Source organism: Narcine bancroftii, chromosome 10 (assembly GCF_036971445.1).
Source record: "Narcine bancroftii isolate sNarBan1 chromosome 10, sNarBan1.hap1, whole genome shotgun sequence".
NCBI classification, from domain to species: Eukaryota; Metazoa; Chordata; class Chondrichthyes; order Torpediniformes; family Narcinidae; genus Narcine; species Narcine bancroftii.
In genome coordinates, this window is record NC_091478.1 from 106,687,090 (window position 1) to 106,749,049 (window position 61,960).

At 41.4% G+C, this 61,960-nt stretch overlaps 1 protein-coding gene across 1 annotated transcript; it reads left to right on the forward strand.

The window, feature by feature from the left end:
• Positions 1 to 35,852: 35,852 nt before the first annotated feature.
• Positions 35,853 to 57,791, forward strand: kcng4a (potassium voltage-gated channel, subfamily G, member 4a; the record flags this gene model as incomplete). Its single annotated transcript, XM_069899455.1, has 3 exons — positions 35,853 to 36,590; positions 51,464 to 52,214; positions 57,637 to 57,791. Coding segments are annotated over exons 1-3 (1,644 nt in total), but the record flags the coding sequence as incomplete, so codon positions are not given.
• Positions 57,792 to 61,960: the final 4,169 nt, after the last annotated feature.

Here is a 61,960-nt window from a genome sequence, read left to right on the forward strand (position 1 = left end):
AGTAAAAAGATAATAATGGACAAGATTGGCCCCCTAGGGGATCAGAGTGGTCAACTATGTGTGGAGCCTCACGTAATGGGGGAGATCTTAAACAGTTTTTTTTGCATCAGTTTTTACTGGCACAGTGGATAAGGAAGGAAGAGAAACAAGCAGAAGAGTAATGGAACAGATGGAGATTAAGGAGGAAGAGCTGCTTGCTGCCTTACTGCAAATAAAGGTGGATAAATCGCTGGGCCGCATATAATAATTCCCTCAGAACTTGAGGGAGACTCGTGTAGAAATTTTCAGGGACCCTGACATATATTCAAAATGTCCTTAGCCATGGGTGAGGTGCCAGAGAATTGGAGGGTAGCTCATATTGTTCTGTTGTTTAAAAAGGCTCCAAAAATAAACCAGGTAATTATAGGTCGGTGAGCCTGATGTCAATAGTGGGTAAAATATTGGAAGGAGTTCTGAGAGACAGGATATATATAGGTATTTGGACAGTCATGGGCTGATTAAGGGCAGTCAGTATGGCTTTGTGTGTGGTAGGTCATGTTTCACAAATTTAGTGGAGTGCTTTGAACAGGTTACCGAGAAGGTAACCTTACTGACAAAAGACAAAGGAGGAAAAACCCAACACCCAACAACCAATTTTCCCCTGCAACCGCTGCAACCGTGTCTGCCTGTCCCGCATCGGATTTGTCAGCCACAAACGAGCCTGCAGCTGACGTGGGCATTTACCCCTCCATAAATCTTCGTCCGTGAAGCCAAGCCAAAGAAGAACGAAGATGAAGTAAAGGCTGTGGATGCTGTCCACATGGACTTTAGTAAAACCTTTGACAAGATCCCACGTGGGAGGTTAGTTCAGAAGCTTATGACATGAGGTAATCAAGGAGAGGTTGTAAACTGGATTTGAAATTGGTTGTGTGAAAGGCAGAGGGTGGTAGTGGATGGCTGCTTCTCGGATTAGAAGCCTGTGACCAGTGGCGTGCCTCAGGGATCTGTGCTGGGACCATTATTGTATGTTGTGTTTATCAATGATCTGCATGATAATGTTGTGAATTAGCTCAGAAAGTTTTCTGATGACACAAATATAGGAGGTGTTGTGGACAGCAAAGGAGGTAATAAAAGCTTACAGAGGGATCTGGACCACCTGGTAGAATAGGCCAGAATGTGGCAGATGGAGTTTAATGCAGACCAGTGTGAAGTGATGCATTTTGGGAGGGCAAAACAAGGTAGGAGATATACAGTATATGATAAGGCACTGAGGAGTGCGGAGGAACAGAGGGGTCTATGAGTGCAGATACATTTTTCCCTGAAGGAGGTGTCACAAGTGGACAGGGTTGTAAAGAAAACTTTTGGCATCTTAGCCTTTATAAATCAAAGTATTGAGTATGGGAGATATTACGTTGAAGTTGTTTAAGGGAATGGTGAGACCAAATTTGGAATATTGTGTAGAGTTCTGGTCGCCTTACTATGGGAAGGATATCAATAAGATTGAAAGAGTGCAGAGAAGATTTACTAGAATGTTGCTGGGTCTTCAAGAGTTGAGTTACAGGGAAAGATTAAACAGGTTAGGACTTTATTCCTTGGAGCAAAGAAGAACGAGGGGAGACGATCGAGGTTTACAAGATTATGAGAGGTATAGACAGAGTGGATGCGTATATGCTTTTTCTACTTAGATTGGGGGAAAAATACGAGAGGTCATAGTTCTAAGCTGAAGGGGGAGAGTTTAGGGGGTACATTATGGGGAAGTTCTTCACTCAGAGAGTGGTGGAAGAGTGGAATGAGCTGCCATCTGATTTGGTGAATGTGGGCTTGATTGTGTGTTTTAAGAGTAAATTGGATAGGTACATGAATGGGAGAGGACTGGAGGGTTATGGAATGGGAGCAGGTCAATGGGACTAGGGAGTTGATGGTTGGCACAGACTAGAAGGACCAAATGGTCTGTTTTCTATGTTTTCTATGCCGTAGTGTTCAATCTTCTTCAGCATGATGCTGAACCAAGCCATGAAAGACCCCAACAATGAAGACGCTGTTTACATCCGGTACCGCACGGATGGCAGTCTCTTCAATCTGAGGCGCCTGCAAGCTCACACCAAGACACAAGAGAAACTTGTCCGTGAATTACTCTTTGCAGACGATGCCGCTTTAGTTGCCCATTCAGAGCCAGCTCTTCAGCGCTTGACGTCCTGCTTTGCGGAAACTGCCAAAATGTTTGGCCTGGAAGTCAGCCTGAAGAAAACTGAGGTCCTCCATCAGCCAGCTCCCCACCATGACTACCAGCCCTCCCACACCTCCATCGGGCACACAAAACTCAAAACGGTCAACCAGTTTACCTATCTCGGCTGCACCATTTCATCAGATGCAAGGATCGACAATGAGATAGACAACAGACTCGCCAAGGCAAATAGCGCCTTTGGAAGACTACACAAAAGAGTCTGGAAAAACAACCAACTGAAAAACCTCACAAAGATAAGCGTATACAGAGCCGTTGTCATACCCACACTCCTGTTCGGCTCCGAATCATGGGTCCTCTACCGGCACCACCTACGGCTCCTAGAACGCTTCCACCAGCGTTGTCTCCGCTCCATCCTCAACATCCATTGGAGCGCTTACACCCCTAACGTCGAAGTACTCGAGATGGCAGAGGTCGACAGCATCGAGTCCACGCTGCTGAAGATCCAGCTGCGCTGGATGGGTCACGTCTCCAGAATGGAGGACCATCGCCTTCCCAAGATCGTATTATATGGCGAGCTCTCCACTGGCCACCGTGACAGAGGTGCACCAAAGAAAAGGTACAAGGACTGCCTAAAGAAATCTCTTGGTGCCTGCCACATTGACCACTGCCAGTGGGCTGATAACGCCTCAAACCGTGCATCTTGGCGCCTCACAGTTTGGCGGGCAGCAACCTCCTTTGAAGAAGACCGCAGAGCCCACCTCACTGACAAAAGGCAAAGGAGGAAAAACCCAACACCCAACCCCAACCCACCAATTTTCCCCTGCAACCGCTGCAACCGTGTCTGCCTGTCCCGCATCGGACTTGTCAGCCACAAACGAGCCTGCAGCTGACGTGGACTTTTTACCCCCTCTGTAAATCTTCGTCCGCGAAGCCAAGCCAAAGAAAATAAAGAGAAGAAAGTGTTCTATGGCTCTATGGAGATTAGGCGGTAAATTGGCCTCTGTAAATTGCTCCTATGTGGAGGTGAGTGGTAGAATCTTAGGAAGTTAATGGTAAAATGGGAATAATATAATGCAGCTAGTGTTAATGGATTATTGATGGATGGCATGGATTCCGTGAACTCAATGACCTGTTCCCTTTTCTGACATTTAAGGAGATTAAAAAACTATATAATCAAAATATTGTAGCCATGTATTAAAGGAGAACACAAAGGTAGAGAGATTTAAAGTTTAATGAGGGAATTCCAGACGTTAGAAACCAGGCAGTTCACTGTCAGTAGCAATGGAGTGTTTAACAGACATCAGAGCTGCTGGAAGATCACCAACTTGGTGAAAGACACCCTTTGACCTGCCACAAACATTGGTTTTTCAGCGCAGTGAGATGTCAGTAAAGAGATGGTGCCAACTGGAACACTCCAGGCTGCAAAATTACATGCTGAGGGGCCCACCGAGGCTTGGTGCAGCCAGCGCGAGGCTGCTGTGAAGAGTCCTTCCATTACCAGGCATTGAGGGACTGAGGCTGAGGGGAAGTCCCTCAAACAACAGAGGGGAGAGTAACCTCAAGGTGCCACAGTGGTGCCAAGTGTGTGAAAGAGAGAACAAATGTAACAATGTACAGTGTTGGAAATATATGGATACGACACTAAGGATGGGAATTGTGGGGGAAAAAAGTGGAGTTCTTGAAATCAGGCATGCAGAAGTTGGAATGAGAGGAGCATGGGGCTTTGAAGGGATTTTATAAGGATAATATTGGCAAGAAAATGCAGAATTTAAAATCTTAAGTTGCCTCGAGCCAGAAGCTAATTTAGTTTATCGAGTATAGTGGCAAGGAAAGGAGACGTAATTGGTGAAGGAAATTTAGACCAAGTGAGGATAGATGCAGTGAAACTTTGGATATTTGTATATTATTTTCATATTGATGGTTTTTTGAACGTATAACCATTTTTGGGATTATTGATTGATTTTAGTCTTCTATTCATTAATTACATTCAAACAAGGGGTATGAGGATCAAAAACAAGCTTTTAGAAAAGGAAACTGCACTTTAATATTGTCAAAAATCATTCCACAATATGGTCACCTGTCCTGGAATCATTTGGTACACTCCGTATGAGCGGAGATGATTCCCAGCAGATAACCTTCCTGTCAATTACTTTGTTCAAATATGACCAAACATTTTTCACTGCTGAACAAATGTAGCAGTTACTCCCCTCATACTATATTTAATGTGCCAAGACAAACATTTTCCATCATTTCCCAAATACTCCACTTTTAGCCACAAGACTTCCTCTAAATTGTATGCATTGTTTGACATCAGTAATATGTTGAAAACTTTTCTAAAAATGTGCTTTTTTTGTGACTAGTTCTTAATATGAATTATTTTAGTGTTTTTAGAAAACTCAATGATTCCTTGGATTTTTTTTACTCTGCATTCCAATGCTTTGAACCATTATTTTGACTTTCTTTGTAGTCTATTGAAAGTGTAACTTTCACTCTTGATATCTTTCACTTTTCACAATAAGCACCAAAAGAAATATTGGGGTGAAACATGAAAGTCTGCATATGCTGTGATTGTAGTAAAAGCACAGAACACAACGGTTCTTACAGTGTTCATAGGAGGTTCAGCACCTTCGCTCTATCTGTTTCAATAATGTGGATCTCCCAGTGGCAACCCATTTCAATACCCTGCCCCATTCCCAAGCCGGCATGTCTGTCCATGGCCTCATACACTGAGACAAACTGGAGGAACAGCATCTCATATTGCATCTGGACATCCTCAAACCAGATGGCATTAACATCAACTTCTCCAATTTCCATTAGCCATAACTCCCTCTCTCCCCCTTCCCCATCCCCATTTCTCCTTTCCCCTTTCTTTGTCTCTCTCTCTCTCTCTATTTCCCTTTCCCTCTATTTCCTTTCCATCAGCTCTGCATCCACAGTCACCCCTTCCCCAGAACAATTCTTACCTTTCCTCTTTTCCATGACCTTTTGTCAGTTGGCCTTTGCTCCCCACACCCCCCCCCCCCCCCACCCACCCTGCCCTTTCCTCCCTTCTCCCCCAGGGTTTATATTCAGGCACTTACCTGATTTTGTTCCTACCTTGAAGAAGGGCTCAAGCACGTAATGCCAGTTCTATATCCTTACCTCCTAAGGACGAGATGGGAGAATTAGTGATTGTAATCACATTGAATAGCAGGCAAATGGAAATACATCTTTTTGAAGGTTTATCTGACACTTTAGGGCCTTAACACTGCTTAACACACCTTTCAACTTTTCAGCCTGTGCATACATGTGGTCCTGCTGAGGAGTTGTGAATTGTCAAACATCACCACTTCTGACAGAAAGAAAGTCATTGATGAAGCAGCTCAATGTGGTTGGTTCTGGAATATTGTCTATACCTCCTTCAGAGCTAAGAGGAAATGAATTTATTGTCAAAGGCGATGTAAATTGTACATATGCACTGAAATATTCCTTCCTGCAGCTGAACATCATGAAAAACTACAATCATTTACATTAAATTAAAAATAAACAATAAATACAGAGGATAGGTAGTTAATAAATAATCACAGTTACCAGAGGGCAAGAGAAAAAATAGTGGTGTTACAGTAGTGCAGACAGTTCTTTTATGATGTCAGAACAGTTTATGATTTGGGGAGGTTCAAGAATCTGATGGCTGTTGGAAAGAAACTGTTCTTGAATCGAGAGGTGCTGGTTTTCTGGCTTCTGTATCTTCTCCCCAAACGTAGCAGTGAGAAGAAGTGGTGACTAGGGAGATGGACTTCCTTTATCACGTTTCCTGACATAGATGGATGCGAGGTCAAGGCTGTGATGGACCTGGCTACGTTTACCATCTTCTGCTGCCTTTTGCATTCCTGGGCACTTGAATTAGCAAACCAGGCTGTGATGCAACTGGTCAATATACTTTTCAAAATGCATTTGTTAATTTGATAGCATATTCACTGACATGCCAAATCTCAGTCTTCTTAAAAACTATAGGAGTTAGTGTGCCTTCTTCATGGTTGCTTCCATGTGCTGGCTCCAGGAATGGTCTTCTGAGGTACGAACTCACAGGAACTTGAAGGTACTAACCCTGTCCACCTCTGTCCCCTCAATGCAGCCAGGCATGTGGTACATCAGCCTCTCCTTTCTAAAATCAACAATCATCTTTGTTGTTCTGGCATCAACTGACCAGGTTCTCAACCTCCATCCTGAATTCTGATTCATTTCCAGTTCCTCACCCAACAATGGAATTTATAAATTGCTTTGGAGCCAAACTTGGCTATATAGTCAGGAATATAAGGGGAATAGTGGTGGGGATAAAGCATCTACCCTGGGGATGTTATGCATTCATGGTCATTGAGGAGGAAATGATGTTGCCGATCCTGACTTATTAGGGATGAGGATCCAGTTGCAGGAAACGAAAAGTCCTCGATCCTTAAGTTTGGTCTTGAGATCTACAATCAAACCATTATCTCCTATCATTCGCTCACCACTATTTATTTATTCATCAAAGAAGTTGATAAATATAAAACATGCATCCTGGAAAATGATATTGTCATTTATAACAAAGTATCCACCTCAAAATTACATTGTATTAGAGCTGAAATCAGTCTGTTTGCCCTCCCTCTACATCAGAGATTAGATGAATTGGCTAGCTTCCACTCTATTATTTACATATGAAAATTATATATTTTATATAATAAAATCATACGCAGATTTTATTTCACCTCTGCTGAATGGAACCATATGAAGCATGGAATAGCACTGAGAAATGAGCTTTCATTGTGCATGTTATTTGTCAAAAATATGAAATCATTCTGTTTACAACTTCAGGTACACTGAATGATCTCCTTGTAGTAAATCTTGCAACTCAACAGCATGTTGCATTCATCAACATAAAGAGTGCAAAATTAATCTCCATTCATAAGTGGCTGATGTTTCTTTTGGTAAAAGCACAGAAATGCTGTAGGAACTCAGCAGGTCTCATCTTGTCCTTAGGAGGTAAAGATGGGAGTTTACTATTGACTAGAAACATAAATACTGTTGCTGTGGGGGCTGAGCATTCTATGGCGACTGTAGCACTCCAAAGCCAGTTTTTCTCATTAATGAGACACAATTCGGATGTGTGAAGTAATACTCTCCACTTGTCTGCTTGCTAAATTCAAGTTCATCATCACCTGACTGTACATATACAACCAGACAAGCAACGTTTCACTAGACCACGATGCACACACATTCTTTCTTTCTTTGGCTTGGCTTCGCGGACGAAGATTTATGGAGGGGGTAAAAGTCCACGTCAGCTGCAGGCTCGTTTGTGGCTGACAAGTCCGATGCGGGACAGGCAGACACGGTTGCAACGGCTGCAGGGGAAAATTGGTTGGTTGGGGTTGGGTGTTGGGTTTTTCCTCCTTTGCCTTTTGTCAGTGAGGTGGGCTCTGCGGTCTTCTTGAAAGGAGGTTGCTGCCCGCCAAACTGTGAGGCGCCAAGATGCACGGTTTGAGGCGATATCAGCCCACTGGCGGTGGTCAATGTGGCAGGCACCAAGAGATTTCTTTAGGCAGTCCTTGTACCTTTTCTTTGGTGCACCTCTGTCACGGTGGCCAGTGGAGAGCTCGCCATATAACACGATCTTGGGAAGGCGATGGTCCTCCATTCTGGAGACGTGACCCATCCAGCGCAGCTGGATCTTCAGCAGCGTGGACTCGATGCTGTCGAGTCCACATTATACACAACACATAATAATCGCATATATGCAGAAAATATAATATAAAATTATTCTGTATAAATATTCCAGAATAATTTACTTGTTTCATTTATAAGAGACCCAAGGTTAGAGGATGCCATTCATCAATCTTACAGCTTGCAAGAAGAAGCTATTCCCAGCCTGGCAATCCTGATTTTGATGCTTCTGCACCTCCTTTTTTATGGCTGTGGATCAAAGGTGCTGTGTGCTGGATGGTAGGGATCCTTGATAATTCTTTGAGCCCTTCTTAAGGAATAGTCCTGATAAATGTCATCAGTAGAGGAAGGAGAGATCACAGTGACTTTCTCAGCCATTTTAATGATACTTTTTAAATTAAATTAAATTAAATTTAGACACACACCACTTTGGGCCACGAGTCTATGCCACCCAATTTATACCACTTTGAACTACACCCCAGTACACTTTTCAGACATGGCGGATAAATAGCAAGCATTATTTGTTCCTCAAAAGAGCACAGCAATGAGCATTTACAATGAGAAAGTCCAAGTCGATTTTGCTGTGTCCCACACTCAACATTCTGGGGCTTATAATTGACTAGAAACTCAGTCGAATCAGCCCTATTAAAACTATTTAGTGGGTGATACTGCTACCCCATAGCTCTAGATGCTCAGATTCAATGCTAGTGTCTGGTGCTGTCAGTGTGGAGTTTGCATGTTCTCCCTGTGATTACATGGGTTTCCTCAGTTTGTTTTGGTTTCCTCCCACATTCCAAAAATTGGCAATTGGCTACTGCAATTTCCCCTCCTGAGTAGATAATGGTAGAATAAGGGGGATTTGTCAGGAAAAAGAAAGAATAAAATGGGTTAAGTGAGCATTAGTATAAAAGTTTGATGGTTGGAATTCACTCGGTGGGATGAAGATTCCATTTCTTTGCTGTCTCATTCTGTGATCCTACGACTCTCCAAGAGCAATCAAAGCATTCTGAGGCAAATGGTTCACAACCAGATATTACATTGCCCTTTCCATCATATCCAAGGCCAAAATCAGAAATATAGCAGAATGCTCTTCATTCCCTCAATGAGTGCAGCTTGAAGAATGCACAAGTAGCTCAGCATCCACCAAGTTAAACAAAATCATCAATCATCCCAATTTCATTCCCTCCACCAACAGAGGACTATAGCTACAAAATCCTCTGTAGTTATTCAACTAGGCGACCAGGGCAGAACGTCTCAAATCTGCAATCTTTATGGCCATGAAACAAGTGCATGGAGCACTTAGGCCCTCCACCAAGTTGTACACTACCATGACTTGGAAATATCATTACTTTCCTTTCATGTGATAGAATCAAGTGGTTTCTAAAATATCATAAACTGTAAATGATTTCAAATAATTTTAAATGGAATGCTTCCTTTTTTCTAATTATTGCTTTTGGACGCTGGAGTGGGATGGTTAGTGTAGTGGTTAGCGCAACACTATTACGGTGCCACTGACCCGGGTTTGAATCTGGCGCTGACTGTAAGGAGTTTGCGTGTCTGCGTGGGTTTCCTCCGGGTGCCCTAGTTTCCTAACCCCTTCACAACATCTGGGGTTGTAGGTTATTAGGTGTATTTGCGGAGCATGAGCTCAAGCTCACTGTGCTGTATGACTACACTTAAAAAAAAACAATTTAAGGACCCAAATTTAACCTAGTGATGTCTATTTAAAATTTACAGAAGGATGTTTCATTTACTTTTTTCATTTTATTCTATTGAATGTTATGAGCATGAGATTGTTCCAAATGCCTTATGACTCAAGTCCATCAATAAACTATTGAAAAAGTGCATCCTCCACTGTAATGGTCCAACTGATGACAAGTGCCAAGTGAATGTTTCAGCTTGAACAAGCACCAAACAATTTAACAAAAATTCATTTTCTTAAGTCATTTCAGAAACTGGTTCTGTTTGGATGGCCAATCACTTTATTTGAATGTTTAAATTGTTCATTATTAAATGGGAGCTTTAATATATTTCTTTTTTTTTTTCTTTGCCTTATATTTCTGCTTTATTATAACTGTCATTTTCAACGTAAATTTTATGTCAGGTAATCTTTGACAATAAAAAGCAGATGCATTGACCTTTTTGAATAAAATACTTCTTTTTGCAAGGTTATTCATGTTTTATCATGCAAACATTTATGCATTACCTAATACCATCTCTGCAATATGATCTTTCATAGCAGCTTAAAGCAACAGTGCTCATAACACTTACATAATGGCAAAAAAACTTTTCATTTACAGATCAGGCAAATCCACAGGAACAATCCTAAAAAAAGCCAATTGCGACAAAGTTGTACGTAATTCATTTCTGACACTGAATATATTGGTGTAAGATCTTATATACAGTTTGAAATGCTAGCCTCATGAAAGCATAATGTTTCAGTATTATTCATCTTGTTTCAGGGTTGTTCAGATTAATAAAGATATTAAAAGATTTTAAATTTGAAGAATACAGAGGGTTGTTAGATAATTATGACACGGAAGGTGACTGTTCAGCCTGTTGTGTTTGGTGTCTGATCTCAGTAGTTTTAATTGTTTTAAATTTTCTCTAATTGTTCTTTTAAATATTATTAGTGCCGAACTGCTCAGAAGCTCAATGTCAGCAAGAAACTATTGATAAATTGTCTCCTCCTTGATAATGATCTAACTGGTGACAAGTGCAAAGAGCAGGTGTCAAATTTAACAAGTACCAAGCAATAAAACCAAAGTTCATTTCCTTGAAAGTAATTTCCATAAAATGCAGTGAGTGCATACAGTAAATGCCACTCTCTGATAGTAGTTTTGACCATCTAAGGAGGTTTCACTGATTTTGCACCTTATTCAGTTAGTAACAGCTTAAATGAAAGTTAAAAATGTCAACAGGAATAGGTTATTTTGCCCTTATGAATACCCCTAGCCTTCAATAAAATCCTGATTCAGTATCATTAACCACACTTCACTTTTATAACCAAATACCTATCCATAATTTAAAAAAAAACTATGGACAGTGATTGTCAGGGTAGCACGGTTAGAGCAATGGCTAGCACAATGCTATTACAGCTCCAGCAACCTGTGCTTGAATGTGGTACTGTCTGGAAGGAGTTTGTAAGTTCTCTCCGTGTCTGTGTAGGTTGTCCTTGGGTCCTCTGGTTTCCACCCACCAGGCGGACCTGTTACTAGGCTGTATGTCTAAATTTTTAAAAATTGATTGACTGCTCAACTCTCTAGGTTAAAAAAAATTCTTAAACCTCCGAAGAATGATGACTTATTTTGAGGTTGTTGTCCATTATTTTGGAAATGCCAACTACAGTAGGCACTATATCTACATCCATTTTGCCAAATCCATAAGAATTGTGTATGTTTCAATGAAGTCGCCCTTATTCTTCTACATTCAAGAGAGCAAATGCCTTGGCTGCTTAATTACCCTTGTGAAAATCTTACTGCACCTCATCTATTTCATTTATATTCTTACTTGGTCTGTTCTTACAGGTTCTTACAGGTCTGTATACGATATTCCAGATATAATCGCACCATAGCCCTATACAATAACAGAAATATGGTTCCTTTCTACTCAAATCTTCTCAACAGTATATTCTTTACTTCATTAATTCCTTGCCATACATTCAGGCTAACTTTTAGAGACTCGTGGCTCTTATATTCATGAAACAAGACTCTCATATTCATGTAACAAAATAGATGAATTTATTTATTTATTTGTAGAGATGAAATACTTGTCCTGCATATGCATTGGTTGTCTGTATGTGTGTTACATCTGGTTGTATGTCTGTGTGTTTTGCGCCGAGGACCGGAGAACGCTGTTTCATCGAGTTGAACTGGTGCAATAGATGACAATAAACTTGATTTGGATAATTTGGTTCTTCTTTCAGTCTCACATAATTTAAAAAATGCTCTTACTTTACATTTCTTCTACCTCCATGATTGAACCCACACATTTTCACAATCCTGTCTCGATGTAAGTGTTCAAACCAAAATGACAACAGTTCCCTTCCCCTCAATGATGTCTCTCTAATTACGGACTTCATCTAAAACCTCTCTGCATTCTTCTAATATCGGACACTGTCATCCAGCTAATCATTATCAGCAAACATAGATATATTACATCTGATCTCTTCCTCCAAATCAGAGGTAGAGATGGTAAACAGCTGTCACCTGGCACTTGTCCCGACGGTCTCTCACTCATCATAACCTCCCAATCCAAAAATGATCCATTTGTTCCAACTTCATGCCTTATCCCTCTTAATATCATATACTCCATGATCTATCACGAGCTTCCCTGTACTGCAAATTTTTTTAGTAGAACCTTAAGGTTATATGATCAACAAAATTACTGATGATTTGCATTCTATGCACTTTGTCCCCCTTATATTCCCCAAATCTCCAAAAATAACAGGTTTATCTATTTGGACTCTGCCTAATATGAGCATTATTTTTCACACATACTTTTGTAATTCCTTATTCATAGATTCTAGTATTTTGCCTTCTAACAATGTCAGGCTTATTGGCTTGTTCTCTGTATTCTCTCATGCTTCCATGTAAATGTAGGGGGTACATTTACCATCTTTCAACCAATGGGTATTATTTTAAAACCTATGGAATTTTGGAGATGAATCCATCTTCTTCAAAACCCAGGGAAGCAGATCTTAAGATCCTGCGACTTCCAGTTCCATGAATTCATACAATTCTTTTTAAAAAACAGATACAAATGCTTTTCAGCCCCTCATTCAATTCAGATTTAGAGTCCCCAACCTTTTCCAAGAAGTTTTCTTTGTTATTTTTGTGGAGAGAGAACCCAAATATTTGTTTAGGTTTCTCTACTATTTAGACAGGACCCAGGGGAGAAAACTGGGAGAAGACCACAACAGATAGGTGGCAGTTGCTTTAGAACCAACTACTTATTCTAGTGCAAAAGAAGGATGAGGACAGCAAAATAAAAGGACCTTGGATGATGGGAGAGGTCATCAACTTCATCAACTTCATCAACTTCATCAGGAAGTAAATGAAGTCATATCAAAGGTTCAGAAATCTACAATCAGTCAAGACACTGGAGGGATATGATGAAGATCTCAGGAAAGAAGTCAGGGGCAGGCATTAGGAAGGCCAAAAGGGGCCATGAGATGTCATTGGCTACCAGGATTAAAGAAAATCCCAAGGACTTTTCATTAAAAATAAGATGATGAGAGAGAGAGAGGGTAAGACCACTCAAAGTCAAAGGAGGAAATTAATGTTTGGAGCATGAGGAAATGGGCGAGTAGTTTGCATCAGTATTTATCAAGGTACTAAGGAGAATGACAAAGAAAGGGGAAACAGTGGAGAATGTCATGTGTGAGGGCAATTTGAGATCAACATTAAAGGTGGACAGAGGTAAAACACAGGATTCTGATGACACTGTGGTTATGTGAAAAAATACACAAATGCTGGAGAAACTCAGCAGGTCAAACAGTGCCTTTATGTAGCCAAGGTAAAGAAACATCACCAATGTTTTGGGCTTGAGCCCTTCATCAAGGTGTAGGGGAACATGAGAGAAGGTGGACAAGTCTATTGGGAATGGTGGAATAAATCCCTGGTTATTGAATAAGGCAACAGATTTCTGGAGAAGGGATCAGGCCCAAAACATCGACTGGCTTTCACGTCTTCTGCATGCTGCATAACCTGCTGAGTTTCTCCAACGTTTTGTGCACTATTACCAGGATGTTGCCTGGTTTAGAGGGTATAAGTTATAGGGAGAGACTGGACCAACTTGGGTTGTTTTCTCTGGTCCACAGGATGCGTGACCTGATAGAGTATAATCACGAGAGGCAATGACAGGGTGGATAATCAGAATCTTCTCTCCAGGGCAGCACAGTTAGCAAAGCAGTTTTTCTTTTTTTCTTTGGCTTGGCTTCCCGGACGAAGATTTATGGAGGGGGTAAAAGTCCACGTCAGCTGCAGGCTCGTTTGTGGCTGACAAGTCCGATGCGGGACAGGCAGACACGGTTGCAGCGGCTGCAGGGGAAAATTGGTTGATTGGGGTTGGGTGTTGGGTTTTTCCTCCTTTGCCTTTTGTCAGTGAGGTGGGCTCTGCGGTCTTCTTCAAAGGAGGTTGCTGCCCGCCAAACTGTGAGGCGCCAAGATGCACGGTTTGAGGCGTTATCAGCCCACTGGCGGTGGTCAATGTGGCAGGCACCAAGAGATTTCTTTAGGCAGTCCTTGTACCTTTTCTTTGGTGCACCTCTGTCACGGTGGCCAGTGGAGAGCTCGCCATATAACACGATCTTGGGAAGGCGATGGTCCTCCATTCTGGAGACGTGACCCACCCAGCGCAGCTGGATCTTCAGCAGCGTGGACTCAATGCTGTCGACCTCTGCCATCTCGAGTACTTCGACGTTAGGGATGTAAGCGCTCCAATGGATGTTGAGGATGGAGCGGAGACAACGCTGGTGGAAGCGTTCTAGGAGCCGTAGGTGATGCCGGTAGAGGACCCATGATTCGGAGCCGAACAGGAGTGTGGGTATGACAACGGCTCTGTATACGCTTATCTTTGTGAGGTTAATGCCACACTAATTACAATGCCAGTGACCCATCAAATCCATGGCTGTCTGTAAGGAGTTTGTGCATTCTATGCATGTCTGTGTGGGGTTTTCTCTGGTGCTTTGTCTTTCTCTCACCCTCCAAAACATATGGGTGGGTGTAGGTTAATTGGTGTATTTGGGTAGCATAGGCTCGTGGGCCGGAAGGGCCTGTTAACATGCTGTTTATCTCATTTAATTTTGAAAAGCATCACACACGAAAGATTGGGAATTTAAAATGAGGGGAAGGAAGTTTAAGGAAGATGTACAGGGCAAATATTTTACACAAAGAGTTGTAGGTGCCTGGAATGGGTGGCCAAGGGTTGTAGTGGAAGCAACTACAATAGTAGCATCATAGAGGCCTCTCGATAGACTCATGAATATGAAGGGATGAACAGGTACCTAACAGGAGCAAGCAACTGGTGTTTAGTTTGATTTGGACATTATAATTGATACAGGCACAGGTTCTGTGCTGTATTGTTCTGTGTTCTACACATGGGCCTGGTTCTGTGCTGTATTGTTCTATGTTCTACACATGGGCCTGGTTCTGTGCTGTATTGTTCCATGTTCTACACATGGGCCTGGTTCTGTGCTGTATTGTTCTGTGTTCTACACATGGGCCTGGTTCTGTGCTGTATTGTTCCGAGTTCTACACATGGGCCTGGTTCTGTGCTGTATTGTTCCAAGTTCTACACATGGGCCTGGTTCTGTGCTGTATTGTTCTGGCTTGAAGGGTTGCAGACTCTGGGGAAGCAAAGGACTGGTGCAGGGCATCACAAAACAGAGAGACCACCCCCCCCCCCCCACCCTCCACCAGAAGGAGAAGCAGAGGAGATGACCGGCAGGACAGTGAGGGGCTCTGCAGTAGAAGAAGATCGCACAGGCCGTGAGCCATTGGTGACTGCACTCAAAGGACTCACACCAGGCTGAGGACTGCTGGAGATTGGCTTCATTGTAATACCTTCATCAGAACAGCATAAGAAGTCATGTAGAGATGTCAGAGAGGCAATGAAAAAGAGAATTAAACTGAGAGGCAATTGTCTCCTTACTTCTCCATCCACGCTGTAATGCAGTCATCCAATGTGCAGTGGTTTCTCCATTGTGGAGGAATTTCTTTAGCCATGGAGCAGAGAAACTCTGGTATTTGCTACCATGGGCGGCTTTGGAGGCCAGATCATTGGGTGTATTTAAGGCAAATGTTGATAGCTATCTAAATAGTCAGGGCATTAAAGGTTATGGGGAAAAAGGCAGAGGGGAGTAGGGCTGAGTAGGAGAATGGATCAGCCCATGATCAAATGGCAGAGTGGACTTGATGGGCTGAGTGATGTACTTCTGCTCTGATATCTTATGGTCTCTTAAGCACTGAATGCAGTACGATAAGTTGGAAGGAGTACAGGGGTATCATTACTTTATCTGGACGGAGGACCTAGATGGTGTTGAGCCAGAAATGAAAGAGGAGGTGTTGCATCTATTGTGGTTGCATAGAAAACTGTTGCAACTGGTGGAGGAGGTGTTGGTGAAGAGCAGAATATGGAGCTGAAAAGGGAAGGTGTCTTCAGAGGCTTTTAAGAAAGGATGGTGGAATGTGTTGGAAGTACCTTCAGATTCTCTGATTTTTCATCTCCATCAATAATTCCAATCTGGTGTTCTGCATTCATGCACCAACCCCTACTAATTCCAATATTCCAGTCGCAAGTTTGACAATTGTCCTGCAGATGTCATGTTGGTTAAGAGGTAACCTCGGTTCTATCTCAGCCTTTGAAAAGATTCAGAGAAAATAAAATGTAGAGGTAACTGATTTCAGATCCTCTGATCACCTACTTAAAAGTAATGGAATTGGAGTGTTGCTGGACACTTTGGCCGTCAACAGCTGATGGCTCGCACGTTGCATGATTGTAATGCTAAGGAGTTTACCTTCATGGATGCCTCTCAGATTCAGACAAGACACTTGGAAATATTGAACAATACTCACCTTGCATTTGGCATGGAGTTTATTGTTACATTCTTTAGTGCAAATCAGTTTAAAAATTGGATCTCTCAGTCAAGGTGAAGAAAGAAGACAGATCTTCCCAGAAGTTAACTATCCTGACTGATATTTTCTCGTATAGATCTTTCAAGATGCATGAGTCAGCAACTCACAAATACAAGGGGTTAACATAAACATCCCCATCTTGTATGTTACACAGTGGAACCAACATGCCTTAACAGAGCCTCAATTTCATTTGTGATGGTGCAGTAGGAACCCATTTACCACCATTTAAATTCTCCTTTGGTCGACACTGAAGCAATAATACCATTGCCAAAACTTAAGATGAAATGCATGTTAATTATATCTCAGTAAATTTAGAGATGCTTTGCTGTTGTATCCAATGAATTGGTAAGGATGAGATAAATGGATTCCTGCAGGCTGACAGCAAAAGAAGTTTAACAGTTCCGTATCGTGTACAACTTGCTTGAGCACTTATCCAACAAATGAAACAAACATTGATGCTGTAGTTCTTATAAAACTGTAACATTCGCCACTTCTTGCACACTTAGGATTTCTCTTTAAATTCAAATTAAAGTAAAAAAACTGGGTTTAAATAGAGAGCAGGATTAGAACAACCTGCCCTGCACAAAAAGATCTTAATGGATCTTTACAAGCAAAGGACTGTAGAGTGAAAATTCTTGTTCATGAATTTAACTTCAGCTGAAGCTGGCACAGAATGAATTGCAGTCTGCAGTGGCAGTTGTTGCTGGTATCTCAGTTTTTGAACATTTCTACGGGGTGCACCGTGGAGAGCATTCTGTCTGGTTGCGTCACTGTCTAGTACGGAGGTGCCAATGCACAAGACAGGAAAAAAAACTCCAGAGAGTTGTTAACTTGGCCAGTGCAATCACAGGCACCAGCCTTCACTCCATTGAGGACATCTATAAGAGGCGGTGTCTTAAGAAAGTAGTCTCTACCCTCAAGGACCCCCACCGCCCAGGCCATGGTCTCTTCACAGGAGGCTGAAGATGCCATCAGATTTGTAAATGGACAATGAACCACAGACACTACCTCACTTTATCCTATTTTCTTAGTGTATATTTTTGAAATGTAATTTATAGCAATATTTGCACTGTACCTGCTGCCACAAAACAATAAATTTCATACAATAAATTCTGATTCTGATCTGCTCTGCTGTAGCTCGTGCCTTTGACTATTCATCCAATTGCCTTGTGGAGAAATGAGCTCCAATATCTTCTTTTTCATTTCTGTGATGAAAATAACATCATTTTAAATATCCCTGAGGACTAAACAAAGGACCTAACAGGGTAAATTTATCCACAATCCTTCTTAAAAACTACTGTTGTTCATTTAATTTAACCAGCAATATTGATATTTACCAATTATAGATGAAAATTGTTTTGGTCAATATTTTTCCATTAATGATTTTAATAGAGAAATTAAAAAAGCTTGATTAAATGTGATTGCGATCTAATAGATTTTACATACAATACAATGGTTTGGTAGGAACAGTTTTGGTTTCCAGTGTTATTGATTGCAATTGATTAAAAAGCCAAAGTTAATTTATTTGGAACATTGTTCCTGGTGTCATCTGCATTAACTACTATATTTTTTTAATGTGATAAAATGTTTCTATAATTTAATGAAAAAAAATCAAGTGCTGAGGCATAGTGAAATAAACAGAAAATGATGACCTAACTCCATATTAAAGTCTATTTACAGTGGTTTAAATGGAATAGAGTTTCCCATAGAAAGCTAAATTCCAAAGACATTCTGTAGTTTTTAAAGTGAAGATGGATTTTTCTATCAGGTAGCCACGAGACTTTTAGAACATAGAACATCGAACACTGCAGCACAATGCAGGCCCTTTGGCCCTTGATGTTATGTCAACCTAAGACATACTAAAGCCTTCCATCCATGTGCCTGTCTAAGAGTCTCTTAAATGCCCCTAATGGTTTAGCCTCCACCACCACCCCAGGCAAGTTGTTGTGTTGGGAATAGCATCAGGTTTAGTGGGTTCATAGAGAGATGAGTCAATCCAAGGTAGCTTTATTGTAGACATGGGATTCAAACAAGGGAAGACATCAAATGGTACTTGATCACTTAGACTACTTAATAACTATTTAGGCATTCGCATCAGATCCAGGTTGGACTCCGATACCAGTGGCCATTCTCTACATGTTACGAGGCTAAAACTATAGTGGTGTAAGCAGACACATCAGGAGTAAGGGTCCTCGATACCAGTGGCTGCTTTCCCTACCACACTCTCCTGAACATGTACACACTCAGACAGGGACTTCCAAACACACTCCTTATTCTCTGTACTAGTGGGGGTGTGGCTTCCTGCAAGCACTGGTCTATTGCAATACTATGGCGTAGCTTACATTTTCACTGGTTTTTACACTATCACTGAGCTTTTTTGCTTGCCTCAGAGCTATAACACTGGTGTGGCATATCTCCACTTAGCTCCAGCTAAGGGTAAGCTCTGTCTCTCACAATAACCTTTCTCTCACTTATCATTAATCCCAAACACAATTTGATCATGGATCATTGAGTCTTGCAGCGAACCAAAATTACATATTCTTGCTTTTAATTTTAAGTCTGTTAAAAAAGTATCAAAGTTCTCTACCTACAATTGCGTGTACAAGTGAAATACATACCTTTTGAATGTTTCTTTTTTTTTTGGTGAACAGTGTTCATCAAACATCTCAATAACCTTGTCGAACTTCCCCTGGTCAACTGCCTCAGCAAAAATAAATGTGTTGAAAACCTCTCGTGCTTGAGGTCCCACCACGGTAAATAGCAGTGCAATCTTCCATGCATCAGGTTTGCTATTGAGTCCAATAGCTTGCAGGTACAGAATAAATCGTTGTTTGAACAACCTCCACTCATGGTCAACATTTCCAGTCCAATTTCTAGCATCAGGAATCATTATACTCTCCATGTTTCCTGCAGCTATTGACTGATTCTCACTCTGCACACTCCTGGTGTTTCTTCCACTCCTGCCACCATTTCTTTTATTGTAATTAAAAACTTGGGTTTTTTCACTCACGACCTCCTGGAGGCATATATTTTGAATCTACTCCTAGCTGTAACAACTCATCTCTAACTCCCTCTAGTAGTCAGGACTATCACGAGCACTTCATCATTGTGCCTCCTAGTTTTATAAATGTGAATGAGTTTCTCATCCTTTCCCGTTCCAAAGAAAACTCTACATTATCAGATCTTTCTTCGTAGTTACAATTTTTCAGTTCCCTGTAAAGGGGTAGACATTTACAGCTGAACAATTATACTAAAAAGACTTTTCCACCTCACTACTTTTCCAACTTCAGTTGAAAGCGTCATTAAGACCAGAGTGAAGAGAGAGATGCCCTTCTGAACACAAGGGACCAGGCATTTTTCCAGGAATGCTGTTAGATGGAAGTGGAGTAGGTTACAAAGGAAATCAATGCCATAAATCAGGTCCCGAGATTCTGGATTTAGAGCAGGAAAATCTTCAATGACCTCACATATTTACAATATACCGAAGAGATCTTCACTTCCTTTTTGCATTTGGCTAAGGCACTTACTTGAAAATGCAACAGACTCCCAATGTTTTGAAAATAAATACAGCATCTTAGGTCCAATTCTAAAATTTCCATTGGAGCACAGACAATGTGTGGGGTCCACAGTGGGAATTCCCCAGCTCTGTGTGGCTTCTGCTGCAGGATCTTCACAAGGCACCATCTCCTGATGCAAATATCTTAATTCAGTTGGCTTAGGAAAGCTTTTATAGCTGGAAGATCTGGACACGGGTTGCATCTCCCCTCTTGAAGAGGACGTTGCAGTGCTCCGATGGCCATCTGTCCTTGATGCCCACACACAGTCTGATACCTCAGGAAAATCCTCTCACTGGCTGAAGTTTAAAATCAGCACCTCACCAACTAATTCTCCAACAAACCTGCGAGTGACTGGCTCATTTAAATAGCACAAGTTGGGTTTTGGGGAGCAAGGGGAACCTGCTAAATATCAGGAGTCATGTGCTAAAAATAAACTGCTAGAGGAACTCAGAAGGTCAGTTAGCATATCCTTAGAGGAAAACAGGCAGTCAATGTTTCAGTAGGAAACCTACTGAACGATGTGACATTCCACAGCAGATTGTTCGTCTACATGAGTTTGACATCACAAGATCACAAGATAAATGAACAGAAGGCAGCCACTAGTCTCATCGTGCCTGTTCCTTAAAATTTCACTAAGCTACTCTACACTAGTTTCAAAGATGGCTGGGCTGCATCAACTCAGCGTTTTCCAATGATTTATCTCTTCCGCTGACTACCCTGTAAATATGCAGCAGGTATGCATGGTGCAGCTACTGCTGTGCCATGTGAAGGACGAGACAGGGAGAGCAGCAGGGAGATGGGTGCTGCAGATATCAACTAACCTGATGCCACTTCAGCAGAAGAAAAATAAAACAACGTCTTGGAGGCCAATTTGTGTTTTTAAATGTGACTTGGACAAGACCTACACCAGCATCAGAGTCTTTAGAATATCATAAAGTATTCTGCAACAAATGGGTCATTTTTAAAGTGAAGTCGTTGTAACATGGAATGTGTAAAGGCCTGCTTGCAGACTGCAAGCTTCCTCAACACACCAACATTTGATCCTTTACAGGCAAGTGTGGAAGCAGAAATGAGACAACCAGAAAGGCCTTCATCCGAAGATGCAGCAGGCTGTTGGCGCCGTACCGCGAACGATGGCCTTGGCCTTTCCACTGGACCTACTGGCGTCTGACCTAACACTACTAATAAAAAGTCATTGTGAGACCAATATTTTCCTTCCTGGATACCTTGTGGTGCTCCTACCCAATCTTTCCTTGGCTTGTATTTGGGAGTATGCTGAGCTATTCAACACTCATGTCCATCAGAATTATTTCTCCCAATGCTTTCTTTTTCAACTTAGAAAACCCCTCCAAGGCATGTTTCTGAGGAGCTGCTTGAAGTTGGAATCTGTAGGCTATTTATTTTTGTTGAAAAAGACCAAATAGTTTCTCCTGGGATCGATGAGTGAATCTGCCCTGAAGCATTTTACTACATGAGTCCACGTTGTTTGCATTATGTGATAACTTTGTGTATGGTTGGGCATGTCATTATCAATGCACAGATGGCATACAATCAAACACAGCCACAGCCCTGGACTTGCAGAAAGAATGCACGTGATTTTAATTAGACAAAGCATTGCTCTACTTCAAATTCATCAACAGTTTTCCAGTGCATGACGGCCAAGGTGACACCTTCCACGGTTACAGTATATGCCTCACCACGATATTTAGCCCTTCTGCTTCCTATGATCGTAATATTTTCCTTCATTTGTGCATCAATTGTAAGAATAAGGTGCAATTTTGGCTCCAGAGCAACTTCTATCTTTTAATTTTAGACATAGAGCCTGGTAACAGGCCCTTCTGTCCCACGAGCAATCAACCAACAACCCCTGTACTTTTTAAAGGGTGGGAGGAAACTGGGGCACCCAAAGGAAACCCACATAGACATGGAGAGAATGTACAAACTCCTTCCAGACCGTGCCGGGTGCGGGATTTGAACAGTTTGCTGGCACTGTAATAGCATTATATGCCATTCCTGCTGCCCATGCTGGCTGTAGTTTAATAAACTTTTACAGAAAACAAATTCCATGCTTTTTAATGTAGAATATGTGAATGATTAAAGCTAAATTTCAGCACCTGTCACCTGCCTAATTCTAGGTGCTTTATTGCTTCTGTTGTGTTGGTCATTCATTCAGTTGCTTGATCAAATATACTGAGGCACAGCAGTCAAGTTGCTTGATATCTGGATTTCGTTTATTGTCATCAGAAATCAAAGAGCTCTGTGTTTTCAGTGTGATTCAGCTGATAGCATTGTTGCCTCACTACTGGGAAGTTCGAGACTCAAGTGCACTAGGAGGAGTGTAGCCTTTTTCAGGAGATGGTCAGCTGGTAGGTGCACATAAAAGGCCCCTGGGCATTCTTTTAGTGAAGACCCAGTGTTCTGACCAACAATTATCCTTCACTCAATGTTACTGAAGGTAATTTGATAACCATCACATTTCTGTATATGTTAGAAATGTCCTTCATTGGGTGTGAAGTGCTTTGTGATTTCTTGAAAAAGAAATAAACTGGAATCTCACTCCCAGCTTGGCTCACATCTCTGGGACCGGTTTCTATGCAAATATGTACAGGCCCACAAGGCCGGCCCACTGGTTGAGCAGGTGCTCCTTCTCCATGCCAACCAGAACTACGTCTACATCAGGCACCCCCAGTGGTTGTGAGGACACCATCTCGACCAGGAATCTGGCACCAGCAGGGTCCTACCCCCCCCAGCATCATAACTACCCAGCCCAACCTCCCCACTATGAGTACCATTGGCCCACCCAGAATCCAGGAGCCGACCCCTCCCTCCGCCACTGCAGAGGCCCCACTCCTGTTGGACCACACCCACCCAGCCACCCCTCTGTGGACAGATGTACAGATAGACACCACACTGCCCACACCGACACCCAGCATGGCTAGGCTGGACCCAGCCAATCTTCAGGAAGCAACCACACTCTCACTGACCTTTGACCAGGAGCCAACCCTGTGATGGTCCCAGAGACTTCAACGGCTGCCGGACAGTCTAAATTTGTAAATACCACCCGGCACCATTTTACACACCCCACCCCACCCACCCAGGACAATCTTAAGAAGGTGGTGATACGACTACCAGCTGAGTGCAGGGGGTGATCTCTGTACCTGCAGGAAGACGAAAGGGGCTGACTCCACCTGGCTGGCTGTCAATCAGCTGACCTGAATATAGCCCTGAGCCGGCCTCTCTTAAACCAGTCACACCAAGGCATGAACTGGTGTTCAGATGTTTCCTGGAATAAAGCCTGTTGTACAGTCTTTGAGTTCTGTGCTTGCTTGCTGCTACCTCAGTGCACAACAACTCTTCATTCCTGAAGTTGATCCCTCTTGTCCTTGACTCTCGCACCATGGGAAACAACCTTTCTACATCTACTCTGTCAACTGCTTTCAACATTTGAAATACTTCAATAGGTCCCCTTTTATTCTCTTAAATTCCAATGAGTACAGGCCACGACGTGTCAAATGCTCCTCATATGATAACCCTCTCATTCCTGGATCATCCTTGTGAACCTCCTCTGAATCCTTACTGGTCTATAATTTCCTAAAACTGATTGCATTAAAATAATCACATTTCAGCTGAGCAGGCGCACGTTGTTCATTCACCTGTCCCTTCCTGTCCTTCTTGTTAGACTTGCTTACTGTAATATCTCCTTTGGCTTGGCTTCGCGGACAAAGATTTATGGAGGGGTATGTCCATGTCTGCTGCAGGCTCGTTGGTGACTGACAAGTCCGATGCGGGACAGGCAGGCATGGATGCAGCGGTTGCAAGGGAAAATTGGTGGGTTGGGGTTGGGTGTTGGGTTTTTCCTCCTTTGTCTTTTGTCAGTGAGGTGGGCTCTGCGGTCTTCTTCAAAGGAGGTTGCTGCCCGCCGAACTGTGAGGCGCCAAGATGCACGGTTTGAGGCGAGATCAGCCCACTGGCGGTGGTCAATGTGGCAGGCACCAAGAGATTTCTTTAAGCAGTCCTTGTACCTCTTCTTTGGATCACCTCTGTCTCGGTGGCCAGTGGAGAGCTCGCTACCATCCCACAATTCTTCTGTGGTACCTTACTGCTTTGATTCCCAACCCCCTGCCACTTCATTTTAAACCCTTCTAAAGAAAAAAAAATGAAACATATTACCTTCCAAGTCTAATTAGAATGAGCACAAAGTTCCTTTGTGACTCTAGGTATAAACTAAAGGATGACTTGGAAATAATTTGGCTGTGGCAGTTATTTGATAACTTACAAAGCTCACAGCAAATTAGATTTTGTTGAACATGCTGCAAGCTTCCTCAAAGATAAAGTTGCCTGCAAATTTGACAGTAAAATCAATGGCTCACTTCAAAGTTTACTGAGAGAGTTCAGAGAGCAACGAGTGTCATATTCAATGACTTTGTGGCCAGGCAATATGGACATGACTTTAGGTGGTCACAGCTTTTATCCACTTTAGGGAAGTATTGTTGGATGCAAACCAACAGTTGTTTATTGGTCAGTAATCAGAGAAACACTGACCAATAGCAGGGCAGGCTATCAATCTTGCAGGGGCATGCATTTCCACCTTCCAGAGGGCTTAGCAGTCAGCTGAATCATGAGTGGCTTTGTAGCACAGCTTTAGGACAGCCTTTGCACAGGATACATTACGTGCAGTTGAAATAGCTGACCTATTGATTCATGTGTCACAAGGAGTAATTGCATTCGTGCATCACATTATAGACACTTTTATTATTACCTCTGATTATGTGATGCAATGCACAATATTAAACCTTGTGGGCACTATTCACCAAAAAGAACACTTTTCCACAAAGATAATGCGATGAAAAATCAAACATCTCAAAATGCACATTCAGAACCTCATGAATTGGGGCTGCTTTCTGCAGCATCTGGGCTTCTGCTGGTTGGTCCCTTCTGTGCCTTAATTTCTGGCTGCGCACATTGCAGAAACAATAGCAATGCTCAGGGATGGCTCTCTTGTTGATAATCACTGGATGCTATGTTTCCATCAGCTTTCTTTAAACCTTATTGGAAAGTGATGGGCAAAAGATGCAGGGAGATGTGAAATATTTGTTTTACACAATAATTATGATCTGTAACTCACTTGCCAGCATTTTGATTGCATAGAACTCTTTTTAGGGCAATGCAATCAAAAATCAATGGTGACCATTTCCAAATTCATTCAATCACAAAATTTCTCAGGGTACTGAAAAATGTCATGAGTGACATTTGTGACCCAAAGCAATTTTGGTATCTGGAATGCCTGTGAAAGCACCATTTCTCGTGCATTATGCATTCTGAAGCCTTGCTGGGGAATTTAGATCATCTCTGTCATGAGGACAAACATCATACAGCACTTCCAGGAAAATATATTTTAACCACCTCCTAATTTATCTAAATCCACTCACTCCATACACCAACCCCTGGCCTCAGACCTTCGGTGCATCCTTAGCACACCTACATACACACTATTTACCAACCCATCCACCATCTCACAACCTACTCACAATCTCAAATCCCTTGGCTGATCTGCAGAATCCTAACCCCCATGTGCCAGGACCAGTGTAAAAACCCCAATGTTCTTTCCCCCATGTGCCTGGACCAGTGTAAAAACCCCAATGCTCTTTCTCCCATGTGCCAGGACCAGTATAAAAACCCCAATGCTCTTTCCCCCATGTGCCAGGACCAGTGAAAACCCCCAATGCTCTTTCCCCCATGTGCCAGGACCAGTATAAAAACCCCAATGCTCTTTCCCCCATGTGCCAGGACCAGTATAAAAACTCCATTGGATTCCAGCTGAGATCTAAGTGAATTTTGATGTAGTGGAAAAGAACTGGCTGATCTGATGCATTCCCATTCTTTATGTGCATCTGGGATTTCCAGACACCTGCACATTAGGTGTTTGAAGCCAGAGTTTTAAACCAGAATTGCACAAACATTTGAAGGAAAATAAGTTTGAGCATAATGGTGAAATTGTAGGAGAATGAGATTGATTGGATTTTGATCTGCTAGAAACTAGATCTCAACAATATGTGAGAGAAGATTAACATCGTGAAATTAGTTGATGAAATCAAGTAATGATGAAGAAGTTAGGGCAGCATGGTTAGTGTAGCGGGCAGTGCAATGCTATTACAGCACCGGTGTACTGGGTTCGACACCAGCGCTGTCTGTAAGAAGTTTGTTTGTTTTCTTTCCTTGGGTTCTCTGGCTTCCTTCCATGATCCAGACACACAGGGTTGGTAAATTAATTGGTGCATTTGGGCAGCTTGGCCCAGAAGGGCCTGTTACCGAGCTGTATCTCTAAATTAACTTTTAAAATGAAATTAAAATTATATTTATGGAGTGGCTGAATGGAATCTGATGAGTTTCTCTTTACATTGCTTTCTGATCTACTCGGGGCTGGAAAATTGATGATTTTTTCAACTTGTTTTTAAAAGATTAAAAAGACCCTTTTTAATGTTATGTGTAGATTAAAAAAAAACATTGTCTGTTCTCCACCAATTGATATTGAGCAAAGCAGGATAATAATCTGAACTTTCCCGACGTGGATGAGCTTCCCACACCATCCTGTCTCCTCAACATTCTTCCTTTTCCTCACATTTCCTCCATGAACCCTTCTAACGTTCATGAGTCTGATTCATTCCCAGGAGAGAGTTTGGAAGCATGAGTAAAATTAATGCACTCTGCATTGCTATTAGCACAGCAAATTATTACAATACACACGTCGTGCATGCCTACCTTTAGTAAAATGATCTATTTCCCTCCAGTTTTTGATTAACACCTTAATTAAGTTTGTATTTGAAAATCACATTTGTTTCAGCTAGCCTATGTGGACTGAATTCAAATAAATAACTCTTTGTAATACAGAATAGTCTTCTTGCAAAATTCATAATACTTGCAGTAAGAAGGGAAACACACCACTCCTGATAAAGGTGAAATCTTTGTATACTTTTTTCTACTTTATAGAACCTATCGTAAGATTTAGAAATAAGAACACACAATGCATTAGGTAATTAAATGTTGATGTCTTCAGGTATAAATTATTGCAAACTAATATTCACTGCAAATTGAGAAATTCGGCAAGCATTTCCAGGCACAATATGCCCTAATACATGTCAGTTTAGAGTAGAGCATCTAATCTGAACTACTCAACCCTCACCATTTAGTTATTTAAAGTTTTTAGACATACAGCACGGTAATAGGCCCTTTCAGCCCATGAGCCCGTGGGCTGAAAAATAATCTGGTACATTTTGAATGTTGGGAGGAAACTGGAGTACCCGGAGGAAACCCACACAGACACAGGGAGAATGAACAAACAGCGCCAGAAAAAAACCCGAGTCACTGGCGCTATACAGGTTTGCGCTAACTGCTACTCTAAGAGTACTGCCCTTATGAGCATAAATGTTGAAAGGGTTATTTTGTAAGCAAACAAACAGGTTATCTCAAACATTCAGAATTCCACTCATGTTATATAGTAGGAATGATACTAACAATCTCTGACCTTAAGCCTGACAAAGCAGACTTGACCCGGGACTCTGCACAGCACGATCAAAGTAGCACTCCCGATCTGCCAGTCCAAGCATCCCTCTCTTTACTTTCAAAAAGGCAGCATGAGTTTGTGTGCAACTTTGCCTTCCACTGGCACGCATAAAACAGAGAAGCACCCACAGCAATTCTGGAGATCCTGTACCAAGGTATGGAGCCCAGTAGCTGTAGCTTGACTGATACAATGAGCACAGGCCATTGCTGGAGACTAACAGCAGCTGCTCAATGTGTCGATCATCCTCATGGATTCTATAGAGTCTGTCATGACCTCCAGTTGGACATGATGGAGCTGCTGTCTCTACCCTCTCTTAGTTTAGCAGCACAGCTCTCCCAATGACTTCCAGCCCCAATCCTCATTAATCTCAACTCATTATCATGGAGAACAGCAAGTTCCACCACCTCCATGAGGAGGCGACTAGAGGGACAGCAGAAACGGCACCTTGTTGATATATGGAGCAGGTTTTGCCATTCACCAGCAGTGACCCACATCCATTGTGTTGGCCAGGGGGCAGCTCTGAGCCCTGTTGGCCTAGCCTGACACAGCTAGCATCTCCTCACAGAAAAGTCGCCATGAAGGAAGCAGGGAATCTCATCAGCAAATCTCTCTCTCTCTTTTTCTCTCTTCCCTAGCTTCTCTCTATCCCACCCTCTCTCTCTACCCCTCCCCTCTCTCTCCTCTCTTTTTCTTCCCTACCTCTCTCTTTTTCTCTCTTCCCTAGCTTCTCTCTATCCTGCCCTCTCTCTCTACCCCTCCCCTCTCTTTCTTTCTTCCCCACCTCTCTCTCACCCAACCCTTCTCTCTCTCTTTTACTCCTCTCTCAGCCCACTTCTCTTTCTCTCTCTCTCTTCCCTGCCTCTCTCTCTCCCCTGCCTCTCTCTCTCCCCTGCCTCTCTCTCTCCCCTGCCTCTCTCTCTCCCCCTTTCTCCTCTCTCTCCCTCTTAGCCCACCTCTCTCTCTCTCTCTCTCATTCTATTAGTTCTCTGATTTCTGAGAGTGCATCCTGAATATTAAGCAAAATACCAGTGTTATTACAGTTTTAATCAGTCTTTATTGAACAAAAAACATAATTCATTACTTTAGTTGAACTCTCCAATATGAAACTCATTTTTACCCACTGGTTTATAGTCCGGTACCTCAGAATTTTTAAAAATGGAAACAAAGCGTCCTCAATCCTGAGGGAATACCTGAGAAAATCCTTAGTTGAACATGCCTGAGCACTTCAGGCTGTGGTCCTGAGTCAATAATTGAGCACTAAGATTTAGAGCCTATCTTTATGCTGCACCTGAAATCTAATTAATATATTAGAAAATGTAATTAAGAGAGTCAGTAATTGCACAGCTGGAGATTAAACCAGGAAATAAGGAATTTTGGCTCTCTGCTGAGCTGTGTATCATGGGAATTATCAAAGGAATATTAGCATCTGTAACGTGCCTACTACACAGTCCAGCACAGTGATTTAAACATCCCTGGATTGATATATAACAAGTGATTTGGAAAATGTAACATTTTCAATATAAACAATTTCTCTTTCAATTGACTCCACTACATATCATTAAATCATTTCAATAGATGCAATTGAATATTATTTCTAGAAATGTCAGCGAAGCATTACACACTTTGTTTTCTCACAATGTACTCTTTCATCTCCTGAGTCTTTGAAGGGTGTCTAAAGTAATAAATGTTTAATTGTTTTTTAGATTAAAACATTTATACCTGATAACTGTGGAAGATTAAGTATTAAAACATCATTCTTTTTAGTTCTAATTTAATAATTAATCAAATAGTTCCATTGAATGTATCAAAAATATTCTAGTACATTACTGGTATTTTTCATTTGTTGTAATTCAATGAATTTTCATGCTCTAAAAAGCAAATTGTGCAGATGTGAAAACTTTTCCTTTTTCTTTCCCCTCTGGCAGAACCTAAACCCACTTGAAACCAAGGACTTGATGTTTAAAGAAGACCACTGTTTCTGGTCTCCATCTATGATTCCTGGATCTCATTAGTCAACTGTGACTTATCTTCTTTCCTGCAACTGTGGAACAAATGGTGCTCTTTCATCAGCCTAGTTTCAAGCTCCACATATTTCCCTTTCCTGACCTGATAACTTCTGATTTAAAGTTTGGAGTTAGAACAATTGATAGCAGGTCACACTCTGAACTACCCTGACAGGTTGGGATCCAAAGTATGGTACTGATTGATGTTCTGGTCAGGCTGTCCTTTTGCATTGTGAAAGACAGAAAGAGTTCTGTAGCCATAATTCAAAGTTCAAATTTGAACCCCCGCAGCTAACCTGTAATAGTCTTGTGCTAACTAACCACTGAGCTAATTGTGCCATCCTTTGATGTGATTGCTCTTTGCATCTAGCAAGGCCACACTTAATGTTATAGATCAGTTATTGTAAAAGCAGCAAATCAGTAGAAAATGTAAAAAGTTGTAAATGTAACTTAGCCCATTACACAAAACCACTTCACCTCCATCGACTCTGTCTACATCTCCTGCAGCGTAGGGAAAGCTGCTAACATATTAAAGGACTCAGCCCATCCTGGTACACAGGTACACAGGTACACAGTGCTTCTCTGTGTACCCACTCACTTCCCCACTTTCAGTAACAGAAGATATATGAGTTTGAAGACTCAAGCCTCCAGATTCAAGGAGAATTTCTTCTTTTGCTGGCATCAGGGTCTTAAGTGGATTTCATGCTGGCAAAAGATAATGCCCCTGCATTGTTTATTTTCTGTGTTCCCTGCATGATGTTACGGCACTTTTATTCTTTTACCCTGCACTACTTGACTTATTTTAAGCCTACACTGTTGTCTTATGTATTTGTATTTGCTGTACAAGTTGACTTGTCTGACTAGCATGCACAATTAAACATTTTTCTGTGTCTTGGCACAAGTCACAATAAAACCATTTAATTCAAGTTGTTTCAGGTGAAACTAATAAAAATGCCACAGCAGCATAGATCATATCAATTCCCATTTGGAAATGCATCTATGGTTGACTTTGAAAAGTCACGTCAGTAAGGATTATGATCTTAGATAGTTCTTAAGGTCAACCCCAATGCATTTCTTTCATGTCAGATTTTGCATTTTGTTTCCATCACTTATTATTCCACATTACGATCACTTGGCAAAGAGATACAAAACGCTATTGATATATTTTTAACATTTTTACATTGAAATGTTATCATTTTTGTCCAGGATGTACCCCAGCCCTTGCAAGCCCAAAAGGCCCAGGATGTTTCCAACGACCCAATGAACACAGAGCGCTATCTCTGCAGGAACACCCAGTCACACACATTTCCATGGAAGAGCTGCAGATAGTTACAACCATTCTTCTTTTGAGATGAATGATTTGATGCTCTTTAAACATTCTAAAATGAGAAAAGCAACTTCTCCATTAAATGAAAGTAGGATTTGCTGTTTTCTCAAGGATGGACACTAAGACAGAAGATAACCAACCTGGAGGTCTGCTGAAACTTGCAAGAAGTTGTCCATAATTGAATGTTGCACATTGGCACACTCTGACATGGAGGAGTACCTGCTGCTCAGTGCTGTTGTTGCAATCATTTTATTACGTCAAGTTAAAGTTTATTCTCACCTAATGGCACAAGTACAACCCAATGAAACCGTTCTCTGGTCCTCGGTGCAAAGCACACAGACACACAACGAGACATAACACATATACAGACAAACAATACATATGCAGGACAAGTATTCATGTATACAAACAAATAAATAAATATTTCTTCATGAATATGAGAGTTGTGGATATTTAGTGTGATGTAGAACAATTTGTAAATATGTTAACACATGAATTAATTAACCAAAATATTAATACATGAATACAGCTTGGTTAATGCCTAGGATAGTTACAAATAACTAAGGACAGTGAGAGGAACCCTAGGATGTGTGTTGACTTGTAACGACAGCCAATCTGAAATGCCATCAGTCCTGACCAAGGACAGAGAGAGGCTCTGTGTGTTGCCAACAGTCTTGTTTCTCTCTGGAATCATGTGATTTACATGAATTAGGGGAATCAAAACTGGAAAAATACTTTAGAGGAGGGGTGACCACATCTGCACGATTGGTCCACAATATGATGCATCATGTGATGGACATTGCATAGCTCAATGCTGATAGGAAGATGCTTGCCACCTAGGAGCTGACTGTTTTGAGATTGGTTAACATCAGATAGTGTTGGAGAATTTAAACCCATACATTGATATGTTCAGAGAACTCCTCGATCCTCTATGGAGGTGATGGACCTCCCACAGGCATGTGTATTCAATAAAGAGAACTGGCTCCAGAGAAGTCCTCATTACTCAAGAGAATAAACTGATGATTGGCACCTCACCCCCGAATGTGGTGTGAGGATCGACACCGATCCTCCACAGTGAGCAAATCCTATGGTCATTCTCACTGACAATGCTGAAAGTCCTCTTGCCAATGACACGAAGGGAAGTGGGCCCTGCATCATCACCTTGCCAAATTTTGCTGATGGGACATTTGAGATTGAGATGTCAGCGATACGTTGACACATTTTAAATATCTGCAGGAATGTAATGAAAAGCTTAAAGTGAAGACAATGTCAGTGAAATAATGGCCCATGTTCTGCATAAAGTATCATTTCTTTGGGGAAAGGAGAATTTTCTGCATGGCAACAAGGATTCCTTTTCGTGCAAAACACAAAATACTGGAAGAATTCAGCAGATTAAGCAGCGCCTGTAAAAAGAGTTCATTCTTCAGGACAAGGATATTGCTTCAAAACTGAGAGAGAAACACACAGCAGAATAGGTGAGTGAAACCCAAAAAAAGTTCTCCAATGAGATAAAACTATGTGACAATTAATAATATCAGATTAAATATCCTTGTCTTTACAATCTGTTGCTAACGTCATTCAAGATTGCTTTTACCACTGCAGGATTCTTCCATCGGGCAATGACATGGGGTCTTCATGCAATCCTGCAGGGTTTGCAGGATCAGTCTGGTATCTGTTAACAAACCCATTCAGCTGATTCATCTGCTCTCTGGCCATTTCAAAGTGAGCCTGGAGCAGATGCAAATGCCTCGATTTGACATTTCTGTTTAGAATTCCCATACACTGAGCTTGATGATCAAGAGTGGAGTAAAAGTCTGCAGACCTAGTGATTGAAGTAAAGCCTCCATCTCTCTATTCTTTTCCCCTTCCATTCTATTCTCACTTCCGTATTACCTCTTGTCTGTGGGCCTGCTCCCCCTGCCCCTCCCCCCCACCATTTTATTCAGGCAACTGCCTATATTTTTCTCATACCTTAATGGTGGGGTCAAGCCCGAAGCATTGGCTATAAAGTACACAGAGTCTCTCCAGCATTGTGGCTTTGATTGATGATCTAACTTTATACTGCAACTCTCCATGCTACTTACTGGCAGCCTGAGGAAGGGGTCTTTCATCCAAAATGTTTCCCTTCCCAGAAAGGTGATCCAACCCGCTGAATATTCCCAGCATTTTCCGTTGTTATTTTAAATTTCTTGCATCAATTTTCACCCTGGCAGCCACTGCCACTTTGAACGTTTTCAAGAGACTTGTTTTCTTTGTTTCCTCACATAAAACTGGTCTTCAAATAAATGTTAAGAGGGACAAGATCTTGACCCTAGAATGTGCAACTCCAACGATTCTGACTTCTTCAGTGAAGTGCGCAAAGTAACTGTGCATTTGCAGGAGAACAGTGAAAATTGCACCATTCTGAATTGGAAAGGTGCCTTCTCAGGGCCGTCTCCTTGTCCTCCTGCCTCGTGAACTCGACAGCCTTCCACCAATTCTCCATTGCTGCTCGTATCTGTGCAGGGCTGCTTTTATTTAACATCTCACAAAATAAAACTCTTGTGTGCTCAGTTTATTAAAATGACAATATCTCAGCATTCTTACAGTGAACTTTGTCCAGGACTACATTCGGATTTTAGATTTATGGGTAGATTACAAACATGACATCACAAGCAACCCTGAGATTATTTTTCATACTTGTCAGGTAGAATGACCTCTTAGTAGCAGTGAAAAAAAAAGTACAAATGTAAACAAGTGACTGGAATACAGAGAGGAGAAAAAACAAACCATAAAGTGCCCAAGTAAGAGTCCTGAAATGAGTCCCTGATTGAGTTTGTTGTTGCTGAGTCTGATGGTGGAGGGGGAGCAGCTGTTCCTGAACTTGATGGTGTGAGTCTTGTGGCACCGAATCCTCTATCTTGTTGGCAGCAGCGAGAAAGGGAGGGAAGAAACTTACTAAAAACGGAATGTCCAGGATTGTTGCTTGGTCTGTTTGATAACAACTACTGTATCGTGGTGGGGGTAACCTCTCTGTCTCTTTCTCTCCTGATCAGATAGTCCCACTGTCCCGCCAGGGATCCCCCAGTGTAGCATAATACCTAAACAAAGTTTCCTGAATGACTGGTTACACGCTCATCCCTTCCATTCACACTCGTCTAGCCTATGTGTGTGTGTCTATACGTGTGTATGTGCGCCCACCTGTGTACCTGTATCTGGGTGTGTGTGTACCTGTATGTGTGTGAGGTGTATGTGGGTGTGGGTAGAGAGCCTTTGGTGTTATATGTTGCCCTACTCCCCGGCAAACAGACCAGCCCCGTCTTCTCTCACCCTCCTTATGCCCTCGGGAGCCCATATGAACGAGGAAGGAGACCCGCGCCACAGCGCGATCGTTTGGAGGACTGTCCCCTGCAATGAGAAGGTATTGGCGTCACGCTTTGAATCGCTTTGATTCCGCGAAGACTGTAGAGAAGCAAACGCGTTGAATGAAGACAAGTTCGGGACAAGATTCTGAACTTTGATTGTTTCCCGGAACCGTTCTGTGGATTTTAGCGAGTTAACTGCTTCCAAACCGTGGCTGCTCGTCCTTTCTCCATCTGGATTTTTTGCCGTTCATTCATTATTAGAATCGTCTTGACTCTCTGTCGGTTACCAGCCTCTCCCGAAGCTCTCACGATTCACCCAGTCGCCGGGCTAGTTTGCCACACGAGTGTCCCCCACTGCGCTTTGCCTCTTTAGCCTCTGTGAACTATATTGATGGGAAGAACCCGACTCCAAAACTAATAGGCATTTGCCGCCTGAACAAGACTTTTCCTAGCTCAGAGATGCAAGTTAGTCTCCATGTCCCAGGCGACTTTCCATCCTGGGTTGCGGGAGCGAAGCCGCGCGTTTCAGTTCAAGGATGAATATGGACAAAGTGAATTCCTCCCCCAGCAAACTCGCTCTTCATGGGTAAACTCCTCGTCATCAGAGGGGTGGTGGACACGGCAGGTTTGGAGCTGAGACCGGGCTCACTGCTTTTGATGGAGTCGGAACTTCCCTGAAGGTGAGGGTCGAGGAGGGGCTGCGAACTTCCCTGAAGGCGAGGGACGAGGAGGGGCTGCGAACTTCCCTGAAGGTGAGACGAGGAGGGGCTGCGAACTTCCCTGAAGGCGAGACGAGGAGGGGCTGCGAACTTCCCTGAAGGTGAGGGTCGAGGAGGGGCTGCGAACTTCCCTGAAGGCGAGACGAGGAGGGGCTGCGAACTTCCCTGAAGGCGAGACGAGGAGGGGCTGCGAACTTCCCTGAAGGCGAGACGAGGAGGGGCTGCGAACTTCCCTGAAGGTGAGACGAGGAGGGGCTGCGAACTTCCCTGAAGGCGAGACGAGGAGGGGCTGCGAACTTCCCTGAAGGTGAGACGAGGAGGGGCTGCGAACTTCCCTGAAGGCGAGGGACGAGGAGGGGCTGCGAACTTCCCTGAAGGCGAGGGACGAGGAGGGGCTGCGAACTTCCCTGAAGGCGAGGGTCGAGGAGGGGCTGCGAACTTCCCTGAAGGCGAGGGACGAGGAGGGGCTGCGAACTTCCCTGAAGGTGAGACGAGGAGGGTCTGCGAACTTCCCTGAAGGCGAGACGAGGAGGGGCTGCGAACTTCCCTGAAGGCGAGGGACGAGGAGGGGCTGCGAACTTCCCTGAAGGCGAGGGACGAGGAGGGTCTGCGAACTTCCCTGAAGGCGAGACGAGGAGGGGCTGCGAACTTCCCTGAAGGTGAGGGTCGAGGAGGGGCTGCGAACTTCCCTGAAGGTGAGGGACGAGGAGGGGCTGCGAACGGCCTCGAGTCTGTCTGCGCTGAAGGACTCGGCGTGGCCTCCTGCTTCTTGCTCCGCCCGAGTTGTCCACTTTGCTCCTGGGCATTGAGGTTAAAGCCCTCCCGTTTGCGCCCTTGGCCCTCCCTGCCATGCACTGATTCCACCATGCCCATCCTTCCCCGAAGTGGCGAGCACGACTACAGCAACCTGAGCGACTCGTCGTGCAGTTCCTGGAATCAGGTCGCCACTTCTCCGGCCAAAGGAGTCTTCTACCGCCGGTCCGCGAGGGTCCGCCGCGCACATCAGCGGAGCCCCGGCGACCCGAAGCCGCCGCACCTCATCCTCAACGTGGGAGGAACCAAATACCTGGTGCCCTGGCTGACTCTGGACCACTTCCCCCTGACAAGGCTGGCGAGGTTAAAGGGTTGCCGCAACTACGAAGACATCGTGCAGGTCTGCGACGATTACGACGAGTCCTCCCACGAGTATTTCTTTGACCGAAACCCGGGCGCGTTTCGCCTGATCCTCGCCTTCCTTTCGGCGGGGAAGCTGCGGCTTTGGGGGGAAATGTGCGCCCTGGCCTTCCAGGAGGAGCTCGCCTACTGGGGGATAGAGGAGGCCAACCTGGAGACCTGTTGCCGCAGGAAGTTAATCCAGAGAGTCCGAGAGGTGGCCAAGATCAAGAAAGGAGGGGAGGTGGAGGTGGAGAAGGAGGAGGTCGATGCTCTGGTCGCCAGCGGCAAATTGGGCGACTGCATGGACAAACTCCGAGATATGGTGGACAATCCTCAGTCAGGGTTGCCTGGGAAAGTGTTTGCCTGTCTCTCCATTCTTTTTGTCACCATAACAGTCGTTAGTCTTTGCATTGGGACAATGCCAGATGCAAGGCCGGAAGAAGACCAGGTAAGCGCCCCTGTTTCAAAGCCCCCACTCGTTCTTTCTAACCGTGCTGGCAAGCGCAGATCTCCATCTCTGTCGAGATATTGACAGCATTTTAACATCTGGGTCACTAAAGAATTAGAGTGACCATTAAATGTTTCCAATCGAGTCAAAGAATTAGGTCAAAACCTCACAACGAAGTGACTGCCAGTACAAAAAAACCCATCGCTTTTTAAGAGTGACCTCGGTAAGGTTTTATACTTTGGAAATGGAGTTGACAACCATGGTCAACTTATAAACTAATTAAATCAGCCGTAACGGAACTTCCGATGCCTACAAATTGGGCCCATTTTCACACATTTTGGAGGTGCAATTTGTGTACAAAACTGAATCCCTGCCTGTGAGATCATTTTCGGGTTGTGTTGCACCAATCGTGCAATTGCGAGTGTGTATCTGTGCGTGTGTGTAAGTATCTGCATGTGTGTATCTGTATGATTCTGTGCCTGTGTGTATGTATCTATGTATCTGTATGTGTTTGTGTGTATCTGTGCCTGTGTGTATGTATCTGTATGTGTTTGTGTGTATCTGTATGTATGAGTGTGTATTTGTATGGCTCTCTGTGTGTGTGTCTCTGCATCTGTGTGTGTGTGCGCGTGTATCTGTTCGCCATTCCAAGGGCAGAGAGTTGCCTGCTGTCAGTCGCACAGATGTCATCGATTGGGCATCATACGTTTGTCCGCAGTGAGTCCAAATTGGTACTTGTGGAATAAACCTAAAAGGTTGTTTACTAGCACCAAATTTTAGAGGCATCTTGCCCAGGGTTTGGGAACTAAAGCCCTGCACTGTCACATTGACGCCGTGCAATTTGTCTCTCTCGGTTTTAGTGTTTTATAATTAGCATTACAGAGAATTAATCACTGGTGGTCTGATCAAGTTCTTGTTAAATCAGTTGCAATCTGCAATCACTACACTTTGCAAAGGCTAAAAGACTTGTGACATATGGTAATCAATTGAGACCTTGGCTGACAGACAGAGGTGGGAAAGTGGTGGTGAAGGGGAAATGAGTGCCTGAGCACAAGGAAAAGTGTTGTATCCTTCCTGTCAACATTTTTATTTTACTTCCAAAGCTGCTGTGCTGTAGTGCTAATGGAGAGACTTCTTCAAGCAATTACTGAGTTCTCAACCGTTAGTGTGGCAACATCACAGAAACTTGATGCTGTGTATGTATTCCTGATGGGAATCATGACCCTACCATTTCTGGGCATGAATTGGGGACACGGCACCTCTTTTAATGTGTTTTTGCCCAATCTCATGCTTTTCTTTTCCTTCAGGGAATCCGAGTGAAAATGAGAACCTCTGACAGCACATTTCTACTGCACTTAAAGAGTGAGATCGAAGCTCTAGTCTGCGCACCACTTGATTTAATAAGAATCCATAACAACTCCACTAGCTTCCCCCTCCTGCTCTCCGCCCATAACCCTCCAACCCCTCACATCCATGTACACAACCAACCTTCTCTTAAACCTTGCCTGAATCAAAATCAAGACATATCATTGCAATTTCTACAACAGAATTTTGGGCCTCAAATCTAAGTGGACGTTTCACTGCAATTCTGAGGAGATGTTGCACCATGAGTCACCCTCTAGGGCAGTCCTGTGGTGTTCCAGTTGTATCACAACCCCAGTGTTCACGATCAAGTTTGACTTCCAGTGCTGTCTTTGTGACGTTTGTGTGTTACATAGCACAGAAACAGGCCCTTTAGCCCTTCTAGTTTATGCCATCCTATTATTCTGCCAAGTCCCACTGACCTGCACCCACCCCCCTCCATCCATGTAACCTGTCCAAATTTTTCTTAAATGTTAAAACTGAGCCCGCATTCAGCGGGCAGCTCGTCCAAAACTCCCACCATTCTGTGTAAAGAAATTCCCTCAAATATTCACTCTAATAGCTGCCCCACCCCCCAAAACCTCCCCTTTCACCCTTAACCCATGCCCTCTGGTTTGTAGCTCACCTACCCTCAGTGGAAAAAGCCTACTCTATCTATCTATTTACTCTATTTACACCCATCAAACTTTGTATACCTCATTCTTCTATGCTCCAGAGAATAAAGTCCTAAATGCTTAACTTCTTCATGTAACTCAGTTCCTCAAGTACGGCAACATCCTAATAAATCTTCTCTGCATGGTTAATTTTATTGACACCTTTCTCCTGTAGTTAGGTGACCAAAACTGCACACAATACTCCAAATTTGGCCTCACCCATGTCTTGTACAATATTTAATATAACATCCCAACTTCAAAATTCAATACTTTGATTTATGAATGCCAATGTGCCAAAAGCTCTCTCATGTTCTCCCATTTTGGTTTCCTCCAGGAGCTTGTTTTGTCCAAAATCCAAAAGATGCACTACTTGCTACATCAAATGACAACAATACTTACCTGTAGGCAAGTAGTAAGAGAGGAGCAGTATTTTCATGGGCATGCATGAGAAAATACTTGACCGAGTGGGGGAAATTAATTGATGAAATTGTTCTGAGACCTGCATGAACTTGATGGTGAATGGTACCTCCTATGTGGTAAGGAAATATGAGAAATTAGAAAGTGCTCTCTTGTCAGGCTCTCCTTAACATGGTTTATAAAACCGTGTGTCTGTTCTTTGTACAAGAGTGAGCTTAAATTGACTGTGTGTGTGTCAATGGCACAAATAAAGATTAGATATGCTCTGACCCTTCCTCCATTGTGTGCCTATCCTGCAAGGTGGGTTCATTACACCAATGACTGCACAATACAAACATTTCATTGGTTGGGGAACATTCTGGAACGTCTTTTGTTTTTAAATGTTCCCTCTTTCTGTCCTGTTATTTCAAAGGGTACAGATACTACAACCTAATGAAATTACTTTTTGAGAGAAAGGTTTGAATATGAAGGCATTTATAATGAAAGGGAATGTTTTAATATGAATGTTTTTAATACTAAATCAGATTTTGATATTTCAATATAACTGCTGTACAATAAAAGAAGGATATTTGCTGGCATAACTCAGAATCAGAATTTATTGTCATGAACAAGTCACAAAATTCGGTATTTTGCAGCAGCGCTTTCCACCACTTTCTCATCTCTGTCTGTCAACAACAAATATAAGGCAGTGTCTTTGGTTCATTGATTATTCAGGAATCTGATGGCAGCGGCGAAGAAGCTGTCCTTGTGCCACTGAGTGCTCACCTTTAGGCTCCTGTACCTTTTCCCCGAGGGTAGCAGAGTGAAGAGGGCATGGCCTGGGTGGTGGGGGTCTTTGAGGATAAAGGCTCAACTTAAACTTAACTGAAACTTAACTTTACATATATTAAACAATCCTTTGATAAAGTAAGATAGATGAATGGTAAATATAAAAGTTTCAATAAACTTTTCCATTGAAGAAATTGATTTCTGAATCTAGGTCCAAACAAATAGTCTAGAACCATCTTAGGTTTTCATGGCATTTATGATCGTCACCTTTCATCAAATCTATTCTCCTTCAGTCTTTTGTCAGATTAGTGCCTGGTTAAAATGAGCGAGATTTATCAGTGCTTAATACTTGCAATTCCAATGGAAGTTAAGCCAAACTGATTTCATTTTGGTCTATTAGCACCGAACCAAAGTAGAACACTTTAATATTATCTGTCATGACATAACTGATCCAGTTCTAAGAAAGAAAGATGACCATGTGACCAATTAACCTACTAACGCCATTCATCTTTGGAATGTGGGAAGAAATCGGAGCACCTGGAGAAAAACCATACAGACATAGGGAGAATGTACAAACTCCTTCTAGATATCACCCCATTCATACCTGGGTTGCTAGTGTTGTATTAGAGTGATGTTAACTTTTACACTAACCATGCCACCCGTGAATCTGGATGAATGAAAAACACTGCTTTACCTACATTACAGCGCCTTCCTTGATGAGGGAATGTAACTAACATTCTTCGCCACAAAGGTAGGACAGAAAGGTTAAATGATGTTGGTGAACAAACCAAGGACATACTTGACAATCTCCTCAAATCAGTAATCATTCCGCTACATGCATACTAAAGTTTATTTGTTTTTGCAATTGATGTGATTTCATGCAACATAATTGATCAGGGGAATGTTTCTCTTACAGTGAGTTCATTTTTATTTTGCTCAATGTATTGAAAAACTGTAATCCACACTCATAGAGCGATGGTCTTTTAAAGTTGAAATTGTGCGCAGGTGCAGATTTGTTTCCCTTTCTATTTTTCAGGCAAAGAACACAATCCAATTTGTTTTGATAAATGGAGCACATACAAAGCTCTGAACACTAACCTTTGATAAATTATTTCAATAAATTTTAATAAGTGCTGGCTAGCATGGATTTTCTTTAAAACACTGGAAATTTCAGAATTTAAATTTAAGACAATTTCACCCTTATCTGTGCACACAGGCACCAAAGGATTAGGTCAGAGGTTTGTATCTTTAAACACCAACGCATACATAACCCTGAGATCATTATTTAATGCAGTGCAGTACGAATTGATGGGAGTGCTATTTTTTGGCACAGATAATAAACCAAAGTCTCATTTAACTCAGGTTGGCATAAAAGCTTTTTATTTTATGGCTTGAAGAATAGGGGATTCGTCCTGACAATCATTCATCCATCAATCAAATTACCTCAACAAATTATGGATTAATTTATTCCACTGATCGTTATTGGAGCCATTATCATTTCCCTACAATAACATGTTCATCTGAAGTGCTTTTTGACTGTGCATCATTTAAACCTGACCTCAGGACTTGAAAGGCACCACAGATATGTTTTTCTATCAGGAGCCACATACAGAAAATGTTATATTAGCTCAGAGTTTGCAAATAATTCTAGTACACGTAAAGTCTACTAATACACCAGGGAATTATACACTGAATTATGCTGTCTCTTGCTATCATTGTTTAGAAAGCTCACTGGAGCATCAGGTACCCTGGTCCATTTTGCCTGATACCTTTAAAATTCAGAACTCTATGTTCATAAAATCATATTCTTACTCACTTTTGAATTCATCTCTCTTGTCTCCCATATCTCACACCTCAGTCAATTGAGAGGGCAGGAAATGTAATGCTATGCCTACATTTTAATTTGTCCTGACAATGTTACAGTTAAATTGAATGATCAGAATGCAGAAAATACTTTCACTGCTTTCTATTTCTGTAAAGAAATCGATGAGGTGCTTTCTTAGGTTAAATCACAAAGCACATGAAGCAGAGATTTTGAAGATATATGTTGGAACTATCATATTTTCACCATCTTTCTTCATTTAGTGAGACCATGGTAAAATTAAACTGACAGTCATTGAGTTATACAGCAAGGAAACAGGCTCCTGTGCCAAAGCAACCAAGTTATTCGCCTGCATTTGTCCCATATCCATCTGAGCCTTTCGTATCCACGTATCTGCTTAATCTCTTTTAAATGCTGTAATCAAACGTACCTGCCTTCACTCTTTCCCCAGGCAGCTTTTTCCACATTCTCACCACCTTCTGTGTGGAAACATTGTCTCTCAGGTCCCCGTTAAATACTCCCCCTCTCATCTTACACTGTATCTTCTTGGTTTAGACACCCCTACCTTGGGAAAAGACTGTGAACACTCACCAATCTATGCCCCTCATGATTTGAGATACCTCCATAAAGTCACGCCTCAACCTCCTACACACCAAGGGGGGGGGGGGGAAACACCTTCGCCTAACTAGTCTCACATTATAACTCAAGCACTCATGTCATGGTGTCGTGCTTATGAATCTTTTATGCACACTTCCCAGCTTAATGACGTCCTTTCTTTAGCAAGAGGACCAGAAGTATAGTATTGTCTCACTAATATTTTATACAATTGACCAGGTTAATTGGGTGTAATTGGGCGGCACGGGCTTGTGAGCTGAAAGGGCCTGTTGCCATGCTGTATGTCTAAATTTAAATTTAAAACTCCACGTGCAGTCTCAGGAATTCTTGGTACAGTTGAAACACGATGGTCCATTTCTTGTACTTAATGCCATGACCAATCAAGGCAAGCCCTCTCCTCATCGCCCTGTCCATCTGTGTCAACACTTTCAGAGATCTATGTAATTATACCCTCGGAAGCTCTGTCCCACAATACTCTCCAGGACCCTGCCATCTGCTGTGTCTAACCTAATGTCATAAAACGCAATACTTACATTTGCCCAAGTTAAATTCAGTCTTCCATTCCTTGATCCACTTTCCCCAGTTCATCACATACTGTCGTAATCTTAGATAATCATCCTCCCTGCTCACTCTTCTGCCAATTGTAGTGTCATCTACAAACTTACTAAGCATGTCAATTAAATTCTCATCCAATTTGTTCATATATTGACCGACAACAGTGGACTTAACCCCAGTTCCTGTAGCAGACGACTGGTCACCGATCAGGTCCCATCTGAAATACAACCCTCCACCACCACCCTTTGATTACTACCATCAAGCAAATGTTATACCCAATTGCCTTCTTACCTTGGATCCCATGTGATCTAACCTTCTGGATTATTCTCCTATATAGACAGTGTCAAAGACCAAATTATATATAGTCCACAGAGTCAACTTCTACCACCTGGGCTTTGTCAATCCTCTTGGTTGCCTCTTCAAATAAAATTCAGTTGAATTTATGACACATGATTTCCATGCACAAGGCCATTCTGATCATTCTTAATAGGTCCTTGCTTTTCCAAATTCATATGGATTCCATCCTTAGAATCCCCTCCAGTAACTTTCCCACAACTGATGTTAAGCTCACCAGCCTACAGTTCCTTGGCCTATCCTTGCAGCTTTTCTTAAATAAAGGTACATTAGCCACCTCTTGCCTTCTAGTACCTGACCTGAGGCTAACAATGACACAAATATCTCTGCTAGTACTGCAGCGATTTCTCCCACAACTTCCCACAATGTCTTAAAATGCATTTGGTCAGTCCTGAGGAATTATTCACCTTTATGCACTGGAATACAACCAGAAATGTAGATATGTTTCAAGACATCACTATTTAGTTCCTTATTTTATATGAGCTTCTCCACAATAAGTACAGAGGAGAAATAATCATTTAAAACCTCTTCCATCTCAAGTCAGGTCAGTTTATTGTCATCTGATTGTACAAATAACTCAATGAAACAGTGTTCTCCGGTCCTTGATGCAAAAATACTCAGACATACAACCAGACAATACACACATACAGACAAACAATACATATGCAGGGCATGTATTTCATCTATACAAATCGATAAATAAATATCGTGTCCTCCTACATCATTTATACCACTATTCCATGTGCCTATACCTGAGACATGCCTCCTGTTTTTTCCTGACCAGAGGCTCAACATTCCTTGTTAACTAGGACTCATTTATTCTGTCAACTTTGTCCTTCACTCTACCAGGAACCTCCTGGCCCCGAACTCCACTATTAAAAGTGTTTCCCTGCCAAACTTTCTTTTACTTGCAAACAGCCTCTTCGAATTAACTTTTGCAAGTTCCTACCTCATACCATCAAAAGGAGCCTTGCCCCATTTAGGACTTTAACTTGTGGACCAGTCCTATCTTTTCACATAACTATTTTAAAACTAATGGTTACTGGTTCTAAAGCGCTGTCACTTTTTTTCTCCCAGAATTGCCACCTTTCAAGCATGTTGCTTGAAAAAAAAATCCTGGACACACTTAACAAATTCTATCCCATCCAAGACCTTGGTATCATGGTAGTCTGAATCAATATTAGAGAAATTAAAATCTTCTTATATTACAACTCTATCTTCTTACAGCTAAATGTGTAATATTCCAATATATTCAGTATATGATGAAACTTTTAAAGCATGAAGGCTGGTTAGATGGGAGAAACCTCGTTGTAAAAATAATTCATTTCTGACATATTCACAGGATATTATTATGACATACATGGGCTTCTGGGAAAGTTGGCGGAGGCAGGGTCAATTTTGTCATTTAAGAAAGAGTTGGATAAGTATATGGGATGGAAAGGGGATGGAGGGATAGGGGCAGAGTGTTGGTAAGTGGGATTAGAGGAGGCTACTTGGATCAGTGTGATCTAGAAGGGCCAAATTGGCCTGTTTCCATGCTGTAATTGTTAAATGGTATTCTTAACTATACATTTTCTGGAACATGAAAGGCTTTTGGGCGTAGCTATCAACCCATGTAACATTGAGCTGTTCCAACCACAACACTTTGCTCAGGTTTCAGATTTCAGATATATTGTCAGAGTACATACATGACATCACACACAACCCTGAGATTCCTTTTTCCTGCGGGCAAGGCAGAATTACCACTAATTGGTCGAGTAAAATATAAACTGTACACAGTGCAAACATGTAAAGAAATAAAGAACTGTAAACATAACAAATGTAAACAAACTGACTGTGCAATAAAGAGAGAATAAAAAAACCAATAAAATGTAAAAGTACGAGTCCTTAAATGAGTCCCTGATTGAGTTTGTTGTTGAAGAGTCTGATGGTGGAGGGGGAGCAGCTGTTCCTGAACCTGGTGGGGTGAGTCTTGTGGCACCGAGACCTCTTTCCTAAAGGCAGGAGCAAGATCAGAATGTATGCTGGGTGGTGAGGATCTTTCATTATTGCTGCTGCTCTCCAATGGCAGCGTTCCCGGTAGATGTACTCGACAGTTTACCTTTTGGAGGGCTTTACACTCAGTGGTATTGATGTTTCCACACTAGACTGTGATGCAGCTGGTCAGCACACTTTCCAACACACATCTGTAGAAATTTTCCAGAGTTTCTGATGTCATACAAACCTCCTCAAACCGCTGAGGAAGTAGAGGCACTGAAGAACTTTCTTCACAATACCATTGAGGGTCTGTGAAAGATCCTCCGAGATAGTGACTCCTAAGAACTTAAATGTGCTCCCCCTCTCCTCTGATCCCCCAATGATCACTGGATTGTAAACCTCTGACTTTCCCTTCCTGAAGTCAACAATCAGATTCTTAATTTTAGTCCATTCTCCATCCAGGGAAGCTTGTAGATCTCAGGTGTAGGCACATGGAATCACACAAATCACTTTAGTAGAATAAATGATGTAGGAGGACACTTGAGGGAAATTGAGGGGAAAAAGAAGACAAGAGCTAACTTTTCCAGGTCCACTAAAGCCTTGATTTCAAAATGGCTTCATGGATTCAACTCTCCCTTTCTTTGTAATCCTTTCCGATCCTTCACCTTCCAGAATCTTTGAACTCCTCCAATCCTACTCTCTGGAGTATCCATAATTGTCATGGCTATATCTTTGACCACACCCTTGGCTGCCTAGTTCTTTAGTTGTGGATCTGTCAGCTTCTCTACCTCTATTTCCTTTGAGAGATGGCATAGCAGCTAATCCAACTGTTTATAGATCACCTCCTGGATTTATTTTCAATTCTATTTGTTAATTACTTCCATAATCATACTAGGATACTTTACTTCATTAGAGGGATGTTATAAATGTAACTGTTGTCATTAAATCATTACTCATCTACTATTGCAACCTTCCATTTGTTCATAACTCCATTTGGTTGCAAATGAAATCATTCCACTGATTTCTCCTCTCAATCCAAAGTTCCTAATTATTAATTCATGACTCCTGATAGTAACCCAATATATTTAATTAAATCATTTGTGCTTCTATTGGGTCACCTCTAAACTATGGGCCAAGGAAGGCAAATGCAATCTCTTCCACCTTTCCTCACATCTGAGGGCTGATGCACAAAATCACCAATACTGATTTTGACAGTGGGCACAGCCGACTTGAAATACTTTCACTAGATACAGTGCAGGTCTTGCCATTGATAATCAGATGCATCTAATTTTTATGGGCTGTAATGGTTCAAAGATTCCTGTGAGAAAGCAACATTTCTCAATGTTTAGTTTACCATGCTCAATTTTTCAACTTTTAAAACTCACTTCTTTCATTAACAATATCATACTTGTAGCAATCCTACACTTGTAGGGATACCTGTTTTATCATTGATGTGCCTGACATTCTGACTATAACACCTTTGCAAATTTTGATTAGGATTTATGACCAATTGTGTTCAAGGGCTTTTTAATTAAAAGACAATCTTTTATGAATTAAAGAAATTCCTGTAAAATGAGGAAAATAGAATTGGTTACTTGACACAATATGTGATTAGAAATCTTAATTGACTGCAAGATAAATAAGCCTGGGGAGCAAAGTAGTAGCATCTGGCACATTAAAGTAAGGTGGGAACACAGGCCAAACAGAGCAGGATCTGCTTGTTCCTTAAGTGTGACAGACAAACAGAAACCAAGGAAAATATTATCAATGTAGTTACTTTATTAAATTCTACAACAAAAGTCAAAGGTCAATATTACTGAGGCCAATCACTGATTCACATAAATCATATCTTGGGTTTCAACAACTATTTATTTTAAATCTAAGTTTACATTTGATCTTCATGCACTTTATTAACTACTTTCCAAGTAGGTATCCACCTTACTTTGAAATCCACTGATTAATTGTACATCTATATTACTCTGGAGCAATATTTTCCATGATTCCTGTGAAAAATTCTTCATACATTCAGTTTAAGCTGCTTATTTCAAATCTGAGATAGGCCCAGGTATTCTCACATCTTATTGAAGTGCCTTTTTTGTTTCACAATAAAACACATTTTCAGGGTACCTCTTGCTATGGTGAGATGCTTTGCTCCCATCAGAATTTGAATTTCTAGCAAGTGCCTGTACTTCTGGAAAGTTACATTCAATAAACCATGAGCCTGCAGCACAAAGCACATCTCAGATAACAGATGTCTCTTTTAACATTTCCCAAATTCTTAGGCATCTGTTATATTCAATACTATTTTCTTTATGTTCTGTCAGTTTATTCCACATTCAGCTAATTTGAATAAACATCACTCAAAATGATGCAGAAAATGGGATTAATCTGTCGATATATGTCATTCACAGCGAGATTTTTGCCTTTCAATGAGAAACTAATAGGCCATGTTGACAGGATGCCAACTTAGATTCCTGATACATCTGCTGAACAATACGGCTGACAAGTTCAATCATTAAATAGTCTGCACTGCCTGTGAAAAATTTTCATCATTTAAATTATTTCATTATTTAAACTGAGAAAATAATGCAATGTGTAATATATTTTCAAACGGTTTTTCCATTGTAACCAACGATCCATGAAAATGATGTTAATTCAAGCCATATATTACTGTTGAGGTCCCTATTGAGTTCTTCACATTCCAGGTGCAACTCAAACTGCAGCAAACTTCCCTTGCCTAATGACAATGGCACATACCATGTGAATGTCCAACTGTCAGTAATGCCACAGAACAAATCCACATTGATTTAAAGATGACAAAATGAGTTTGATGACAATTGGATTTCAATCCCATAGAGGTCAATTGTTTCAATCTCACAAACCCAAAAAACATCAACATGCTTCAGAATGCACCCACCAAGTCATGCAAATTGGGCAATTGGAATTCAGGTTAGCGCCAGCGATCGGGACCAGTCTGGGGTTCAAATCCCACGTTGTCTGTAAGGCATTTGTATGTTCTCCTTGTGTCTGTGTGGGTTTTCTCTGAGGGCTTCGATTTCCTCCCTCCATTTAAAAAAAAACATACCGGGGTGTAGGTTAATGGGGTGTAAATTGAATGGCACAGACTCTGGGCCGAAATGTCTAAATTCAAATATTAAAAAAAATTAAATTAGTAACCTCACTCACAACATTGTTATTCTCCTTTGGATATTCACTGGTTTGGATTTTCTTTTATTTTCAGATTTCTAGAATATTTTTCAGTCATTGTAAGAAAATCTAGAGGGTTATTGGTGTGAGGTAGGGAAGGATTAGATTGTTGTGAGTAGGATTTTAGAGGACAGCACAACATTGTGGGCTGAAGGGCCTGCATTGTGCTGTAATGTCCTACGTTCATCCACATGAATTCTTTTAGATTATTTTCCATTTTCAAATCAATATGAAAACCTGAAATTTATTAATTACATAATAGAAACATGATCTTACTGTTCGATGTTGATTTTGAGTAAGAAAAGAAAAAAAAAACAAGCCTTAACCCTCCCCCCCCCATCCATCCAGGGGGGAAAAGGAGAGAAATAGTCAATAGAATTGAAAGAAGAAAAAGAGACAAAAAAGAAAAGAAGAAAAAGAAAAAGGTTTCACTGATTCATCGATCTCCTGTCAAGGGACAAATATCCTGACTTACCCGCAATCCCAGTTGGTTCCTGGATGCAGGGGGCTGAGGGCGGGGGGGGTGGGGAGGGGAAGGGGGGGGCCATCATTAAGAATCTACACTTACGTGTTGAAGATATGGACTCCAAATTTTTATAAAACCATTGTATTTTTTCCAAAGATTATTAGTAATTTTCTCCAGGGGAATACAAGGATATATTTCCACTTTTCAAAGAGTCATATCTAGATGGGAATCAGATTTCCAGGTAACCACTATGCGTTTCCTGGCCACCATCAATGCAAACTTTACGAATTCTAATTGGTGTTTTGACATCCTTATTTTGGGTCTTACATCTGCTATAGTTCCCAATATAAACAATTCCAGTATCTATATAAATCAAATTTTAGTGATTTATTCTAGATTTCCCAAATCTGCCCAGAAAGCCCTCACCTTGGAACATGACCAGGTTGAATGCAAAAAGGTTCCTGTTTCTTCACTGCATCTAAGAAATTGATCTAATATTTCTGATTTTACACTGTGTAATTTTTGTGGCGCAAGATATAGTTAGTGGAAAGAATTTCATTGCACCAATCTATACCTTACGTTCATAGTATTGTTCATGCTGTCCTGACACATGAATTGTTTCTTGGATACAATATTAAGAGTGTGAAAAAAGTAGCTGCTTTTTAAAAAAAAATTCAATTAAGTTATGTGGATTACTGCACAATCAAGATAGATACCATCTTTCTGCATTATGTGTTCCAATGCAATTTTCCATTTTGATTCATTTAATGGCAGTTTGGTCAACACATTTCCAACTGTGTAATCATAACCTTGCCATCTTCTCACTGCATTAACAAAGCTTAAATTAACAAAGCAAAGAAGAACTAAGCTAATATTATCCAACGAAAGCATAATGTCTTCATAATTTCATAACCTTCTGCTATTTTAATGGATGTATACTTCCAATTAATATTGATTACATTTCCTTTATTATTAAAACATCTGATATTCTGATTGGGAGAGCTGGGAAACCAAAAGAGAACAATTAAAAGCTTTCCTTCTTAGAGCTAATATCTGCACCGTAATCCCTGAATTTTCAGACTAGAAACAGACCGAAATCTAAAATATTTTTACTGTTTTTATATAGTTGGTAGAAGAGAAGAAAGAACAGAAGAAACCAACCAAATGCTTCACAGGGAAGGGGCCCCATAAACTTTGGGCCATAGCAAAAATAAGGTTGAAAAGGGGTGGTCTAGGTAAATACTGAAGAGGTTGAGCCCAGGATAACACCTGGAGGAAGTTTTTTCTGCGATATATCAGGTTAAATGCCACCTTGAAGTCACATCATCACAGGTAATGATCACAGAACTAAAGCAAGCCAGATATTGGTCAGTAAAAGCCACCCAATTAGAGAAGCAGACATGATGGAAACAGATCCTTCTAAACACCGTCAGCACCAGGCATTTGAGCTCCCATTTACATTAATGCCATAAAAATCCCATTTTTATTCTCTCCCCATTCCCACCAACTGTCCCCAAAATCCCACACTCACCATCACACAGAACAATTTAAGGTGACTAATTAACTGATGAATTTGCATGTTTTTGGGAGATTGTGCCAACTCCATGCAGATTGCATCAGAGAACAGATTGAATCCAAGTCAATGGAACTATGAGCTGGCAACTCGACTAGCCACACTTGCCTCCCACCATTGACTGTGCCTCTATCTCTTCACCAGTGATTGAGAATAGACCTGTGGGAATTGGCTGGATTGGATACATTGCTGCTTTTTGTGGACAGGACCTTGTGAAGTAAAACACAAAAGTCTGCACATACTGTGATTGAAGTAAAAATCACAAGGCTGGAGAAACTCAGCAGGTCAAACAGTCCCTTTATATTGTAAAGATAAAGATGCAGAACCAATGTGTCAGGCTTGAACCCTTCATCAAGGCAGAAAAACTTTTCTTATACTTGTCAAGCCCGACACGTTGGTTCTGCATCTTTATCTTCGTGATATAAAGTCCACTGTTTGACCTGCTGAGTTTCTGCAGCATCGGGTTTTTACCTGGTGAAGTAATGCTCTTCGTTGTCAAGGAGCTGCCAGTGATATACTTGGAATAGTTTGGCTAAAAGTACATCTAGTTTTGGAACACAACTCGTGAAACCAGAATATCAGCATTGTCTTTCCCAAATATAGCACACTTAATGGTCTCATGATTTGACAATCAGAACTGCAGATGCCAAGAGAACTGTCTGCCGTTCTTCAAACAAAATATATTTCATCTTCACCCAGATCTTTGAATAGTGTTTCATCCCAAAGATAGCATTGCCATACTTCCTCAGAATTGTGCTGATGTTCTAGCATTGACTAGGTGCTTATTTTTCTGAACTACGGTCTTTGATTTATCATCAGGAATCCCATTACAGAATCTGGGCCGTGAGTTAATTTGGCAGCTTTCAGCTATGATCTGCAATAAATTAAGTGTTTTCCATCCTCCTCTAAACATTAATAATGAATATCTTAATCAGTAATATTCAAGATAAATAAATGATTAACAGATTTGTTAATGAGTTGAAAAAGGAGGAAACTTTTGCATTAATGATATTCATAATCTAGCAACTGCTGATTAGGTCATATTTAAATAATGCATATTTTTACTAATGCTGTGTATTTCTTTTCTTTGCATTTTATCTGCAGGATGAATGTTCTCAGAGATGCTATAACATGTTTATAATAGAAACCATCTGTGTAGCCTGGTTCTCCTTGGAGTTTCTGTTACGCTTTATCCAGGCTCGAAGCAAGTGGCAGTTTCTGAGAGGCCCCTTGAACATTATTGACATATTGGCAATTCTACCATATTACGTTTCGCTCTTGGTTGACAAAGGGCATGGGGACAGTTATAAATCTTCAGGAAGCAACATCTACTTGGAAAAATTGGGGCTGGTGCTACGAATATTGAGGGCCTTGAGAATCCTGTACGTCATGCGCCTTGCCAGGCATTCCCTGGGCCTTCAGACATTGGGCCTCACTGTTCAGCGCAGCCTTCGTGAGTTTGGACTCCTGCTTCTTTTCCTCTGTGTGTCTGTCACTCTATTTGCACCACTAGTATACCTTGCAGAGAATAAGACAGGAAAAGGAGGAGACTTCAGCAGTATTCCTGCTTCCTACTGGTGGGCTATCATCTCTATGACAACAGTCGGATATGGTGACATGGTGCCTCAGAGTATTCCTGGTCAGGTGGTCGCTCTGAGTAGCATCCTCAGCGGCATCCTAATAATGGCATTTCCAGCAACATCTATTTTTCATGCCTTTTCCCGTGCATATTTAGAGCTAAAACAAGAGCAAGAGAGAGCCCAGACCCGGCTGAAGTGTATCGAGAAGTCAGCAAAGCACTCAGAATATGAAGACTTAAATGACACAAACAATTTTGCTTCTGAAGCCCCAGACTGTTCCAATGAACTTCATGAGGAAGAAAAAAAACCTTTTAATTACTTGTAATTTTAAGGAATGATTTGTTATTGCTTCAGCTACAACAGGCCATTGATCCAAATAACCTGTGCTGGGGCTTATACTCCATACAAATCTTCTCTCATTCCATCTACCTCATCTCAGACTTTCAGGGTACCTCTCTATTCCCTCTTCTCTCCTGCACACATCTAGTTAATTTTTCTGAATGCATACAAGCTTTCTGTCTCAAACATCAAAATCAGATTTCATTGTCATGAACATGTCATAAAATTCATTGTTTTGTGTCAGCGTTACAGGTGCAAATATTGCTATAAATTACATTTTAAAAAATAAATAAATGAGTGCAAAATGTCAACTTTGTCCTGAGTAAATACTTTTTCCTATTTAAATTATTAATCACCATGGTTTTGTACATCTGGCCCCATGATTTTGGGATTCTGCCACAGGAAAGACTGGGGGCCATATCATCACTCAGCCTGGGATGAACTTTATGGACTGAGAACTGAAATAGTTAAAAACAGTGGTGTCACTAGGGTTGGTGTCAACCCAGTGCGATAACTCATGGTGTCACCCCCACCCCCTCCTCCCCCATGGCCCTCCTCCCATACCAGACCACACAGAATCCTTAGTAATGTTTTTTGTACTAATGATGCTCATAAATTGTAATTCCCATGTATCACTGAATTTATTGGCAACAGTCGTGAGATAAACGAGGAAAATTAAAATTACACATTTAAATTACAATGTATATATAATATATAGTTGAAAAATATAGAGTTATGTGATAAATAAGTTGTAAATTACTTAAATGTAATATTTCTAAAATTATATGAATACTAACAACGAAACTGGTTTGTAAAATCTTTCTACACTAAATTACATTGTTAGTTACATTATTAGATTCTGGATTTTTAAGTCCTGGAAACTCTGCCGACTAGGAGTTAAAAATATTTTATTAAATGAAAGCACAGTCCCTTTAAAAAAAAATGACCCAATGACAATAATGCTTCGAATCACGTGGTTTCGTCTGCACGCGCTACAAGCAAGTGCTGTTGTTTGTTTATTAGAAACCGAGTGGAAACCTTTTTTGATTTTTCTCCTTCTTTTACTTTAAAATTACTACTTCATTCTCAAAATAGTTATTGATAGGGGTTCACAAATAACTAATGACCACAATATTGTTGCTAAAACACCAGAAAATTTGACAAAAGCAGCGACTATAAAAGACACCAGCAGCAATGAAAACAACAGCACTTGCTTGTAGCGCGTGCAGATGAAACCACGTGATTCTAAGCGTCATTGTCATTGGGTCATGATGACAGCTTTGACCAGAGAACATTAAAGGACTCAAAAAGTAAATGAGCATCGAGTTTTAGCCTTGATACATTGAAGCTGGGCTTACAAAAAAGGTTTTGTTGTTATAAATAACTACGGGGATATATTTATAAAAAATAATAAATTTCTGCTGAAACACTGCATCAAAATTTTATAGGCAGTCATTTTGGGGTCCCCCCCCCCCCCCTCTGATGGTGTCACCCGGTGTGGTCCGCACCCCTCAAGTGACACCAGTGGTTAAAATCCTGAAGTAAGAACCCAATTTGCGTAAAAAACCCTAACCCTGTTAAATGATGGATAGACATTTTTTTTGAGGGACTGTGCTCTCATTAAATAAAATACTTTTAATTCATAGTCGGCAGAGTTTCCGGGACTGAAAAATCCAGAATTTATGAGAAGGGTCAGAAAACCAGATGAGGGATTTTACAGTTCAAGTTCAAGTTTATTATATCCGATATAAGTGCAACCTGATGAAGTAGCATTCTCTGGTTCTCGATGCAAAAACATGGAAAAACACATACAGACAAATGATACACATGCAGTGTGTGTATCTATATCAGGTGGCACAGTTGGTGTGACAGTTAGTGCAACGCCCTTACAACACCAGTCATCAGGACTATGGTTCAAATCCCACGGTGTCTGTAAAGAGTTTGTACGTTCTCCCCATGTCTGCATAGGATTTCCCTGGGGGCTCTGGATTCCTCGAAACGAACCGGGGGTGTAAGTTAATTGGGTGACACACGTATGTGGGCCAAAATGATCTGTTACTATGCTGTATGTCTAAATGAAAATACACACACACACACACACACACATCAGTCATTCTACATTCTCACAGCCCGTGGGAAGAAGCTGTTCCTCAGCCTCATGGTTCTGATTCTGATACTCCTGTATCTCTTTCCCTACAGGAGTAGCTGGCAGATGCTGTGAGTGGGGTAGTCGGAGACCTGAAAGGTTTTGTGAGCCCTCTTCAGACAATGATTCTGGTAGATCACGTCGATGTTGGGGTGATGGGGTTGAGGAGAGAGATCCCAGTGATCCTCTCTGCTGCTTTTATGGTCCTGTGCATTGACCTTCAATCCTATGCTCTACACCAGGGGTGTCAAACTCAAATTCACAGAGGGCCAAAATTAAAAACTTGGACTAAGCCGTGGGCCAAACTAAATATTTATTGAAAATTTTCAACAACATCTGCATGTTTTCTCTTCTTTCAACATATGTAATGTTAAACTTTTTCTTATTAAAATAAATGTTTAATAATAGTTTGGGTTAAACTCTTTCCAGAAGAAGCATTAACAAATGAGAAATAAAATATTCAATCAATAATATTTCTCTATAGCCTTTAAGCTCCTTTTAAATGTATTTTTTTTCACAAGCCAACAAGTCAAAAAAATAGCAACTTGCTTCAATGACAAACAGGTTTGTCTTTTAAAATGATGAAGATATAGTCTGCCTCCCACCTGTCTTGAAAGGTCCTGTTTTCTGTCTTTCGTTTGGCCATTTTTCGTAAGGGGTTTATTACATGTGAGTTAGGCGACAGGTCGCAGATACTAATGAAAGTAAAGAGAGGAGGTGGGGGCGATTAGTGGGCTGACGGGCCGGCGCCAATGCATTTGCAAAGCATTCTGGGATTTGTAGTATTAGCTGTGCATGTGCTATACTGGCGCGGCGGCCAGCGGGCCAGCTCTAATACATATTTGATATGATCTTGCAGGCAAAATTTGGCCCGCGGGCCTGAGTTTGACATGTGTGCTCTGCCCACTGTGATTCATCCGGCCAAAACGCTCTCGGAAGAGCTCCTGTGGAAAGGTGGTGGGTGGAGGCCTCACCCACCTCATTACATGCCTAATGGATCTGGAGATGGTCCAAAATGTGGCTGTCCAACAAGACTAACCTGAGAATCTCTGCTATTATATCCAGCAAATATATTCATTTGAACCCTATCCTGAAAACTACCTGTACCCTAGAGCACAGCCCCACTGCCCAGCAACAACCTCCTCAAAATCAGCATGTCTGCTACCAGAAGGGTTGGGGTTAGTTAGTGAAGTAAGAGTGATCTCTCCTCATTGCCATGCTCAGCAGCCCCACCACCCCACAATTAACAGCTCTGTCCTTAATGTCATTATTTCTAGTCCCAAGGGCAATCTCTCTCATCCTCTCCAATAACTCCCTTCATTGGGATCTCTGCACCCATCTGCTAAAAGGCCTTGACCAAATCACTCTCTTCTTCCACCCAATGGGTTGTTAATTTATCAATTGGGCAGACTAAAACCTGGAAAATAATTTAATAGGCAGCCTGCCGTTAAAAACAGCAGGACGTTCAAGAAACCTGTCCTTAAATGCTTGTGGCCCTAATTATCCAACCTCACCCCTTGGGTTGGCCCGTCCTGTAGTTATCAAGGCCACTTCTTCCACACTCTGCTAACTTCAGCCGGCTCATGCCCTTTGAGGAGAAAACTTCCCAGTTGGTGGATTCATAGAGAGAGGAGACTGGACACAAAGGTTTGCAATCACATGTTGCTTTTATTATCAACAATTTATTGGAGATTGGGGGAAAGATTATGGGAATGAAACACACGCACAATTTATAATTCACACAGGCGGTGCTGACATTCACACACCATAGCAGGGGTAATCCCTTTCCAGACCATGATCGTTGGGAGGCCGTGCTGGTACAAACGGCACCTGTAGGGGTAAACCCACACTCTCGGACCTGAATATTTACTGTAAGTATCGATCTATAGCAGTTTAAACTATAGTGATACTGGACCTCAGCTTCAGTGCAATGAACACCTTACCCACGACCCTTCCAAGCAACATCCAGAGCATGGAGCGGTGTCCGTCGCTACCACCACAAGCAGAAAGAGAGCAATGTGCTCTGTCCTGGTGCTAAATAGAGGGCTCTAGCCAATAGTGATGCTGAGTGATTGGAATTAACCAATGGCAAGATGTGCACTAATTAATGGCAGGAGCCATCAAGCCAACCTTGATTGGCAGGTGTTGTGATTTCCAATTACATTCCAGACAGGGAGGGGACACATGACCACCCACAATACAAACATTCCAGACAGGCGGGGAGGTCACATTTCCTCCACATACACCACTCTGTTTAATATTTCAAGATGGTTATAATCCTTGTAAGTCTTTACTTCCTTTGAAGAGAATGGAGACTAGAAATGAACATAATTAAGTGAACCCAGGATCTCATTGCTTTTAGATCCTTAGGAAATAATTGCCATTGAACAGCGAGCATTTGTAAAATTGGTTGGCTGACCACCAATGCTACCTTCAATAATGTGCTCATCTAGATCCCAACGGATTTGTTTTTGTTTTAAATTTTTCAAGGGGCAGTCCATGTTTCTTTTTGCACCACAAAGTCACATCACCTCACACGGACTCTTAAAGTTCCATTTGCCCTGTTCAGTTTGACAATCTTCTAATACCTTTTTCCGTTATATCGCAGATAACAATGCCCCATAATTGGCTTGCTTGCTTTTGGTTTTTAATAAAATATTTTTTCTTGAATTGCAAATTGGCCTTTTGAAGAGTTCCTGCTGATTTCTGTCTTCCTGGCATTCAAGATTTTCTCTCAATTGCTTGCTCCGTTCAATCGCTCCTTAGTCTGTGTCCTATTTATGTCAATTTGAATCTTGTGATGTTGTGATCACAACTACTGAGATTCTTGCCTTCTCTACATTAACCATTATAACATCCTGCATTGATTCCCTTCTTGTTCAACTTTTTGTATATTTAATGAGAAAGGTCTCAAGTATATAGAGTTACTTAACAATTGGATAGCACTGAAATGTGTGCATTAAAAAGCCAGTTCTTGAGAATTTTGCATGTAGGCCTGCAAATGGAAATTCAAAATCTAAAGAATTATGTGTCCTTGAACAGGCCTTGGTAAATCAAGGGCTTTTTCTTCTTGTGATTCATTGTGTTCAAAGGTGAACATTTTGTCTGGGATCAGTGATTTGTGGAGGAGAGGAGGCCTGTCAGCAGGGTTCATGGAAAAGTGATGGGGAAGGGGGTCAGTGTTTGGGGGCTGGTTTGTAATTGGAATGTAGATTTGGTCAATGGCCATGCCGGTGGATGCCAGTCGTCCTGGGGGTGGGGATTGGTGAAAAATGGTGCCATGGTTCAGGAGTTTAGAAGATTGAGAGGGGATCTCATAGAGACCTATAAAATTCTGGCAGGACTGGACAGAGTGGATGCAGATGGGATGTTTCCAATTATGGGAAAATCCAGAACCCGGGGCCATGGTTTGAGGATAATAGGCAAACCATTTAGGACCGAGATGAGGAGGAATTTCTTTACCCAGAGGGTAATGAATCTGTGGAATTCATTGCCACAGAGGGCAGTAGAAGCAGGTTTATTAAATCTATTTAAGAGGGAATTAGATCTATTTCTTCAGTCTAAGGGTATTAAAGGTTATAGAGAGAAGGCGGGGATGGGGTACTGAACTTTAAGATCAGCATTGATCTCGTTGAATGGCGGAGCAGGCTCGAAGGGCTGAATGACCTACTCCTGCTCCTATCTTCTATGTTTCTATGTTTCTAGGCCAGTAGATTAAAGGGAAGGATATTCAAGGCAGGGCCATAACCTGGGAGGAGGAACTATGATTAGGATTTCAATTGAGATGGTGATGTCCCTGAAAAATACATTCTCAGTGCCAGGTTTTGAGCACGTGCGCCTTTCCTACTTTTCTGTCCAGGATTAATGGGATGTACAGAATAAAATTTCCCTCTATGTCCCCCTCACAGAGGGTGCATATGTTACCTTCTTTTGTTGAGTAATTGTGACTGTCTCAGCCTATTCTTTTGCCAACCTAATGACCCAGTATTATAGGCAAGGATAATCTTTCTATTCTTCTTCCTACCCAAATCATCACAGGATTGTCAGTGGAGCAATCATCGTTATCCATTCCCATCCCTCTTTTAGAATCACCATTCACTGGTGAGTCAGGCTCTTCCTATCTAAAAGGTCATTATGGATGACTGCAGCCACATCATAGATGGTTGATGACCCCTTTCCCTGAATAAAACCGCTTTGCCCAGTTTACCTTCTAGAATTTGCTGTTAGTCCATTCGGTAGCAGTATGGTTATTCTCAGCAAATCACATCTTCCCTTCCACTTTTCATGCCCTTGTCATCAATAAGTCTCTCCCTGACCACTCTGCCTGATAACGTCCCAACTTTCAGTTCACCGTCCCTTCCCTTTCTGACATGTCTGTCCATGATCTCATGCACTCTCAGACTGAGACCAACTGCAAACCACCACCAACACCTAATCTTCCATTTGGCACCCTCCAAACGGCTAGCATTAACATCAACTTCTCCAGTTTCCATTAACCATCCCCCTGTCGAGAGGAGTCACGTGATGGAGTAGTGGCCGGTAGGAGAATACCAGCCCTCTCCAGAAGAGGGAAAAAAAGCAAAGAAAAAGCAAAGCCCCAGACACACAAATCACAACAAATGAAAAATAAAGGTGTAGAGAAAATGGCACCTCAGAAAGAAAAACCAAAAATAATGGGAAGAAAAGAAGAAGGAAAGACGCCATGAGGAGAAAGGTGAAGGCCTTACCTGCACGAAAAAGCAGGGATCTGCCATGGAAAGAGGAGCCCACTCCCCGAGGTTAGTGGAGAGCTCGCAGGGTCGTGACCCACCGACCGCGGGACTTCAAAAATGGCTCACTGAGCCAAACAGAGGTGCGCAACCGACAAGGAGAACACCAACGGGAGGGGGGACCAGCTGTGGATTGAAACTCCACAGCACGAACAGCTGAGAGATACCCAACAGCAGGGCTCCCAGCTGGAAGATAAAGAAAGCAATGGGAAAGGGTGGGATGAGAAAGAAAAAAGGAAGCAAGAGACACAATAGATAACCAGCCAAGAAGAAGAGGAACAACATCAAGAAATCATGGAAAAAAAATAACCAACAAACTGAGTTAAGCAACTCAACAAGAAAGTTAAAAGAGACACAGATACAAGGAAGAGAAGTAGAAGATACAAACCCAAGAGCAGACACAGAAGAAGAAGAACACCAAGATCTGCACAGGAATAAGAGGTAAAATGAATGGACAGTACATAGATAAAAAAACATTTTCAAGAACAAATGAAAACATTAAAAGAATGGTTGACACAAGAATTTAGCGAAATGAAAAGAAAAATGAAAAGTACAGAAGAAAAAGTGAGTGGAATAGAGTTGGGCATGACAGATGTAGGGAAAGGATTAGAAAATGTGGAAGAACGTGTAATAGTGGTAGAAATGGAAGTGAATGACTTAAAAATAAAATTGGAAGAAAGTGACAAAAAAGTTAAAGAAACAGCAATAATTACAGTAATACCAAAGACGGGGAAAGATTCACTAATGCCAGCATCGTAGAGACCAATATCTCTACTTAACTCAGATTATAAGATAATAGCAAAACTATTAGCAAACAGATTGGCCGAGTGTGTACCAAAAATAGTAAAACTAGATCAAACTGGATTTATTAAGAAAAGATGAACAACGGACAATGTTTGTAAGTTCATTAACTTAATCCATGCAGTACATGGTGACGGTCCAATGGTGACGGTGACAGTAAATGGATATATATCGAACCATTTTAAATTAAGCAGGTCAACTAGGCAGGGATGTCCACTATCTCCCTCACTGTTCACTTTAGCAAAGGAACCACTGACCTAACTGATAAGAACAGAAAATAAAAGAGATAAAAATAAAAGAGAGGGAATATAAAATCAGTCTATTTGCAGATGAAATCATAGTATACTTAACAGAACCAGAATTATCTATAAAAGAATTACATAAGAAATTAAAGGAATATGGAGGAATATTGGGGTACAAGATCAACGCAAATAAAAGTGAAACGATGCCAATGAATAATGCAGATTTCACAAAGTTTAAGAAAGAAACACCATTTAAATGGCAAACACAAGCAATCCGATACCTAGGTATTAGACTAGATAATAATCTAGGCTATCTATACAAATTAAATTATCAGCCATTAAGGAAGAAAATACAAGATGACTTAGAACATTGGAAAGATTTACCACTAACACTGATAGGAAGGGTAAATTGCATTAAAATGAATATCTTCCCAAGGATACAAAACCTATTTCAATTGTTGCCAATTCACCTAACAGAGAAATTCTTTAATGAGCTAAAGAAAACAATAAGGAAATTCTTATGGAAAGAGGGGAAACCGAGGATAGCGCTAGATAAATTAACAGAATGGTACAAACAAGGTGGTTTGTAGCTACCAAACTTTAAGAATTACTATAGAGCAGCACAATTAAGATGCCTATCAGATTTTTATCAAACAAGGGAAAAACCAGATTGGACCAGGATAGAGCTAGATAAAATAGGGGAGAAGGTACCAGAACATATACTTTATAAGTGGGATGAAAAACTGGTGCAATATAGAAGTTCACCAGTACTGCACCATCTGCTCAACATTTGGAAGAAGATCCACGTCAAAAGGAAAAAAAGTAATTACCAATTACCAAAATAATTATTGACACAAAATCAACTAATCCCTTTCACAATAGATAACCTTTCCTTTAGAGAATGGGAGAGAAAAGGGATTAAAAAAATAGAAAATTGTTTTTTGGGAAATAATTTATTATCATTTGAACAAATGAAGTACAAATATGGAATAACTCATGGTACAATGTTTGCATACCACCAACTGAAAATCTACTTAAAGGACAAATTGGGAAGGAGACTGAGGTTACCAGAAGGAAGCAGCTTTGAATATGTGATTACAGACACAATGATAAAAGATTTATAACAAACAGTTACATCAAGCTGCAAGAGAAAGAAAATGATGAAATAAGCTGTAAACCCAAACAAAAGAGGGAACAAGATCTAAACATAAAGATAAAAAATGAAATATGGGAAAAACTATGCTCCGGAACTATGAGAAATACAATAAACACGAGGTGACGCATGATACAATATAATTGGTTACACAGGCTATACACCACGCCACAAAAGTTAAATAAATGGGACCCAACAGTATCAGATAGATGTTTTCGCTGTAAGAAGGAAACGGGAACAACAGTACATGCAGTTTGGGCATGTGAGAAAGTGGAAAAGTTTTGGGAAGATCTAAATCAGGTATTAAATAAAATCACAAAAAGCAACATACAAAAAAATCCAGAGATCTTTCTTCTAAGTAATATAAGAAGTAAAGAATTAGGCCTCGAACTGGATGAAGTGCAAAAAAAGATTTATTATGATAGCCTTAGCTGTAACAAAAAAATGTATAATGTCAACTTGGAAATCAGAAGAGAGCCTGAGAATATAGCAGTGGTATATGGAAATGAATAAATGTATTCCATTGGAAAAAAATTACATATAATTTAAAAAATAAAGTCACATTATTTGA